Source organism: Chiloscyllium plagiosum, unplaced genomic scaffold (genome assembly GCF_037043375.1).
Source record: "Chiloscyllium plagiosum isolate Xiang-an unplaced genomic scaffold, Cpla_swu_hap1 HiC_scaffold_19, whole genome shotgun sequence".
NCBI classification, from domain to species: Eukaryota; Metazoa; Chordata; class Chondrichthyes; order Orectolobiformes; family Hemiscylliidae; genus Chiloscyllium; species Chiloscyllium plagiosum.
The window spans coordinates 21,460,285-21,514,707 of NW_028270157.1; the positions used below are offsets into that span (position 1 = coordinate 21,460,285).

Sequence of the window (54,423 nt, forward strand, 5' to 3'; positions counted from 1 at the left end):
GGCTCAGGGTTGGCCAATGACTAGCAGCTTAATGTTCCAGGATACCAATGCTACAGGAAGGACAGAAAGGGAGTCAAGAGAGGAGGGGGAGTGGCATGTTTGATAAGGGATAGCATTACAGTTGTGCTGAGGGAGGATATTCCCGGAAATATATCCAGGGAAGTTATTTGTGTGGAACTGAAAAATAAGAAAGGGATGATCACTTTATTGGGATTGTATTATAGATCCCCTAATAGCCAGCGGGAAATTGAGAAACAAATTTGTAAGGAGATCTCAATTATCTGTAAGAATAATAGGGTGATTATGGTAGGGGTTTTAACTTTCCAAACATAGACTGGGACTGCCATAGTGTTAAGAGTTTAGATGGAGAGGAATTTGTTAAGTGTATACAAGACAATTTTCTGATTCAGTATGTGGATGTACCTACTAGAGAAGGTGCAAAATTTGACCCACTCTTGGGGAATAAGGCAGGGCAGGTGACTGAGTTATCAGTGGGGGAGCACTTTGGGGCCAGCGACCAAATAATTCTACTAATTTTGAAATAGTGATGGAAAAGCATAGACCAGATATAAAAGGTGAAGTTCTAAATTGGAAAAAGGCTAATTTTGATGGTATTAGGCAAGAACTTACAAAAGCTGACTGGGGACAAATGTTTGCAGGTAAAGGGATGGCTGGAAAATGGAAGCCTTCAGAATAAGATAACAAGAGCCCAGAGACAGTATATTCCTATTAGGGTGAAAGGAAAGGCTGGTAAGTATAGGGAATGCTGGATGACTGTAGAAATTGAGGGTTTGGTTAAGAAGAAGAAGGACGCATATGTCAGGTATAAACAGGATAGATCGAGTGAATCCTTAGAAGAGTAGAAAGGCAGTAGGAGTATACTTAAGAGGGAAATCAGGAGGGCAAAAAGGGGACATGAGATAGCTTTGGAAAATAGGGTTAAAGAGAATCCAAAGGGTTTTTATAAATACATTAAGGACAAAAGGGTAACTAGGGAGAGAATAGGGCCCCTCAAAGATCAGCAAGGCAGTCTTTGCGTGGAGCCGCAGGAGATGGGGGAGATACTAAATGAGTATTTTGCATCAGTGTTTACTATGGGAAAGGACATGGAAGATATAGAATGTGGGGAAGTAGATGGTGACATCTTGAAAAATGTCCATATTACAGCCGAGGAGGTGCTGGATGTCTTGAAATGCATAAAAGTGAATAAATCCCTAGGTCCTGATCAGGTGTACCCTCAAACTCTGTGGGAAGCTAGGGATGTGATTACTGGGTCTCTTTGTATCGTTGATAGTAACAGGTGAGGTAACGGAAGACATGAACGCAATAAATAAAAGACAGAAAGTGTTGGAAATTCTCAACAATTTTGACAGTATCTGTGGAAAGAAAAAGGGTTACTATTGATAATCCTTGGCCAGGATCTGAATCATTACTTTACTGGCCTGAAACATTAGCTTTTTTCATTCTCTGCGGATGTTACCAGACGTGCTGAGTATTTCCAACATTTTCTGTTTATATTTGGGCATCTAGAATTTGCAATACTTTACTCATGTAAATCGGTACCCTTGGCATCTGCTTTCCTTTAAAATTGACAATACTGTAACAGGGCAGTTTTACAATAAGAAATACCCAACAGGGGTTAATTACCAATTTAAGAGATATTCCAGTGAAGGTGTAAAGTCTTTTAAATAATAGTCCCCACAACCCCATTGCTGATGAAAAGGGACAGATGAAACCTGTGCTGACCAGCACAAAGGAACAAGGTCCCAGTTCAAGCAACATTCATGACTTATTTAGCAAGAAATGGTTGTTATGTGAGTCATTCATGGGAAACTAATTAGATAAAAACAAAGATTGATGGTACGTTTGTTATGTTAAGGAGTGTAATGTATGCTCCATATGAAGATAGCTTGAGAAACCGTGCCTTATCCTTCAATGCATTATTTACGAACTGAGACACTTATAAGAAATACTGACTGAAAAGTTACCAATACCAGACAAGGAAGGTAGGTTCATAGGAGTTAATGGTAAGATCAAAGCAGACAGCGCCTTCAAGAAGCATCTTATAAAAGTAAATGAGGGAGAAAGAAGGCATCATGGAAACAAAAACTGAGGTTGGTAATTAGCATTAAATTAATCATCTGTTTAATATAATCAACAGCTCATAGATATTTATACGATCACAAAGATAATAATTTACATGGAAAAGGCGGCTCCTAGTTCCTAACAAAACAAATGATGAAAATTGATCAGTGTTGCATAAATAACTTCATGCAAGAGATTCAAAGACAGTAGTAGCTGCACATTTTAAAATATTTACATCTTGCGGTTATTACAGTATCAGTAAAATCCTCACAATGAGGTTTAAAATATTTTCACATTTGTGACAGCTTGATAAAAGAATAGTGAAGGGTGGAAAGGGATGCTAACTATGTGCTGTGCTACATTTACTTACAAGACATATGATTTTTGGGCTAATCATTGATTATTGTTAAATAAAGGTATAAGGTACTGAAAGGGATAATGCTAAAGTGTGCCTCAAATGCCACCCACTATGATGTTGTCATTTGGCCCTGGTAGGAGAACAGCTTTGGATCTTTAAGGAGTAGCATCAAGGTCCTCCTCATAATATCTGTAATACTATACACTCATACCAGTGTAACTTTTACTTAGTTGCTTACATGCAATGAGTCAGATGTTGTTTATCACTGGAGGAAAAAATTAAAGGAAAACTAATAGAGTTAAAGACTGTAATAAGTTGCAGCAGCACAGAAGAATTTCAGTGTCCTTGACTATTAATCACAAAAGAAACGAGCATGCAAGTTCAGCAGGTAATAGGAAAACCAAATGGAATGTCAGTTTTTATTTCATAGGGAATGGAGTACAAAAATACGAAACATAGAAAATAGGTACAGGAGTAGGCCATTCGGCCCTTTGAGCCTGTACCACCATTCAATATGATCATGGCTGGTCTTGCAATTTCAGTAATCTATTCTTGCTTTCTCTCCACACCCCCGATCCCTTTAACTGCAAGGGCCACGTTCAGTTCCCTCTTGAATATTCTTGCTAAAACACTACAAGGCACTAGTTAGGCCAAAACCTAGAATACCGTCAACAGTTTTGGTCCAGTTATCTAAAGGAAAAAGTACTGACATTGATGGCAGTCCAGAGAAGATTCACTTTGTTGAAATTGGGTATGGAGGGATTTTCCTGCGAAGAGAGCTAGAGTAGGTTGGGCTTGTACTCATTGGAGTTTAGCAGAATGAGAGGTGACCTTATTGAGATAAAAGATTTCATAAGGGCTTGACAGTGTAGTTGCAGAGAAGTTGTTTTCCCTTGTGGAAAAGCATAGGATCAGAAGCATAATCTCAGAGTAAGGAGTCCAACAATTAGAACAGAGCCGAGGAGGAATTTCTTCTCTGAAGATGGTAAATCTGTCGAATTCTCTACTGCACTGGGTTGTAGAAGCCAGGTCTTTCAGTCTTTTCAAGGTTCAGATAGATAGATTTTTAATGAGTATGGGGATCCGGTCTTGTAGGAGAAAAGCAGTAAAATAGGGTTGATGAGAAAGAAAACCAGAAGTTGCTGGAAAAGTTCAGCATGTCCAGCAGCATCTGTGAAAAGAAATCAGAGTCATCATTTTGGGTCCAGTGACCCTTCCTCAGAACCGATGGTAGTTAGAAAAATGTCGGTTCATATGCAGAGGATAGGGTGAGGGCAAGGGGTAAGGAGTAAACAATAGGTGGGGATAGAGCCCAAAGAGAGAGAAGAACAGGGAGTTCGGGCCCTAAAATTATTGAACTTGATATTGAGGCCAGAGGGCCACAGAGTCCCCAAGTGGAAATTGAGGGGTTGTTCTTCCAGCTTGCGCTGAGCATCGCTGGAGCACTGCAGCAAACCTGAGACAGAGATGTTGGCCAGGGAACAGGGTGGTGTGTTAAAGTGGCAGGCAACTGTAAGTTCGGAATCTTTTTAGCGGGCAGAATGTAGATATTCCGCAAAGCCGTCAGCCACCCTATGCTTTGTTTCCCTAATGTGGAGGAGAACATATTATGAGGAGCGAATGCAGTAGACTAGATTGTGGGAAGAGCTGAAAAATGTGTTGCTGGAAAAGTGCAGCAGGTCAGGCAGCATCCAAGGAGCAGGAGAATTGACGTTTTGGGCATAAGCCCTACTTCTCCTAGATTGTGGGAAGTGCAGGTAAAGTGCTGCTTCACCTGGAAGGTATGCTTAGGCCCTTGGATACTGAGGAATGAGGAGATAAATGAGCAGGTGTTACACCTTTAGTGGTTGCAGGGGAAGGTGCCGTGGATCTGTGGGAGGATGTTGTGAGTGAAGGAAGAGGGGACCAGGGAGTCCGGGAGGGAACGGTCCCTGTGGAAGGCTGGCAAGGGAAGCGAGGGGAATGTGTGTCTGGTGGTGGTATCTTGCTGGAGGTGGTGGAAATGGTGGCTGATAATCCTTTAGCTGTGGATGCTAGTGGGATAGTAGGTAAGGGGGACACTATCACTGTTGCAAGAGGAACAAGAGAGGATGAGGGCTGAAGTACGGGAGATGGGTCAGACCAGGTTGAGGGGAATCCTCAGTTGAGGAAGAAGTTGGACATTTTGGAGGTGCTCTTTTCAGAGTTGGCATCATCAGAACAAATGCAGCAGAAATGGAGGAACTGAGAGAATGGAATGGAGACTTTATTGGAAGCAGGGTGCGAAGATGTATAGTCTTGATAGCTGTGGGGGTCGGTGGGTTTATAATGGATATTTGTGGCCAATTTATGCCCAGAAATGGAAACAGAAATGTCATGGAAGGGAAGGGAGGAGTCAGAGGAAAGTGAGGATGGGTGGAAGCGAAATTGATGAGCTTTTCCAATTCCAGATGAGAGAAGGAAGCAGCACTGATGACATCATCAATATATCGGAGAAAGAGTTGTGGGTGGGGGCCAGAATAGGACTGGGACAAGGAATGTTCCACATTCCCCACAAAGAGACAGGCGTAACTGGGGCCCATGCAAGTACCCATGGCCACCCCTCTGAGTTGAAGAAAATGAGAAGAGTTAAAAGAGAAGTTGTTAAGGGTGAGGATGAGCTTGGCCAATTGGAGGAGGGTGATGGTAGGTGAGGAGGGTTTAGACCTTCGCTCTAGGAAGAAACAAAGAGCCCTGAGACCATCCTGCTGAGGGATGGATGTGTAGAGGGATTGCACATCCATGGTGACATGGAGGTTTATCAGATCTGCCAAGATCTCTTTGAATGATAGAGCAGACTTGATGGACTGAATGTGGATTAGTGGTGCTGGAAGAGCACAGCAGTTCAGGCAGCATCTGAGGAGCAGTAAAATCGACGTTTCGGGCAAAAGTCCTTCATCAGGAATAAAGCTGTTTGTTTCAGGACATGGTCGAAGAGCTTCAGGGCAGAGGAAAATACCTGGGAGTTGCAGTGGGAGAGGGACTCCCTGAGATTCTTGTAGAGAGAGGAGGAAAACTTCTTCAAGGCAGGCATCCTTGCAAGAGGATTCGCAATAGGGTTAAAATCAACTAGGTAAAAACAATGACTGCAGATGCTGGAAACCATATTCTGGATTAGTGGTGCTGGAAGAGCACAGCAGTTCAGGCAGCATCCAAGGAGCAGTAAAATCGACGTTTCGGGCAAAATGGGCTTTTGCCCGAAACGTCGATTTTACTGCTCCTCGGATGCTGCCTGAACTGCTGAGCTCTTCCAGCACCACTAATCCAGAATCTGGTTTCCAGCATCTGCAGTCATTGGTGGACTGAATGGCCTATTTCTGCTAGTACGTCTTAATAACTCTTGGTCAAATATTTGTAGTATTTGCCAGAGGTGGAGTCATATTATGAGATCAGTGGTTTTGATAACTGGAATTACAGAAAAACTTTTGAGAACGTGCGGGAAATGATGATTATGTAAGCATTCCAAAATAATATTCTGATAAACCTCAAGATGAGCAATAAGTATTAAAAATTTAAAAAGCAGCAATTTTGACAGATATCCATCACATCTTAAACAATCAAATACATGTGGTGAAATAGTGATACGAGAATCTAGGGGACGATTTGAGGAATAGAAAATCTGCAGGCAGAAAAGGCATTGGCATTTGTTTAGGGAGCAGACAAAAGGATACCAAAACAATAAAGTAGAAAAGCTGGAACATAAAAATGATATAAAGAAAATAAGACTGAATATACTAATGATAATTGTTGGGAACCTATCGCAGTGGCAAAAGTGCCTAAATAATCTTCAGGCGAGCCCAAATTATTTGCCTTGAATTTTATCTTTTAAGGGTGGCATAGTGGCTCAGTGGTTAGTACCATTGCCTCACAGTGCCAGGGCCCTGGGTTCAATTCCAATCTTGAGTGACTGTCTGTGTGGAGTTTACATGTTCTCCCTGTGTCTGCATGGGTTTTCATTGGGTGCTTTAGTTTCCTCTCACCATCTGATGTTGTGCAGGTTAGGTGGACTCACCATATTAAATTGTCTGTAGTGTCCAGGAATGTCTAGGCTACGTGTATTGGCCATGGCAAATGCAGAGTTATGAGGATAGGGTAGAGGGGAACTCTTCAAGTGTGTCAGTGCAGATTGATGGGCCAGCTGATCTAATTCCACATTGTAGGGATGCTAAATAGGTATATTAGGATGGGAAATGGTTATTAAAACTGTAACAATAGTACTGGTGAACCTATTTGGAAGACAGAGATGCCTCAAGAATGTCAAGAAAGTTCAACATCAATTATTTAAAAAGAACATCAAACCACTAGAGTTCTGAATATTTTATTTCAAAGTGAGAGGTATATTTTTATACTTCTACTCAAGAAACTGAATAAGTAAAGAAACAGAGATATTGGAAGAAGTCAGTATTAAAATTTGCCTTAGAGAGGAGACAATGAGGGAAAGGTATTAATTGGAGTAGGCACAGAGGTTACAAACCGGTCCCTATATAGAATTGGACTAAGGAGTGACTTCATAAATGGAGATGTTGAATTTGGAGTAGTGCAACAAGTCCCTGTTGGAAGGAATTGATTTGGTCTTAGGGAATGACCTTGCTGATCCAAATATCTTGGCCTCACCATGTATATTGGAACAACCGGTGAAAGTAAAAGAAACTGATATGCTTCAGGAGAAACATTGAAAAATACAGAGCAGAACAGGCCCGATTGGCCCTCGATGTTGCTTCTACCTGTGAACTAATCTAAGCCCATCCCCCTACACTATCCCATCACCATCCATGTGCTTATCCAAGGATTATTTAAATGCTCCTAATGTGGCTGAGTTAACTATATTGGCAGGCAGAGTATTCCATGCCCTTACCACCCTCTGACATATGTCTTAAATCTATCACCCCTCAATTTGTAGCTATGCTCCCTCGTACAAGCTGACATCACCATCCTAGGAAAAAGACTTTCACTGTCTACCCTATCCAATCCTTTGATCATTTTGTATGTCTCTATCAAATCCCCTCTTAGCCTTCTTCTTTCCAATGAGAACAGACCCAAGTCTCTCAGCCGTTCCTCATAAGACCTTCCTTCCAGACCAGGCAACATCCCCTGGTAAATCTCCTCTGCACCTTTTCCAATGCTTCCACATCCTTCCCGAAATATGGCGACCAGAACTGTACACAATATTCCAAGTGCAGCTTGGAATATTGTATAGTTGCAGCATAGCATTACGGCTCCGGAATTCAATCCCTCTACCAATAAAACCTAACACTGTATGCCTTCTTAACAGCACTAGGTAAAAACTCGCCAGCACAGCCACATTTGCTTCCTCAGTGCCTGCCTCCGTAACCAACTCATCCCACACGGACTCCGAACCACCTTTAAACCAGCAGAGTTTGGACCCGAACAGGACAAACAGTACAGATTACAGATTCAAAAACACCAGGAACAGTTCTCCTTCAAGATCCTCCGCTCCACGCTTGCAGCAATGCGCCGGCACCTAACCTCTCTACAGTCAGCCCTGCCTCAGCTGAGGGCCACACTCTCTCAGAATTGCAAAGGACCCACTCTGTACTACATCCTCAGGAGAATTCATACTCTCAACAAACAGTATTTCAACTCCATCTCAAACATCAAAAACTGTGAGTACAACAAACTTTTATCTACCCACCTCCATAACCAGCGCTCCTCAAACATTCCAGAAGATTCCCCCGGCCTCTGGAACTGCTTGGAAGCCATTAGCCATGTGGCTGGTGCAGCTGCCACCCCCACGCTGATTGATGATGTCACTTCTGCTCCCATCATGGCCACTCCCACAAACACTTCCACCCCTCACAATTCCTCATGCATCACACGTGACATCACTTCCGCCCCTCACATCATCGCTGATGTCACATGCTCACTGACTTCCGCCACCCCTACTGCTGTGTCTGCCACCACTTCCGCCCCCACCAACACCACTCACCTGCATTCTGCTGACACGCCCCCCACATATCCCACTGTCACCATTCCCGGCCCCCAGAACCCTGAGGGGAGCACCACCTATGCTCATGATTCTAACCCCATTCCCTCCACTATCACACCCACTCCAGTTACTGGCTCCGCCCCCACTCCCAGCTCCACACCCACACCAGATCCCAGCTCCCAGCCCTGCCGAGTTTTTACCATCCCTCCAGACCTTCCCTCACTGAGGACGATCGATCAGTCCTCAGCAAAGGACTCACCTTCATCCCACTCCGTTCATGCATCAATGAATTTAATACACGCCATGACGTCGAACACTTCTTCCGCCGCCTCCACCTCCGCCTCCGAGCTTACTTTCACAAACAGGACTCCTGCCCACCTTACGAGGACCCCTTAGCCCACCTCCAACACACTGCATCCACCTGGACACCCCGCGCTGGCCTCGACCTCTTCATTTCCAACTGCCGCCGGGACATTAACCGCCTCAGTCTGTCTACCCCCCTCCCCCACTCCAACCTCTCACCCTCACAACGCGCAGCCCTCCAATCCCTCTGCTCCAATGCCAACCTCACCATCAAGCCAGCAGATAAAGGGAGCGCAGTGGTAGTCTGTCGCACTGACCTCTACACCGCTGAAGCCAAACGCCAACTCGAGAACACCTCTTCCTACCGCCCCCTCGACCATGACCCCACTCCCCATCACCAAACCATCATCTCCCAGACCATACAGAACCTCATCACCTCAGGAGATCTCCCCCCCACAGTTTCCAACCTCATAGTCTGGGAACCCCGCACTGCCCGGTTCTACCTCCTTCCCAAGATCCACAAGCTTGACTACCCTGGCCGACTCATTGTCTCAGCATGCTCCTGTCCCACTGAACTCTAATCTACCTACCTCGACACTGTCCTATCCCCCCTAATCCAGGAATTCCCCACATACGTTCGAGACACCACCCACGTCCTCCATCTCCTCCAAGACTTCCGTTTCCCCGGCCCCCAACGCCTCATCTTCACCATGGATATCCAATCCCTCTATACCTCCATCGCCATGACGAGGGCCTCCAAGCCCTCCGTTTTTTCCTCTTCCGACATCATCAACAGCACCCTTCCACCGACACTCTCCTGCGTTTAGCCGAACTGGTCCTCACCCTTAACAATTTCTCCTTCGAATCCTCCCACTTCCTCCAGACCAAAGGGGTAGCCATGGGAACACGTATGGGCCCCAGCTATGCCTGTCTCTTTGTTGGCTACGTAGAACAGTCGATCTTCCGTAATTACACCGGCACCACTCCCCACCTCTTCCTCCGCTACATTGATGACTGCATTGGCGCCACCTTGTGCTCCCTCGAGGAGGTTGAGCAATTCATCAACTTCACCAACACATTCCACCCTGACCTTAAATTTATCTGGACCATCTCTGACATCTCCCTCCCCCTTCCATCTCCATTAATGATGACCGACTTGACACTGACATTTTTTACAAACCCACCGACTCCCACAGCTACCTGGATTACACCTCTTCCCACCCTACCTCTTGCAAAAATGCCATCCCGTACTCCCAATTCCTCCGCCTCCGCCGTATCTGCTCCCAGGAGGACCAGTTCCACCACAGAACACACCAGATGGCCTCCTTCTTTAGAGACCGCAATTTCCCTTCCCACTTGGTTAAAGATGTCCTCCAATGCATCTCGTCCACATCCCGCTCCTCCGCCCTCAGACCCCACCCCTCCAACCGTAACAAGGACAGAACGCCTCTGGTGCTCACCTTCCACCCTACCAACCCTCGCATAAACCAAATTATCCACTGACATTTCCGCCACCTCCAAAAAGACCCCACCACCAGGGATATATTTCCCTCCCCACCCCTTTCCGCCTTCCGCAAAGACCGTTCCCTCTGTGACTACCTGGTCAGGTCCACGCCCCCTACAACCCACCCTCCCATCCTGGCACCTTCCCTTGCCACCGCAGGAACTGCAAAACCTGCACCCACACCTCCTCTCTCACCTCCATCCAAGGCCCTAAAGGAGCCTTCCACATCCATCAAAGTTTTACCTGCACATCCACTAATATCATTTATTGTATCCGTTGCTCCCGATGCGGTCTCCTCTACATTGGGGAGACTGGACGCCTCCTAGCAGAGCGCTTTCAGGAACATCTCCGGGACACCCGCACCAATCAACCTCACCGCCCTGTGGCCCAACATTTCAACTCCCCCTCCCACTCTGCCAAGGACATGGAGGTCCTGGGCCTCCTTCACCGCCGCTCCCTCACCACCAGATGCCTGGAGGAAGAACGCCTCATCTTCCACCTCGGAACATTTCAACCCCAGGGCAGTGGGGTTGAATGTGGACTTCAACAGTTTCCTCATTTCCCCTTCCCCCACCTCACCCTAGTTCCAAACTTCCAGCTCAGCACTGTCCCCATGACTTGTCCTACCTATCTTCTTTTCCACCTATCGACTCCACCCTCTTCCCTGACCTATCTCCTTCATCCCCTCCCCCACTCACCTGTTGTACTCTATGCTACTTTCTCCCCACCCCCACCCTCCTCTAGCTTATCTCTCCACGCTTCAGGCTCTCTGCCTTTATTCCTGATGAAGGGCTTTTGCCCGAAACGTCGATTATACTGCTCCTCGGATGCTGCCTGAACTGCTGTGCTCTTTCAGCACCATTAATCCAGATTCTTAACAGCACTATCAACCTGGGTGGCAACTTTCAGGGATCTATGTACATGGACTGCAAGATCACTCTGCACATCCACACTACCAAGAATCTTTCCATTGACCCAGTATTCTGCCTTCCTATTATTCTTCCCAAAGTGCATCACCTCACATTTAACTGCATTGAACTCCATTTGCCACCTCTCAGCCCAATTCTGCAGTTTATCTAAGTCCCCCTGCAACCTGCAACATTCTTCCACACTGTCCACTACTCCATCGATTTTAGTGTCAACTGCAAACTTACTAACCCATCCACCTATGCCTTTGTCCAAGTCATTTATAAAAATGACAAACAGCAGTGGTCCCAAAACAGATCCTTGTGGCATACCACTAGTAACCGGACTCCAGGCTGAATATTTTCCATCAATCACCACTCGCTGCCTTCTTACAGAAAGCCATTTTCTAATCCAAACTGCTAAATCACCCTCAATCCCACGCCTCTGCATTTACTCCAACAGCGTACCATGTGGAACCTTATCGACAGTTTTACTGAAGTCAATGTACACACGTCAACTGCCCTATCCTCATCCACATGCTTGGTCACCTTCTCAAAAAACTCAATGAGGTTCATGAGACATGATCGGCCCTTGACGAAACCATGTTGACTATCTGAAATCAAATTGTTGCTTGTTAGATGATTATAAATCCTATCTTTTATAATCCTTTCCAAAACTTTTCCTACAACAGACGTAAGGCTCACTGGTCTATAATTACCTAGGTTGTCTCTACTGCCCTTCTTGAACAAGGGCACATTTTCAATCCTCCAGTTCTCTGGTACTAAACCTGTAGACAATGACGACTCAAAGATCAAGGCCAAAGGCTTCAACATCTAAAGGCTTCAACATCTCCTCCCTAGCTTCCAGAGAATCCTCAGATAAATCCCATCTGGCCCAGGGGACTTGTCTACTTTCACTCCTTCTAGAATTGATTACACCTCTTCCTTACTAACCTCAGTCCTTTCTAGTCTAATATCCCGTACTTCATTCTTCTCCTTTACAATATTCTCCTTTTCCCGAGTGAAAACAGATGAGAAAAATTCGTTTGGCTCCTCTCTGATCTTCACAGGGTCCACACACAACTTCCCACTTCTGTCTTTGACTGGCCCTATTCCTACCCTAGTCATCCTTTTATTCTTCGCATGCTATAGAAATCTTTAAGGTTCTCTTTATTTTACTTGCTTAAGACTATTCATGTCCTCTCCTTGCTTGCTCTTTTTAACTCTCTCTCTTTAAATCCTTCCGAGCTAAGCTGTAATTCTCCATCGTCTCATTTGAACCATGACGTCTCAATGTCACATCAGCCTCCTTTTTCCGCTTAACGAGATGCAATTTCTTTAGTAAACCACGGTTCCCTTACTTTATCACTTCCTCCCTGCCTGACAGGGACAAACCTATCAAGGGCATACAATATCTGTTCCTTAAGCCAGCTTCACATTTTGATTGTCCCCATCCTCTGCATTTTGCTGCCCCATTCTATGCATCCTAAGTCTTGCCTCATCGCATTATAATTGCCCTTCCCCAACTATAACTCTTGCTCTGTGGCATATACCTATCCCTTTCCATCGCTAAACTAAATGTAACTGAATTATGGTCACTCTCCCCAAAGTGCTCACCTACCACTAAATCAAACACCTGGCCTGGTTCATTACCAAGCACCAAGCCTCCCCTCTTGTTGGCCCTCCGACATACCGTGTCAGGGGACCCTCCAGCACACATTGGACAAACACTGATCCATCTGATGTACTAGAGTTATAGCATCCTAGATTATTTCCTGACTGAGTTTTGACTAGGCCTCAGTCCTATTGAACACGACAGGAAGCACAGAAGTCTGTGAAAAAGGAAGATGAGTTTGAAATTCAGTTATCTCACACTATCGTCAGCAACTTAATTCCAAAGAATGCAACTGAATGAAATTGACACATTTGGCCCATTTCTTCAATAGAAGTGCAACAGATGGATTCGGAATTGAGAGCTGCATCAGTCAACTCAGAAATTGAGTTAGGCTTAGTACCAGAGTGTTATTAATTAAGAGATAAAGCATTCATGAGGAAATGGAAACCATCTTAAATAACAGCTGTTGAAGAACAGGGTGTCATCCAGCAGGTGGTTATTTCCTGAGTAGAGTGGCTGTTTGATGTACAATAGCAGATCACTTAGGTATTAGGAAAACACAGAGTAAAATACTAAAAACATTTTCATTGGCCAGGATTACATAAAGATGTTCCATCAACTGAGACAGGTGAAGAATGTCATCTTTTGTAACACTGGATGGACTTTATCAATGTCGGATATCATGCAATTTAGGATGAAAAATAGATCAACGTATATTTAGCTCAGTGGCTCAGTGGTTAGCACTGTTGCCTCACGGTGCCTGGGACCAGGGTTCAATTCCAGCCTCAGGCAACTGTCTGCATGGAGTTTGCACATTCTTCCTGTGTCTGCACGGGCTTCCTACAGGTGCTTTGGTTTCCTCCCACAGTGCAAAGATGTACGGGTTAGGTGGATTGGCCACGCTAAATTGCCCATACTGTCCAGGGATGTGCAGGATAGGTGGATTATCCATGGGAAATATAGGGTTACAGGAATTGGGTGGAGGCATTGAATTTGGGTGGGATGCACCTTGGAAGGTTGGTGTGGACTCAAATGGCCCGTATCCTCACTGTATTCTATTTTATTCTATGACACTCTTCAATGATTAACCAACAAGGTCCTCAAAGGCTTATGCAACTGTTTTGTATTATTGACAATTTGGTTGGAAAGAACATTTGCAACACTTGAAGAAGCTGTTTAATCAGTTACAAAGAGCCAATTTAGTATTTCATTTGGCTAAAGTGAATGCCACATTGTGGGACAACGCTGAGTAGCACCTACAAAAGCAATAACAAGGCCTGTATTGGATTTTCTTGTGCTAAACCAAAGCACGAAATTCTGCAAAATATTGGCATGAGTGGATTTTTTTTCAGAAGCTTGTTTTAAATTTCAGGATTGTAATGGCTTCTTTATCAATTTTGGTAAAGAAAGGGAAGAAATTTGAAAGGGCAAAAGACTGTCAGAGTGCTTTTGGAAGCTTGAAAGTTGTACTGACTATCATACTGGTTTTAGCACCACAAAATTATGGTTAAACTAACTCTTGATGCCAATGATGCTAGTATTGGTGCTGTGTTGCTTTAGGAGAATGAGATGGGTATGGAATTATCATTCAGTCCTTTTCTAGAAAAAAAAAGTCAATGCCAGTGACATTTTTTAAGGAAGGGAAGGTTTTGTTTTATGAATCAGGTCAAAAACCAAGAAATCATTTGATTTAAGCCAAATAACCATGGAAACCTTCTGGTGAGGTGATTGCTAACTTTAGACTTATGACCCAGAGAGAGACAGATGGGGAAGGACCACAAGCAGGTCCAGTTCAGTGAATAAAGACCAGCAGAAGGACGGTTTAGTTTTGGCAGCCTCCACGCCATTAAAGCTTGAAAGATATCTTAAAGTTGTTTTACCAGACCAAGCAGACAGGGCTGTATAAAGCCCTGAATTATTTCCCTTGAAAGTTCAATGAGTTAACTTGAGCCTATGTATCTCGGGAGAGACAGTGATAGGAAAAAATCGGTAACAGGAAGACAATAAAAGAAAGAATGAGCAAACATTTGGCCAAATGAAACCGTTGTGATCTTGTCAGCTGATTAAGAAAATTTAGAGTGAAGAATAGGAGTGATACTTCACTGGCATTGAGTAAAGGATATTGATAGGATAAAGGGTTGAATCCTTTTGTTGTTTATGATAAGTTCTTCCCAAATTGCCAGAGTTTTTTTTTACTGTGTGTAATAAAATTATGTTTTTGTGTTATAAGTACATTGACAGCTTTGTTTGAGGATGTGCAGTGACCTGAAAATGTGTTGCTGGAAAAGCGCAGCAGGTCAGGCAGCATCCAAGGAACAGGAGAATCGTGTTTCGGGCATAAGCCCTTCTTCAGGAATGAGGAAAGTTTGTCCAGCAGGCTAAAAGGTAGGGAGGAGGGACTTGGAGAAGGGACGTCGGAAATGTGATAGGTGGAAAGAGGTCAAGGTGAGGGTGATAGGTCAGACTGGGGTGGGGGCGGAGAGGTCAGGAAGAAGATTGCAGGTTAGGAAGGCGGTGCTGAATTCGATGGATTTGACTGAGACAAGGTGGGGGGAGGGGAAATGAGGAAACTGGTGAAATCAGAGTTCATCCCTTCGATGTCACGCCGTGTGTTGAACTCATTAATCCGAGAGCGTAGGGGAATGAAGGTGAGGCCTCTGCTGAGGACTGCTGAGGATGTGCAGTGACCGACCATCATGGTGACCAAATTGTAAAAATAAAACTTATGGTCTATCAAGCCACATTTCAGTCTAAGATCTGCCTTGTATGATATTACTATCAGCTGAGATCATAACATTAGTCACCCAGTAAAAGAACTATGACAAAACACTAACAAAACTATAGAATAGAAAGAACATAATGGATGGCATTGTTTTATTTAGAAGGTGCTGAAACAGTATCTCCACCTGGCACCTCCTTCCTTTCACTGGAACATAAATGTGCTGCATAAAGTGAAACCTGGTAATACAGATAGATTTGAAGCGATGTTTGCTTATATATGTATTGCGACACTCTATAGTCAAATCTCAACTTTATACAGCTAACGTGACAAAATAAAGAGAATGATGTCACAAGCATTCGCTGATAATGAAGAAATGCTAAGAGAAAAGCTCCTCAATATCACCACTTGCAGCAAAATGCATGAAGGCTGATTGAAGATTGTGGATCTCATCCTTTGTAGGCTATAACAATTTCATGCCACAATTGATTAATGTAGTGTCCTCTTATACACAGAGAAGAAAGCACTTCAGCAATTCACTCACAGAGCTTCACCATTATCTGATCCAATTTAACTCCTGAAATTAATAACAATTTGTTTCAACCTATAAGTTAGTATTACTTCCAGTACAAATACCATTGTTCCCAATTGTGAATATCTGATTTTTAAAATCCATGTTTTAAAAAAGTAACTTTCAGTTTAGGAGTTGAATTGAAATGTAAGTAAACAGAAACTGGTAAATATAACTGGGATATTATCCATTCAATGGAGAAGTTTTATCATTTTGCTTGGAGGGTGGTAAAAGATATTCCTGAAGAAGGGCTTATGCCCGAAACGTCGATTCTCCTGTTCCCTGGATGCTGCCTGACCTGCTGCGCTTTTCCAGCAACACATTTTCAGAAAAGATATCCATACCCAGGATTTAGTGGCTACTTTGAAGCTAGTTTGTCTCAAGACAGTCCAGAAAACTGGTGAGGTTTCGATTATACATGTGGCCTCCCCAGATCAAAGAAGCTAAAAGCAATTATAACCACTGGATTAAGAACAAAAAGTGCTGGAGAAACTCTGGCAGCATCTATGGAGAGAGAGAGAGAAAAAAAATTAATGTTTTGAGTCCAATATGACTCTTCTTCAGAACCTGCTGAGTTTAGCTTTATCCACAGCCTTTTGCTTTAATTTGAGTAAAAATTTTTTTGTTGAAAGGACGCGAAAGAGGTCTTTTTACACCACTAAGAAAGTTAAATAAAAAGTGAATCCCACAACAAAGGGTGCTTTGAAGATAAATGATCATTAATTTACATTTCTGTTGAAAACATCAAGTATGCCATGTTGCTATGGAGATAGAATAGACAAGGAGATACTCTTTTTTTGTGCTTACTTGTTTTATCTGTCACAGAAACAAGCAGCTTCAACTTGGGGGATAGATTGAGAGCTGAGGGAGCAAAATAGATAAATATCATCTTGGCCTGCAATGTAAGCAGAAAAAAATATTGATCATCAGGTGGAACGCAGATGGGAGCTCACATTCGGTTTGAGGTCATGAGGAGAAACAAAACTGGAAAATCAGCCTTGCATGTAACTAGAGGACGAAATCTACCTTGACGCCCATTGTAAAAGGTAATTCCTGCCGGAACAGACTGGGAGAAAGCAGTGTGTATCTGTCTAAAGCCAGTGCCAGGTGCATGGAGTTTATTATAAACCAAGAGTACTTCTGATTTTTAAATTACTGAACACATACGCAGTGAGGCTGAAACTTGAGCTGAGTGCATACCCTTGAAAATTTAAAGAAACGTTTGAATAGTCAAAAGATAATGAACAGATCCTCATGAAACCTTGTACCTCAGGAAATAGCTGAAGCACTGAAGTGAAATTAAAGTGAATATGGAGAACTGTAGCATATTTGATTTAATCCCAGAAAGCTGAACGATTGAACTCTCAAAATCTTGTAATGTATAAAAGGTCTTTTAGGTGGGATATGGGAGCAAAATGGGAACTGGATCTATACAAGAGTTTGAAAAACCGTAATGTTAAGTTAGTAGTGTTTATTTTTTTAAAACTTGCATTTATTTAAAACTTGACATGTTATGGCTTAGTCCTTTCAGTTAATCACTGGATGTTCAAAGTTCTCTATAAATGTTAACAGTCTCTGTGGAGATTGTAACATCCCATGCTTATTATATATGTCAATGAAAGTTCCCCTCAAATATCATGCGATTTAAAAATACAAAAGCTTCTTAAGATGCTGTTACGAAAATAAATTCCTGAAGATTTAATTCCAAAAGTCAAGAAATAAGCCTCATTAATGTATTAGCATGTAAAATTTGATTTGAGCTGATTTTGATTTTATTGTCACATGTACTCAAGTCCAAACATACAGGAGTACAGTGAAAAGTGGAATGTTGCCACGCAAGGCACCAACTTAGGTACAAGCACTTAGGTACAGAATCTTAAGAATAAGGTAGAAAGAAAGAACAAAGTTAAAAGTTAAACATTGCAGTAATTATAGCATTGTGTAAGCATACAAAATAAGGTTACAAGTTACACATTGCAGACCTTCTTAGTTTTAAGTAGAAAATAAACATTGTTTTGAACAATGACACGGATAGAGAACTGGTTGGCAGACAAGAAACAAAGAGGAGGAATAAACAGGTCTTCTTCTGAGCAGCAGGCAGTGACTAATAAGGTACCACAGCGATCAGTGCCAGGATCCCAGCTATTTACAATATAAATTGATTATTTACATGAGGGAACTAAGTATGATATTTCCGAGTTTGCAGATGAGCCAAAGCTGGATGGGAAGGTGAACTGTGAGGAGAATGCAGAGATGCTCCAGTGTGATTTGGACAAGTTAAGTGAGTAGGCAAATGCATGGCAGATGAGGTACAATATGGATAAAAGTGAGGTTATCCACTTTGATTGTAAAAACAGGAAGGCAGATTATTATCTGATTCACAGTAAATTGGGAAAAGGGAAGGTTCAATGAGGCCTGGGAGTCCTTGTACCCCAGTTGCTGAAAGGAAACATGTAGGTGCAGCAGATGGTAAAAAAGGCAAATGATAGCCATCATTACAAGAAGATTTGTGTAAAGAAGCAGGGATGTTTTGCTGCAATTGTACAGGGCATTGGTGTAACCACACTTGGAGTACTCTGTGCAGTTTTGGTTACCTATCTTCACTGCAATTTAGATTGGTCGATCTCCTAGAAATCTATAAAATTCCAGCAGGAGGGGTTGGACCGAAGGGTCTGTTTCCGTGCTGAACATCTCTATGACTCTATGACTGGACAGGGTAAATGCAGGAAGGACAGTGGTGGAATTCTCTGCTACAAAAAGCAGTTAAGGCCAAAACATTGAATGTTTTCAAGAAGCTGTTAGATATAGTTCACAGGGCCAAAAGGTTCAAAAGGTATGGGGGAGAAAACAGGAACAGGATATTGAGTTCATAGAGTCATAGAGATGTACAGCATGGAAACAGACCCTTCGGTCCAACCCGTCCACGCCGACCAGATATCCCAACCCAATCTAGTCCCACCTGCCAGCACCCGGCCCATATTCCTCCAAACCCTTCCTATTCATATACCCATCCAGATGCCTCTTAAATGTTGCAATTGTACCAGCCTCCACCATTTCCTCTGGCAGCTCATTCCATACACATACCACCCACTGTGTGAAAAAGTTGCCCCTTAGGTCTCTTTTATATTTTTCCCCTCTCACCCTAAACCTATGCCCTCTAGTTCTGGACTCCCCAATCCCAGGGAAAAGACTTTGTCTATTTATCCTATCCATGCCCCTCATAATTTCATAAACTTCTATAAGGTCACCCCTCAGCCTCTGAAGCTCCAGGGAAAATAATCCCAGCCCGTTCAGCCTTTCCTTATAGCTCAAATCCTCCAACCCTGACAACATCCTAGTAAATCTTGGGTGATCAGTCATGTTCATATTGAATGATGGAGAAGACCAGAAGGGCTGAATGACCTATTTCATTTTGTATTTTCTATGTTTCTAAAATATGTAATCTTCTAAGAAACATCTGTTTTCTGACTTTAAGAAAATGCTTTTACAGTATAAATGCTGAAACAAAGTGAGAATTTTAATCCAGATGTCATTCTTCTCCAATTTCAACAAAGAAGGTGGAGATGTACTTTTATGACTTGACAGGAGTGGAAGCTTTCTTCAGTAATATTTTTATGAGAGTCCTGAACAAGATTACTGAAACTCAAAATGAAACATCTTTTCTTCATGGTCTTTTAGATGCATCTGCAAAGGACCATCCTCAAAGAAAGATTTGCCAAGTTGCATTCTATTTTGGGAACAAAAGTATCATAAAAGCATGTTTTTTTCATACTTAGACATTACGCGATATTGTATTCTGAAGTAATGACACTATCTAATTTGTGAGTTTGCAAACATAGCAATGTTTGTGGAAAACTTATGGTGATCCTTTAATTAATTGGGGTAAATCCTTCTTTGTTTGAAAATTTATGAGTAGGCTTTATGTTTCAGTTGCTTTGAGTGTAACTTATTATAATTAGTTGGGGGAGTAACTTCCTTGCCCTTATATTTTTGTTGAAAGTTACTTACTGATAGGCGATGTAGTTAGCTACTGATTCAACTTACCAAGGACAAGGGTGGGGTAATGAAATAACAAAATCTGTCCAGATGGTTTATGAAACAGTCCAGATGGTGGAGTACTGTGAGGATGATTCTTTTAGCAGCCCATAACGCAAGCAAACTGAGCTTTTGTGACAAACATTCCCCTGATGTTTTTTGTCATCTTGATGCTCTGCAATCTATTTTTTTCTATAGGGGACCAATCTAAGATCTCTTTGCCTATTCATAAGTTTAGGAGACATTTTTATATGCACCTAAAACTGAGGCCTTTTCATCTGTGGGTGAGGATAACACAATGTTCTCTGTTCCCAAGCTGCCTCAAGTTTTCCCATCATGGTGATTTAAGGCTAAATGGTTGCCATCTGTGCCTGAAGCCAGTGTGACAAAGACAATCGTTTTATTTTTATGTCTCTCCAATTTGGAGTTGCCTGAGATTTGACAAATTTAGTGATAAGACGACATTTATATCCCTGCAACTGAACTCAGGGCCTGTTTCCTGATGGTTAAAATGAAGTACTAGACTCTCCACTGTAGTCAAATAGCACAGCAACATATCTTTCTCACTGCACCATTAAGAATCGAATTCGTACCTCCCTCTCCATTAGATTGCCAGCGTATGCTGTCGTCAATGAATGACCCTGCCCTGTTCTCTCCAATATGCATACTTTTAGAAGATGAAATGCCCTAGTGTGTGGCAGAATGAATCCACAATTAAAGCTCACATGGCTTCACTTCATTTTTGAGCCATAGCATGGGTGTTCCTAGGTCCTTCAACCACAGGGCTATCCTATTATCTCCTGATGTTTGTTAGTTCAATTTTCTACTGATAATGCTACATATTATCATGAAGAAGAGGGACTCTGGATGATTTCTCCCTTTCAGGAAAACTAAGGCTTATTCTGATATATCTACTTAACCCTGACCTGCTGAAAACATCAAAAACGCAGAAACAGGAACTGGATTTGACTCAGTGCCAAATCAGTAGGTGTATTTATCAATGTGGATTTTCTAAGAAATGGGTATATCGATTTCCCCAGGAATTCTCCTACACAATCCTTGAAAATTTGACAGAAAATTGATGGACGCCTCCCTAATGCCTGGATCCAGTTTTTTGACTGGAAACACTCTAAAGAAAATTCCCAATGTAACTGTGCCATGATTTAGGTATCCTGTGGCAATTTTCTTTCCTCTTGTTTTAGATAGATCTCTACATTTTATGAAACATGTTTTCGGAATGTCCACTGGGTGTAAAGGGGAAGTATTGCTGATAGTGTGGTCAGTGGTATGTTGCCAATGTCCTGCCTTAGTTGCCTTCATCACTGCCAGGCTTAGGGCCTTTGAAGGCAGAAATCTCCATCCTATGACATTCATGGGACCCTGATTACTTCTTCAGGACCTGACTGGGTGGAGCATACTCCAGTTTGGAACTGCTGGTCCAGCCAGGGTTTTGATTTATTTTTGTGGAGCTGGGCTGTGATGAAGTGTCTTTGGGATTCTATCACTGTTGTCACACTGGTTTCCCAACTTCCAAGAGCAAATCTGTCAAGGACCTACTTTTATATCAGAGACTAAACACTCAATACTGCAAAAGCCTGGGCTTCCTCCAATAACTTCCATACAACCATTCTCCATGCTTGAGCATTGTTTGATATTGACAGTCAGAAGGGAATTCAACTGTAGACTCATTGCAACTCGGTCGTGATCCTCTACCTGTAGCATAGATTGTTAGATAATGATCAGGAATGAAATATCTGGCTAATATTCTCACTCTATAACATCATTGCCCCTGAGACTCCTACTGTTTTTCTGGCTGAAATCAAGTAGTTCAACACAGACCAGAGATAAAACCTGATCTGTACAGATTAAATGCTAACTGATTTAACCAACTCAGGAAGAATACACATGGAATTGTCTTTGATTTCAACATCAGTCTCTATGGCTAACTGTTCTCTTGGATATAACTACATTATTATCCTTACTTCTATAATTCTGTCTACTTTAATGCACAACCCAGTGTATAAAATGTGTCAGCCTGGCTCAATGACAGCAGTCCTGCCTCCGAGTCAAAAGGTTGAGTATTTAAATCCCATTCTAATGGGATAACACTTTAAACTGAGGTCTCACCTGCCTTCTCGAGTGTACATCAAAGAACAGAAAGAGTGGAGTTTACTACGTGACCTGGCCAATAACTTCATATCAGTTAAGTTAGTTATCTGGACATTTTCAGATCGTGATTAAGGGAACTTGCTGTGTGCAAATGGCTGTCACATTTCTAAGATTATGTTGGTTTAATTCCAGTCCATAGAATCATAGGGTCCATGAAGGGCTTTTGCCCAAAATGTCAATTTTTCTGCTCCTTGGATGCTGCCTGACCTGCTGTGCTTTTCCAGCACCACACTCTCGACTCTAGTCTCCAGCATCTGCAGTCCTCACTTTTGCATTCAGCCACTATGTCTATGTCAACCGATAAACATCAAACTACACTAATCCCAATTACTGGCATTTGACTCATTGCCTACTTTGCCCTGGCATTTTAAGTGCTCATCCAGATGCTTTCAATTGTTGCAAGAGTACCTGCCTCCACCACCCTCTCAGGCAGCACATTCTATATTTCTACACCTATCCTCTGTTCTTTTAGATCTCCTCTAAACCATTTACTCATTACCTTAAACCTATGCTCTCTGATCTTAGGCACACCTGCCATGTGAAAAAGATTCTCACAATCTACACTGCCTAGACTTCCCATAGGATAAAAATCACACACCACCAGGTTATAGTCCAACAGGTTTATTTGGAAGCACGAGCTTTCAGAGCGTAGCTCCTTCATCAGGTGTGATTTTTAACTTTGTATACCCCAGTCCAACACCGGCACCTCCAAATCATATACTTCTCATAATTTTATACATCTCAATTAGATCCCCCCTTCAGCCATCTCTGCTCCACAAAAAAACAAACCCAGCCTACCCCGTCTCTCCTCATGATTGAGACTTTTCATCCCAGGCAACATCCTGGAGAATCTTCTCTGCACCCTTTCCAGTGTAATCTCATGCTTCTGATAGTGTTGTGACCAGAACTGCATACAGTATTCCATCTTGGTCTATCCAATATTTTATAAAGTTGTAACAAGTTTTCCTTGCTCCTCTTTTCTACGCCTTGGCGATTGAAGTTAAGCAACCCTTATGTTATCTTCAGCATATTGTCCATCTTTGCTGAGACCTTCAGGAATCGACGGACTTTTACACTAAGATCCCTTTGTCCTCACTATTCCCAAGGGACCTATCATTCATCATGTATGTCCTTCCCTTATTAGGCCTCAGAAAATGCTTCAAAGCACACTTGTTAGGATTAAATTCCATCTGCCATTGCTGTACCAAATTTACCATCTGATCAATATCAGACTGTAGTCTCAGACCATTTTCCTCATTATCAACAATACCATCAATTTTCATATCATCTGAAAACTTCCTAATAATACCTTCTGTATTCACATCCAAGTCATTAATATATATAACAAACAGCAAGGGTCCCAGCACTGATCACGGTGATACACCGCTGGTCACAGGCTTCCAATCACAAAAACAATCCTCCAGCATCACCCTGTGCCTCCTATTTGTAAGCCAGTTTTGGATCCAGTTTGCCAACTTGCCTTGGGTCCCAAAGGCTTTTACATTTTGGACCAACCTTCCATGTGGGATCTTATTGAAGGTGAAAGTAAGGACTTCAGATGCTGAAGAGTCAGAGAGTCGAAAAGTGTGGTGGTGGAAGAGCACAGCAGGTCAGGTGGCATCCGAGGAGTAGGAGAGTTGACATTTCGGGCATATGCCCTTCAACAGCAATGTGGGGGTCAGAAAGGGGGGCTGAGAGATAAATATTGACTTCATTAGTTTCCTAAGCTCCCCTCCCCACTCCTCATTCCAGATCCAACCCTCTAACTCGGCACCAGCCTCTTGACCTGTCCTAACTGTCCATCTTCCTTCCCACTTATCTGCTCCACCCTCCCCTCCGACCTATTACTATCACCCCCCCACCTGCATCCACCTATCACCTTCCCAGCTATCTTCCCCCCATCCCTACCCCCACCCTCTTATTTATCTCTCAGACACCGCCTCCCCACCGCCACATTCCTGATGAAGAGCTTAAGCCCAAAATGTCGACTCTCCTGCTCCTCAGATGCTGCCTGACCTACTGTACTTTTCCACTGTCACACTTTTCAATATTGTCAAAAGCCTTACTGAAGTCCATTTAAACTGCAGCAACTGCATTACCCTCATCAATATATTTAGTTACCTTTTTTAAAAAACTAATATAAATTAATCAGACAGGATCTCCCTTGATCAAATCTGTGCTGACTATCCTTGATCAATCCCTGCCTTTCCAAGTGTTGATTAATCTTGTCCTGAGAATTCTTTTCAATAATTTCCCCACCACTGACATCAGGGTAACTGTCTGTATTTGCGGAGCCTATGTCTCCTGTCCTTTTTGACAAGGGAATCACATTAGTTCTCCTTCGGTCATCTGGTCATTCACCTGTAGTCAGTGAAGTATTAAATATATTGGCCAGAGCCCTAGCAATTTCCCATAGTAACCTGGGATACACCTCATTAGGCCTTGTGGATTTATGCACCTTTATGCATTGGAAACACCAAATATGTCCTCCTTATTAATCTTAACATTGTCTAGAACCTTTCCATCTCAACTGATATCCCCAGCTGTTCTGTGTTTCTCCTCTGTGAATACAGTTGATAAATATTCATTTTAAGACCTCACCCACATCCATTGGTTCAGGTTGTTCCTCTGGTCTTGAAGAGGTCCCACTCTTTCCCAAGTAATCTTCTTACTATATTACTTATAAAATGCCTTGGGGCTTCCCTTGATCCCAACTGTCAAAGATATTTCATGCCCTCTCATTGCCCTCCTAATTTCTTTTTTAAGAAACCCCCTATACTCTCTATATTTCTGAAGGGCTTCCTCTGTTTTTATTGCTCTGTATCTGACATATGCTTCCTTCTTTTTCTTTATTAAACTCACAATATTCCTTGACATTTATAGTTCCTGGACTTGCTGCCCTTGCCCTTCACTCTTAGTAGAACATGCTGGCCCTGAATTCTCACTATACTACATTTCAATGATTCTCACTTTCCAAATATTGGCTTACGTGGAAATAGCTGCTCCCAGTTTACATTTGCCAGATCCTGTCTACTGATATTGAAATTGGTCTTGCCCCAATTTAGACACTTAACTTCTGCATTATCCTTATCCCTTTCCATAATGACTTTGCAACTTACAGAGTTATCACTATCCACAAAATGCTCACTTCTGAAACTTTAATTGCTTGAGCACCTTAATTCCCAAGGATTAGGTCAAGCACTGCCCCATCTCCAGTAGGTCTATCTATGTACTGGCACAAAAAGTTCTCCTGGATGCACATTAAAATTCCATCCTGTCGAATCCTTTTATATTAAGGAGATCCCAATTGATGTTAGTAAAATTGAAATCCCCGACAACTACAATCATATTTCTCTCACACCTTTCCATGATTTTCCTTTCTGCTCCTCTATATGCCTATGACTACTGGGTGGCTTGTAGTATAATCCCAGCAAAATAATCACCCTTTTTTATTTCTAACTTCCTCGTGGCCTCATTTGAAGACTCTTCTTGGACATCCTCCCTCATTACTGAGATGATGACTTCTGTTATCAACAATGCAATGCCCCCATCTCCCTTATGACCCCCTCCCTCCTCACTAACGTCTGAAAAACTTCTATATGCTGAAATATTGAGCTGCCAGTCCTGTCCTTCCTTCAAACATGTCTTAGTGATTGCACAATATCATTTGCCTTATCAGTCAAGCTCCTTGCATTGAAATAGATACAATTTAACTTCCTGGATATTCCATGTGACTTATCCTGCCCATGTTTCCTCCATCTACTGAACTGTCCTAGCATTCCTTCCATATCTGATTAGATCTTGCTTCCGATTTTCCATCTACACTGTGTCCCCATATCCCTGCCTGAGTATTTTAAAATTTCCCCAACATTATGGGCAAATCTCCCAGCAAAGATATTTTTTGTAGAATTCAGAATTGTTTTATGGGTGCAAAGTATTTGGGATTTTGGTCATGAGTGGGATTAGATAAATACAAGTCTTTTGTTCTTTCTTTAAGTGCAGAAAATATTTAATTAAATTAAGATGATGGCTTACTATTCAGGTTGAATATTTTCCTTTCTTATCCTTTTATAGAGTGATATTTTTAATTTTGTACTTCTTTGATTGTTTGAACATTGGCAAAATTGGTCAGGGTAATACTCTACTAGTTATAAGCACGGATACATTGGTAAGGTTAAGTGAAGTAAGGTTAGAGAAAGACTGACACCATGGTGTATAAACATTAGCTTAGATCAGCCAAATCGAGCATTCCGTTTCTCTGCTACAAATTCTATGTATTGCAAATGTATATCTATAAATCTGGAATGCTGCATGTCTGATCTTTTAAATTGCTGACAATTTGCAATCACTTGGAGATATCTGTATAGACTGATGTGATACAAATTACTCATACTCAACATAATGTAAGTAATCGACCTATTTAATAATTTAAATAGAGTCAACTACAGCCAAGTGCTTAAGCCTTAAGCACTTTCACAGTCATATATCTGCACATTAATGTTAGCAACATTCTAATATCTTTGATCATGTACATTGATGATCAGCTTTATAAGTTTAATCTTCATTTAGTTATACACTATGCCAAAGGGAAGTCAGTGGTTTTAACAAACATTTTTGTTGCATTTTGTTATTCTGTTGACATTGTAATTAAAATGATATTATCATTCTCTTCTATTTGTGTTATTCAGGATATCTCTATCCATCTCTAAGAAATGGGCACCTAATAGTAAATAACTGCAAACTATTTGAGAGAATTCAGGGTTCAGGCAGCTCACTGATTCAGTTAAACTGAGAACAATGTTTTAATTGATGGGCAATAGTTGACAGTATGTTTTTAATTTATAGCTGCTATTTACTTGTTCTCAAAAGATACTGACACAAAATTAGCTTTTCTTTAAAAAAAAATAGATTTTGTTGGCCAAATAATACCAATTAGAAACAAAAACCGAAGTTACTGGAAAATCTCGGCAGGTCTGTCAGCATCTGTCAAGAGAAATCAGAGTTAATATTTCACTCTCGTGGCCCTTCCTCAAAACTCAGAACAGTTCTGAGGAAGGGTCACCACTTCCGAAACATTAACTTTATTTCTCTTCACAGCTGCTGCCAAACCTGCTGAGCTTTTCCAGCATCTTCTGTTTTTGCTTCTGATTTATAACATTCACAGTTCTTTCGGTTTTTAATGCCAAGTAGGTGTTTTGTTACAGATGGTGCAATAATAGATTTGAGCTACCAATGAGTTCAGTTTGATTTCAACATTGGGAACTTAATATCCTGTCTCAGATATCACATTGAACAGCTGATTCATTTTATCTCAATAATCAAAGATATACCTTATCAACACACACTGCTGCTTTGTGGCAGCCAATGTTTCTGGTAAATAGGATTTTCATATGCCAACATGAAAGTGGTTAACAGATATTTTTTCTTTCCAATAGATTCACAATAGCTTGCTTGGATCAATGAGAAAAGATACTATTTTGAGAGCACACTGGCATGCTACTCAAAGATGGGTGTACAGAAAACAACAAGAACTTGAGGGATTAAGGTACAAGAATTTACAGTATGGTATTTTTATGGAGCATTAGTGGAATGATTGTGAATTTTCTCAAAGATCTTTTAAAAAGATTGATTAATTTTCCTCACCCAGCATCAAACTTTGTCAGGTTCTAGACTGGATACTTGCTAGAAGCATACTATAAACCTATGGCTGTAATGTGCGATGGCATCATAACTAAATAATGCTGTCAGTCATAAGTTGCAAGCACATAATTCAAACATGTTCATTTGATCTCCTCTGGAAATTGTTATACAATAATTAGAAATATACAACAAACATGAAATATTAAAGTTTTATATATGCTCTAGAAAAGGACGTACTACACCAAGGGAAACTGTTTGTGTCTGAAAACTGGATTTGCTTTAATTCCAAAGTCTTTGGAAGAGATATTAAAGTTTGTACATTTCATTGTTACTTGATGACAAATGAATGGCTTTGGTGAAACGGACCACTATGATATTTTTAATTAGAAATGTACACCTTTATCGTGAGTGGGAAATCTCGTGGTCTATTTCGGTATCTGTAAAGATGAGCGAGGAATTAAGGATGGTTTAATCTTACGTTTATAAGATTGTTGAAAACTGTTGCATTATCTCACATTTTAGCATGTTAAATTATAAACTATCCATTAAAACCCATTTACAACAATACATTTACTTCTTAACGTTTGGTATTACCATAGCTATCTGTCTTGATAATAATAATTACTTAATCCCAAATGATAAAAGGGATAACTTTGATCTGTTTCCAGACTGGATATTGGTGAGACGGGTAGACAGATTGAAGAGTTATAGGAAGAGGCTGAAAGGGCTGGGGCTGTTTTCCCTGGAGCATAGGAGGTTGAGGGGTGACCTTATAGAGGGTTATAAAATCATGAGGGGCATGGATAGGGGAAACAGACAAGGTCTTTTCCATGGGTTGGGGGAGTCCAGAACTAGAGGGCATAGCATTAAGGTGAGAGGGGAAAAATTTAAAAGGGACCTAAGGGGCAACTTTTTCATGTGGAGGGTGGTGCATGTATGGAATGAGCTGTCAGAGGAAGTGGTGGAGGCTGGTGCAATTACAACATTTAAAAAGCATGTGGATAACTAAATGCAGGGACATGGGCCAAGCGCTGGCAAATGGGACTAGATTAATTTAGGCTATCTGGTCGGTATGGATGAATTGGACCGAATGGTCTGTTTACGTGCTGTCCATCTCTATGACGCTATGTCTCCATGTGAGAAACATACAATATAATAAAGCTAGTGCTTCCAAATAAACCTGTTGGACTATAACCCTGGTGTTGTGCGATTTTTAACTTTGTCCACCCCAGTCCAATACTGGCACCTCCAAATCATAAATTGTATATATACTTGCTGGAAAAACACTGACTTCACTATCTGTTGCCTTTCATAAATACTGGAGTAAAATAGATAAATAAATGCTGTTCCACATTGACTTCCCTGAAGACTTCAACGCCATAAATTTTGCTTTCACAGACAGTTCTCTTTCTCCTTTAGGCAAAGGTCTAATTTCTAATTAAATTGCAGGTCAAAATTTACAAAGTTAAAAGCTGAGGATTTGTGTGTCTCTGACCTTGATTACACATAGATCTGATGAATAAAATCATTGCCTTCTTTTCACAAGTAACTGATAATGAGGTGAATTTGTGAATTAGGGAGATCTCTTTTAATAAACCTTTTGTCAAAATCTGAATATTTTCTAGACGTTGATTACTTGAAGTTGAAGCTGAGAAGCCACACTGACACATCTCCAGGTCCTGATCACCGAATGTGCAATTAACCCTTTCCATCATCCTACCTTCAAATTCTGGGTCTTATGATTTATTGGAGATTTTTTTTCCCTCTGGGCTGTTGTTTTGATCCTATTACTGTAGGTGTTTTTTTGACGGTAATTCTTTTCAAAAGCCTCTACAGTCTATCCTTATGTATTCCTAATTCTCTTGTGGTTCACTGATCTTTCTGAATATTATCTGGTTGTTTAGTTTCTTTTCTCTACCAACAACTGGGAGAACAGTTATGAACTATTATTTAGATTAATGGCTAGCTGATCATTGTCACCTTGTTTTTGCTACATAGAAAATTTCCTGTGCATTCAGCATTTAGAAACATTCAACACAAAATGGGAGACTGAACTAAAACAAAATCCAAATAATGCTGAGATAAATCAAACTGAATAAGTGTTTACATCTGAGATATCAACTGCTTTCTGGTTTTTCCACAATGCTTCCTGACTTGTTAGTGTCTCCAATATTTTCTGCTTTTTCCACCAAACTTCAGAAGTTGCAAAACCTAACAAAGGCAGATAGAAAGAATTAAATAAGCATTTGATAATATACACTGACCTATTGAAGCATTTTTGTTCATATGTTCAAGTGTTGATACCTGAATATTTGGACAGGAGCCCGACAGCACACCCAGGATTTCAGCCAACTGGGTTGATGTTGATTCCGAGTGCTACAACCACTCTGGTCACATTACACTAAATCTGGTTTCAAATGGGAAGAGACAGAAGGTCTCAGATTCTGCCATAAACTGAGTTGATATCAGTGTTTATTTGAATTTGTCGCTATGCATCTCTGGTCCACGCTCAGAACATTAACAATTTAACTCTCCAAGCAGAAATCCAGATGTAAACAATAAAGTTTGGTGTTATGAGATAGATTGTAGAACAGTGCATGGCAATAAGGTCTCAATTTACTCTATGCAACATCCCTCAAATTTGCATAATTCCTTACCAGGCTGTAGCATCGGTGGGATAGCTATGGGATAGCTACAGAACTTGAAGTACATTGGTTTGAACTATCACCACTGATTCTTCTTTACAATCCCCAGTTTTAATATTTTGGGATTTGGCTTAGACCATAAAGAGGGATACATTTTCAAAATAAATTCCAAAAGGAATTCATAAGAGCTATTAGGCTCATCCATCCAGAATGACTTTACAGTCTTGTTACTGCACCATGTACAGTGGAACCTCGATTACCTGGCATTCGATTATCTGAATTTCGGAAGATTCTGCAAGGTTGCAAGGTCCTGATGCTCAACTAAACTATGTTATCCGGCATTTGATTATCCGAACATTTGATTATCCAACAAAATACTCCCCGCTCGTGTTGTTCGGATAATCAAGGTTTCTCTGTAATTGTTTCTTAAGTGATTGCACTTTGACATGCATTACCTCATTCAGGAGTGCATCATATGCTCATTCTTGTGTTAAGATTTACAGAATTATAGACATTTGCAGCACAAAAAGAAATAATTTGACCCATTAAGTCTGTATCAGCTGTAAAAGAGCTCTCCAACCTAATCTTATTTTCCAGTTCTTGGTACCTTGTAGGTTACTGCACATCAAGTTTAATTTCCAAACACTGCTGTAGCCTGATTTCTCAGCATCCCTCTAATCCCTTTACCAAATACTGCACTAAATGATTTGTGATTGATATTTCTACTAAGGGAAATAGGCCTCTCCTATCCATCCAATCTAAATCCTTCATCATTTGATACAAATCAATTCTATCTCTCCGACCTCCACCCTGCCCCCCATATTCACAGCCAATTGAGAATTTTACTCCTGGTGTGTCTTTTTTCCCCTAACTGCACTAAATCTAACTGAATTATGACCACTGCCACCAAAATGTTATTTCACTGATACTGAACTGTTTCCACTAGCATCTTCTGATTTCCAAAAACTAAGCCCAGAATTGGATCTTTCTCCTGTTGGGGTTGTTACACACCAACCAATAAATTGAATGCATTTTGAGAACCCCATATTGTCTGCAGAATTTACATTGATTTCTTGCAAATTAATATTAGAATAATTGAAATCCTGTTATTATGGTTATATTGTTTTGGCAGTTCAGAAATGTTTCTTCCCAATATCAGTGTTAAATTTACCTTGTACCAACTTGAATTTGTAAAATAGAATCATATTTTTATGGAACAGAAACTAAATTGCACAAACAAATTTACTGAACAAATTATTAAAATTTAAGGGATTTGAGTTTAAAATTACTTTTTTAGTACTGGTTTATTTGCTCAGTGGCATGCATTAACCATAAGATTTTAAATTGCTTTTTTTGGACAACTAATCAGGGAAGGAGAAGAAGAGGAAATGAATGGGAATGAATTGCAGATATATGTGGATGAACGTCAAGAAGAGGAATGTCTTTTCTTAAAGCAGGTAAGATTTTGGCTAATTTGATCTGCACAATTGTTGAGCACATTGGAAGTGCACCAGTTAATGATGACTGATAGTTAACTGCAAAGCTTTGTTTAAATTTTTAACAAGGTACATATGTTGTACTTTCTTTAGTTTGAAAAGGGAAGATCCCTGTGACTTAACATATGCAGTTTCCAGTACACCAAAATCTGCCACATTATCATCATTGGTGGTCTCTCGCAGATGAGGATGACTCTCTTCCAGTCTCAGGATGAGTCCATAGGTGGCTGTACAGACAGATGTGTCTTCTGCAGCTCTTTCTTACTTGGAGCAGAGGTGATTGCGGGAAGAGGTGGGTGGGGCATTGGTGTGGCAGTGTGCTCCTTTTGCTTTTTTACCTGGCTTCTGCTTTTTCCTGAAGACAACTCTCGAGGTTCCAGATGCCTTCTCTAATGCTCCTCCTCCATTTTTGACAGTCTTGAGCCTGTGATCTGTGGGAATGCTGCACTTTTCCAGTGAGGCCTTGAGGGTATCACTGAAGTGCTTCATCTGTCCACTTGGGGATCGTCTGCTGTTTTGAAGCTGGGAGTACAGCACGTGGTTGGGGAGGCTATGTCAGTTATGTGGACAACGTGCCCAGTCCATTGTAGCTGATCAAGGGCTAGTGATGTTGACGTGGTCAAGGACACTGGTGTTGATGCGTCCTTCTTCCCAGTGGATTTGCAGGATCTTGCGCAGACAGCATTGGTGTTACTGCTCCAGCACTTTGAGGTGTCTGCTGTAGACAGTCCATGTCTCAGAGCCATATAGGAGGGTGGGAACCACCATAGCTCAGTAAACCATGATGTTGCTATTGGGTCTGATGCTGTTGTGCGCAAACCCCCTTTTCCTCAGGCAGCCAAAGGCTGCCCTAGCACACTGAAAGTTGCGCTGGATCTCTTCATCAATAACTGCTTCGCCTGACAGGACACTCCTGAGGTATTGGAAGACATTAACGTTCTCTAAGGCCTCGCCATGGACCTTGATGAGGGGGTTTGCTCCACAATGCCAGGGCAGTTTGGTGGAGGACCTTCACCTTGTGGATGTTCAGGATGAGACCCATGCTGTCATATGCCTCAAAACATGTCACATTGTTAGCTTGACTGACAATTCCAAATTGGTTGTCAGCATGATCTTTTGCACATTCAGGATTATGTTACAAATATTGTCCAATTGCAGAATCATATCTCATGTGAGATTTGCAAGTGAGGACTGGTTGGATACAGGCAGTGCTTTTTTTGTTGTAAACAGCCAAATGGATATGCTGTTTGATACAATCGGCCAGTTTTTGGATATATGGCCTATATACCTGGCATCAAGCCAGCAGTAAAATCCATTTATCACATTGCTTACTTGTGCAATAGTACATCTTTTTGGCTTGTTGGAAACGTTCTGTTCATGACAAACAGCATTCGTACTCCTACTGCACAGGAGCAGAGTTTAACTGCTACCTTCGTCTGTTGCTCCTATTGTTTACATATTTCCAATACATTTTGAATTTGCATCTGCAGCAAATGCTGAGAGAACCAACAAGAGAGATAATTCTACTTGGCCTCATCCTTATCGATCTGCCTATTGGCAGTTGTGTCCATCCATGATAGTATCAGCAGGATCAAACACAATCCTGTGGAGACAAAGTCCCATCTTCAACTTAAGGATACCTTCTATCATCTGTGTTACACTACCATCATGCTGAATGGTTTACATTTCGAACAGATCTAGCAACTCAAGACCAGGCATCCATGAGATGTAGTGGGTCATCAGAAGCAACAGAATTGTATTCAGTCACAAACTGTAACCCTGTGGCACAGCATATCCCCATTTTACCATCATCATCTAGCTAGAATATCAACCCTGGTTCAATAGAAAGTGTAGAAAGGCATGCCAGGAGCAGCACCATACATAAAAATGAGATATCAACCTACTGAAGCTATAATACAGGACAATTGGATCTGCCAAATAGTGGAATCAGTATGCAATAGATAGAACTAAGCAATCTGACAATGAACTGATCAAGTCTGAGCTTTGCAGTCCTGCCACATCCAGTCACAAATAGTGGGTGGACAATTAACAACTAATGGGAGGTGGAAGCCCCACAAACCATTCTCAACAATGGGGAAGTCAGCGTCAAAGACAAGGCTGAAGTATGTGCATCCATCTTCAGTTGGAAATGCCAAGTGGATAGTCCAGCTTGGCCTCTTCCTAAGGCAACCACCATTCACAGTTTAATTTACTCAGTGTTCAGGAAGGAACAGGGTACTGTAAAAGCTATTCCACCTGACAATATTCCAGGAATAATGCTGAAGAATTGTACTCTAGAAAGTGTTGCACCCCTGGCCAAGCTGTTCCAGTACAGCTATAACACAGGAAAATTATCCAGTTCTGTCCCTTGCAAAAAAATTGGATTAAACTCATCTCCGCATACCTCGACACAGTCCTGTCCCCCTTAGTCCAAGAACTCCCCACCTACGTTCGGGACACCACCCATGCCCTCCACCTCCTCCATGATTTTCGCTTCCCCGGTCCCCAACGCCTTATCTTCACCATGGACATCCAGTCCCTGTACACCTCCATCCCCCATCACGAAGGACTCAAAGCCCTTCGCTTCTTCCTTTCCCGCCGTACAAACCAGTACCCTTCCACTGACACCCTCCTTCGACTGACTGAACTGGTCCTCACCCTGAACAACTTCTCTTTCCAATCCTCTCACTTCCTCCAAACCAAAGGAGTAGCCATGGGCACCCGCATAGGCCCCAGCTATGCCTGCCTCTTCGTAGGATATGTGGAACAATCCATCTTCCGCAACTACACTGGCCCCACCCCCCCACCTTTTCCTCCGCTACATCGATGACTGTATCGGCGCCGCCTCGTGCTCCAACGAGGAGGTTGAACAGTTCATCCACTTCACCAACACCTTCCACCCCGACCTCAAATTCACCTGGACAGTCTCAGATTCCTCCCTCCCCTTCCTCGACCTTTCTATTTCTATCTCAGGCGACCGAATCAACACGGACATCTACTACAAATCGACCGACTCCCACAGCTACCTGGACTACACCTCCTCCCACCCTGCCCCCTGTAAAAACGCCATCCCATTCTCCCAATTCCTTCGTCTCCGCCGCATCTGCTCCCAGGAGGACCAAAAACGTACAACCCAGATGGCCTCCTTCTTCAAGGACCGGAATTTCCCCCCGACGTGGTCGACGATGCCCTCCACCGCATCTCTTCCACTTCCCGCTCCTCTGCCCTTGAGCCCCACCCCTCCAACCGCCACCAGGACAGAACCCCACTGGTCCTCACCTACCACCCCACCAATCTCCATGTACAGCGTATCATCCACCGTCATTTCCGCCACCTCCAAACGGACCCCACCACCAAGGATATATTTCCCTCCCCTCCCCTATCAGCATTCCGTAAAGACCACTCCCTCCGTGACTCCCTCATCAGATCCACACCCCCCACCAACCCAACCTCCACTCCCGGCACCTTCCCCTGCAACTGCAGGAGGTGCAAGACTTGCGCCCACACCTCCCCCCTCACCTCCCTCCAAGGACCCAAAGGAAACTTCCATATCCGCCACAAATTCACCTGCACCTCCACACACATCATCTATTGCATCCTCTGCACCCGATGTGGCCTCCTCTATATTGGGGAGACAGGCCGCCTACTTGCGGAGCATTTCAGAGAACACCTCTGGGACACCCGGACTAACCAACCCAACCACCCTGTGACTCAACACTTCAACTCCCCCTCCCACTTCACCAAGGATATGCAGGTCTTTGGACTCCTCCATCGCCAGACCACAACAACACGACGGTTGGAGGAAGAGCACCTCATCTTCCGCCTAGGAACCCTCCAACCACAAGGGATGAACTCGGATTTCACCAGTTTCCTCATTTCCCCTCCCCCCACCTTGTTTCAGTCAAATCCATCGAACTCAGCACCGCCTTCCTAACCTGCAATCTTCTTCCTGACCTCTCCGCCCCCACCCCAGTCTGACCTATCACCCTCACCTTGACCTTTTTCCACCTATCGCATTTCTGACGCCCCTCCCCCAAGTCCCTCCTCCCTACCTTTTATCTTAGCCTGCTGGACACACTTTCCTCATTCCTTAAGAAGGGCTTATGCCCGAAACGTCGATTCTCCTGTTCCCTGGATGCTGCCTGACCTGCTGCACTTTTCCAGCAACACATTTTCCGCTTAAATCTAATCAGACCAATTACTGCATGACATCAACACATTTTTATATGGGATTGTTGACAGTGCTAGGAGAAAGTGAGGACTGCAGATGCTGGAGATCAGAGCTGAAAAATGTGTTGCTGGAAAAGCGCAGCAGGTCAGGCAATATCCAAGGAGCAGAAGAATCGACGTTTCAGGCATAAGCCCTTCTTCAGGAATGAAGAAGGTGTGCCAAGCAGGCTAAGATAAAAGGTAGGGAGAAGGGACTTGGGGGAGCGTAGGGGGATGAAGGTGAGGCCTCTGCTGAGGACTGATCTTTCATCCTCAGAGAGGGGGAGGTCTGGAGAGATGGTGAAAATACAGCAGGGCTGGGAACTAGGACCTGGTGTGGGGCTGGAGCTGGGAGTGGGGGAGGGGTTAGGCATGTGGGCGGAGCTAGGCGTGTGGGTGGACCCCAACGCCCTATCTTCACTATGGAACCCAACACCTTATCTTCACCATGGACATCCAGTCCCTATACACCTCCATCCCCCATCATGAAGGCCTCAAAGCCCTCCGCTTCTTCCTTTCCCGCCGACCCAACCAGTACCCTTCCACTGACACCCTCCTTCGACTGACTGAACTGGTTCTCACTCTGAACAACTTCTCTTTCCAATCCTCCCACTTCTTCCAAACCAAAGGGGTAGCCATGGGCACCTGCATGGGCCCCAGCTGTGCCTGCCTCTTCGTCGGATATGTGGAACAGTCCATCTTCTGCAGCTACACTGGCATCACCCCCCACCTTTTCCTCCGCTACATCGATGACTGTATCGGTGCTAACTCGTGCTCCCACGAGGAGGTTGAACAGCTCATCCACTTCACTAACACCTTCCACCCCGACCTCAAATTTACCTGGACCGTCTCAGACTCCTCCCTCCCCTTCCTAGCCCTCTCTATTTCTATCTCGGGCGACCGAATCAACACGGACATTTACTATAAACTGACTAACTCCCACAGCTACCAAGATTACACATGCTCCCACCCTGCCCCCTGTAAAAACGCCATCCCATATTCTCAATTCCTTTGCCTCAGCCGCATCTGCTCCCAGGAGGACCAATCCCAATACCGAACAACCCAGATGGCCTCCTTCTTCAAAGACCGCAATTTCCCCTCAGACGTGGTTGACGATGCTCTCCACCACATCTCCGCCACTTCCCACTCCTCCGCCCTTGAACCCCGCCCCTCCAATCACCACCAGGACAGAACCCCACTGGTCCTCACCTACCACCCCACCAACCTCCAGATACATCATATCATCCTTCGTCATTTCCGCCACCTCCAAACTGACCCCACAACCAAGGATATATTTCCCTCCCCTCCCTGGAAAGACCACTCCCTCTGCGACACCCTCGTCAGGTCCACACCCACCACCAACCCAACCTCCACTCCTGGCACCTTCCCCTGCAACCGCAAGAAATGCAAAACTTGCGCCCACACCTCCCTCCTCACTTGCTTCCAAGGCCCCAAGGGATCCTTCCATATCCATCACAAATTCACTTGCACCTCCACACACATCATTTACTGCATCTGCTGCACCCGATGTGGCCTCCTCTACATTGGGGAGACAGGCCGCCTACTTGCGGAATGTTTCAGAGAACACCTCTGGGACACCTGCACCAACCAACTCAACTGCCCCGTGGCGGAACACTTTAACACCCCCTCCCACTCCACCAGGACATGCAGGTCCTTGGCCTCCTCCATCGCCAGACCATGGCAACACGACACCTGGAGGAAGAGCTCCTCATCTTCCGCCTAGGAACCCTCCAACCACAAGGGATGAATGCAGATTTCTCCACCTTCCTCATTTCCCCTCCCCCCACCTTATCTCAGTCCCAACCTCGGACTCAGCACCACCTTCTTGACCTGCAATCTTCTTCCCGACCTCTCTGCCCCTACCCCCTCTCTGGCCCATCACCCTCACCTTAACCTCCTTCCACCTATTGCATTCCCAATGTCCCTCCTCCCTACCTTTTACTTTAGCTTGCCTGGCACATCTTCCTCATTCCTGAAGAAGGGCTTATGCCCGAAATGTTGATTCTCCTGCTCCTTGGATGCTGCCTGACCTGCTGCGCTTTTCCAGCAACACATTGTTGACAGTGCTATCAAGCAGTATCATGAAGAAACAATTTGCTCACTGATACTCAGTTTGAGTGCTGTCAGGGCCAGTTAGCTCCCAACCAAATTAAAACCTTGGTGCTAATATGGACAAAACAGTGAACAGCTGGGCGGCACGGTGGCTCAGTGGTTAGCACTGCTGCCTCACTGCACCAGGGTCCCAGGCCGGATTCCAGTCTTGGTTGACTGTCTGTGTGGAGTTTGCAAATTCTCCCTGTGTCTGCATGGGTGTCCTCCAGGTGCTCTGGTTTCCTCCCACAGTCCAAAGATGTGCAGGTCAGGTGAATTGGCCATGCTAAATTGTCCCGTAGTGTTAGGTGCATTAGTCAGAGGGAAATAGATCTGGGTGGGTTACTCTTCGGAGGGTCGGTGTGGACTTGTTGGGCTGAAGGGCCTGTTTCCACACTGTAGATAATCTAAAAAAATCCAAAAATGAGGTGAAAGTGATTGCCCTTGATGTCATGTAGTAGGAAGTGTGGACTGCAGATGCTGGACTTATGCCCAAAATGTTGATTCTCCTGCTCCTCGGATGCTGCCTGAGCTGTTGTGCTTTTCCAGGACCACTCTCTCGACACTGCCCTTGACATCAAGACAGCGTTTGACACAGTATGGCATCAAGGAGAGCTAGAAAAACTGGAGCCAATGGGAATTGGGGGAAATACTCTCCATTGATTGGCCCAAAGGAAGATGGTTATTGGAGGTCAATCTTCTTAGCCCCAAGCATCACTGTAGGATTCCCTCAGGGTATTGTTCTGGGTTAAATCATTTCTGCTTCATCAAAGTCCTTGCCTTCATTATAAGGTCAGAAGAGATTATGCAATTAATCGGAATGTAATTAATCATATTATATGTCTACAGTAAGTTAGTTACAAATACCAATCAGTGATACCATTTTCATGAAGCAGTTTCTTGTGGTAATTTTATGTTATTGTGGTCAAGTAAATAATCAGTTAAACAAAGTACAACATCTCTTTTAATTACCTCTTTATGCTGAATTAATCACTGAACTTTTAGTTTAACATTGTGCACATACGCAGCTGGCAATAATTGGTTCAATATTATGCACATGTGATAGTTAGCTATAAGTGGCAGTGTGCAGGTGTCAGAAAATAGGTCCTTTTCCTTTCAGATAGCCAAGAGCTGCAGTTTGGCCAGGCATTGGTGCAAGATCCAGAAGTGGTGGAGCAGGAAGACTGTGATGAAGCAGCAACACAGTCACTCACTTTCACACTTTCAGCCACCCATTCAGATACTGACACTCTGAATAATTAAACAATAGAATAGAAGTGGATCTACCCATTAGTGGCTGCCAGGGCAGGAGACAAAAGTAGCATAGATGACATATTGCCAGTGGGCAATGTCACAGTATAACTCTGCTGAAAATGACTCCAATGAGCACCTCAAAGATATGGGTTACATAAGACATCTAATGGAAACTGACTTGATTGGATCTGGACATTATTTTTTCATAGGGGACTGTGGATTACATGTCAACATTGTCACTGTAATATTTTAAATTCAGCAATAGAGGCTGTAAGCAAATGAGATTTATTATTATGTTATCATTTATTTGAAAACGCTTCTTTCAGTAACCTACAAATTATCATTTGGTGAGTTGAAGGTCAGGTTGGGTGAGTTGAGAATAGGGAGGGACTTAATTGAGCCACAGGGAGGTCAGGAACATGCTGTCAGACAAAGAACAAATATCTAGCTAAGCAGTGATCCAGTTTTGGTCTCCTGGTATGGAAAAAGACTGCACCACGAGATTGGTGACTTAAATGAAAAACAAGGGAGCAAAACTGAGAGTTCTGATTTTATCCCATAGTCGCATCGGTGCATTTCTAAACCAATAGAATGCTATGTCAACCATATTGCATAGCCCCATTTTACAGCAGTTGAAGTACTTGGTTCAACCTTAGGAAGATTAGGCATTCTAAATTTTTTCAATTTCAAGTTAGGTTTAGGAACATAAAACAATCATATCCTCTTTATGTTACCACTTACTCCACTCCACTACCACTGCCATAGATCCAATGGGCTTATTCCTTATCAAAACATCAGAACTGTAGTTCACATATTTAGGCCTCCAGATAATGATGTGGAAATGCATTGATAGCTGCATGTTTAAATTGGGGATGATGGAAGTATGATTATTGACATTGAGGCTTTTTGAATTCAAACAAGGGCTGAGAAAGAAAGACATAGAACATAGAACGTTGCAGCGCAGTTCAGGCCCTTCGCCCCTCAATGTTGTGCCAACTTGTGAAAATAATCTGATGCCCATCTAATCTACACCATTCCATTATTATCCATATGTATTGCCAATGCCCATTAAATGCACTTAATGTCAGCGAGTCTGCTACTGTTGCAGGCAGTGCGTTCCACGTCCCTACTACTTTTTGAGTAAACAAACTACCCCTAATATGTGTCCTAAATCTATCACCCCTCAATTTAAAGCTATGTCCCCTCGTGTTAGCTTTCACCATCCGAGGAAAAAGGGTGGACACTAACCCTCTGATTATCTTAAACGTCTCGATTAAGTCACCTCAACCTTCTTCGCTCCAATGAAAACAGCCTCAATTCCCTCAACCTTTCTTCATAAGATCTTCCTTCCATACCAGGCGACATCCTAGTAAATCTCCTCTGAACCCTTTCCAAAGCTTTCCTTTCTATAATGCGGTGAACAGAACTGCATGCAATACTCCAGGTGCAGCCTTACAGCTGAAGCATGACCTTGTGACAAATGGCAACACACCATTTGCCTTCTTAACAACCCTATCAACCTAGGTGGCAACTTTCAGGGATTTATGCACCTGGACACTGAGATCTCTGTACATCTACACTGCCAAGACTTTTACCATGAGCTCAGTACTCTGCATTCCTGTTACTTCTTCCGAAGTGAACTACCTCACACTTTTCCACATTAAATTCCATTTGCCACTTCTCAGCCCAGCTCTGCATCTTATCTATGTCCCTCAGTAAGCCAAAATATCCTTTGGCATTATCAAAAACTCTGTCTACCTTAGTATCTGCCGCAAATTTAGTAATCCATCTTTCTACGCCCACATCCAGGCGAAAGTGAGGACTGCAGATGCTGGAGATCAAAGTCAAGTTTAGAGTGTTGCTGGAAAAGCACAGCAGGTCAGGCAGCATCCGAGGAGCAGGAAAATCAATGTTTTGGACAAAAGCCCTTCATCAGGAATGAGGCAGGGAGTCTCTGGGATGGAGAGATAAATGGGAGGGGGGGGTGTGGCTGAGGAGAAGGTAGCAAAGAGTACAATAGATGGATGGAGGTGGGGATGAAGGTGGTAGGTCGGAGAGGAGGGTGGAGCGGATAGGTGGGAAAGAAGATTGGCAGGTAGGACAGTTCATGAGGATGGTGCTGAGCTGGCAGGTTGGAACTGGGGTGAGGTGGGGGGAGGGGAAATGAGGAAACTGGTGAAGTCCACATTTATGCCCTGAGGTTAAAGTGTTCTGAGGCGGAAGATGAGGTGTTCTGCCTCCAGGCATTGGGTGGTGAGGGAGTGGCGTTGGAGGAGGCCCAGGACCTGCATGTCCTCGGCAGAGTGGAAGGGAGAGTTGAAATGTTCAGCCATGGGGTGGTGGGATTGAATGGTGCTGTTGTCCCGGAGATGTTCCCTAAAGTGCTTTGCGAGAAGGCTTCCAGTCTCCCTAATGTAAAGGAGCAACGGATACAATAAATTACATTGGTGGAGTTGCAGGTGAAACTTTGATGGATGTGGAAGGTTCCTTTGGGGCCTTGGATGGAGGTGAGGGGGGACATGTGGGGACAGGTTTTGCAATTCCTGTGGTGACATTTTTTACAAACCAACCGACTCCCACAGCTACCTGGATTACACCTCTTCCCACCCTACCTCCTGCAAAAATGCTATCCTGTGTTCCCAACTCCTCCACCTCCACCGTATCTGCTTCCAGGAGGACCATTTCCACCACAGAACACACCGTAATTTCCCTTCCCACATGTTTGAAGATGCCCTCCAATGCAACTCATCCACATCCCGCACCTCCGCCCTCAAACCCCACCCTTCCAACTGCAACAAAGTCAGAACCTCCCTGGTCCTTACCTTCTACCCCATCAACTGCAACATCCGCCGACATTTCCACCACCTACAAACAAACCCCACCACCAGGCATATATTTCCCTCCCCATCCCTATCTGCCTTCTGCAAAAATCATTCCCTCCATGACTAGTTGATTAAGTCCTTGTTCCCCAACAACCCACCCTCCCCGCTAGGCACTCTTCCCTGCCACTGCGCCCACACCACCCCCCTCACCTCCATCCAAGGCCCCAAAGGAGCCTTCCACATCCAAAGTTTCACCTGCACATCCACCAAAGTCATTTATTGTATCTGATGCTCCCAATGCAGTCTCCTCTACATTGGGGAGACTGGATGCCTTCTCACAGAGCGCTTTAGGGAACATCTCCGGGACACCCGCACCAATCAACCCCACCGCCCCATGGCCGAACATTTCAACGCCCTTCCACTCTTCCGAGGACATGAAGGTCCTGGGCCTCCTCCAACACCACTCCCTCACCACCCGACACCTCATCTTTCGCCTCAGCACACTTCAACCCAGAGCATCAATGTGGACTTCACCAGTTTCCTCATTTCCCCTCCCCCCCACCTTACCCCAGTTCCAACCTGCCAGCTCAGCACCGTCCTCATGAACTGTCCTACCTGCCAATCTTCCTTCCCACCTATCCGCTCCACCCTCCTCTCCGACCTACCACCTTCATCCCCACCTCCATCCATCTATTGTACTCTTCGCTACCTTCTCCCCAGCCCCACCCCCCTCCCATTTATCTCTCCACCCCAGAGGCTTTCTGCCTCATTCCTGATGAAGGGCTTTTGTCTGAAACGCGATTTTCTTGGTCCTTTGATGCTGCTTGACCTTCTACGCTCACGTCCAGATCATTTATAAAAATGACAAACAGCGGACCCCAAACAGATCCCTGCGGCACACCACTGGTAACTGAGCTCCAGGATGAACATTTCCCATCAACCACCACCCCTGTCTTCTTTCAGCTAGCCAATTTCTGATCCAAACCACTAAATCACCTTCAATCCCGAAAGTGCAATAGCCTACTATGTGGAATCTTATCAAATGCCTAACTGAAGTCCATATATACCACATTAACCATCTTACCTTCATTCACCTGTTTTGTCACCTTCTTGAAGAACTCAATAAGGTTAGTGAGGCACGACCTACCCTTCACAAAACCATATTGACTATCCCTAATTAAATTATTCCTTTCCAGATGATTATAAATCCTATCTCTTATAACCTTTTCTAACACCTTACCCACAACCAAATTAAGGCGCATTGGCCTATAATACCAGGGTTGTCCTGACTCCCCTTATTAAACAAGAGAACAACATTTGCTGTCCTCCAGTCTTCTGGCATTACTCCTGATGACAATGATGACATAAAGATTGAAGCCAAAGGCTCTGCAATCTCCTCCCTAGTTTCCCACACAATCTGAGGGTAAATCCCATCCGGCCCAGGAGTCTTATCTATTTTCAGATCTTCCAAAATTGCTAAAACCTCCTCTTTGTCAACCTCAATCCCCTCTAATCCTGTAGCCTATATCTCTGTATTCTCATTAACATTGCCCTTTTCCAATGTGAATACTGTTGAAAAGTATTCATTAAGCGCTTCCCCATGTCTTCAGATTCCACAAACAACTTTCCAGTACTATGTTTGATTGGCCCTCATCTTACTTTAGTCATTCTTGTATTCCTGATATCCTGTAGAAAGCTTTAGGGTTTTCCTTGATCCTATCCACCAACAACTTCTCATGTCCCCTCCTAGCTCTTCTTAGCCCTTTTCTGGCTAACTTATAACTCTCAAGTCCCCTAACTGAGCCTTCATGCCTCATCTTCACATAAACCTTCTTCTTCCTCTTGACAATAGCTTCAACTTCTTTAGCAAACCATGGTTCCCTCTCTCAACAACTACCTTCCTGTCTGACAGGTATATACTTATCAATGTCCCGCAGTAGCTGTTCCTTGAATAAGCTCCATATGTTTTAGATGAGATCTATTTAGCAAATCAAGGGGGCAGGTGATTGACATATTGTGAAGGCTAGTAAAACGAAAGACAGTCATTCATATTTTATTGAACAAATGAAATCGATAACTCAAATGTCCTTTGTTTGTGTGAAAGTGATGACTAGAGGCACTGTCGTGGTTAGCAGAGTAGGGTGAATCAATTAGCGTGAAGACCAGGAAATGAGGTAAGTGTCTTATTATCCATAGAGGTAGGACTTAGGTTGGAAAAATAATATTTCAGAAGCTCTGCTACAAAAATGGGACATTGTTAAAATATATAAAATACTGAAAAAGAAACTATGGTAAAGCAAATTAAATGCTTCCAGGAAGAAGGCTGAAAGACAATATAAACCATGTATTTTGCAATGTTTACAGTGAGGCTGTAATAGAAATTGTTATACGTTGTTGTATTGTCTGTAAGGAGCCAGGAAGTAATTGCTAGGAATCAATTGTTTTGTCTAAGTATCCAAGGGGCTACATTTATGGCAACACTGGAGAGTCAGGTGATGTGTAATAGAAACCAATCTAAGGGAGCCTTCTTCAGGCAGATGGCAAGCAGTGTTAAAGCAATGTTAAAGAGCTCTAACCTTTCCAAGACTGAATTATTTCTAACATATATACTTTTTCTAACATAATGAGGGAACCAAATACAACATTCTTAAATTTGCTAATGATACAAAACTGGGCAGGATTGTGAATTGTGAGGACGAGGCGAGAAGGCTTCAAGGTGATTTAGACAAGTTGAGAGAGTGGGCAAACACATGGCAGATGCAGTACAAAGTTGATGAATTTGAAGTTTTACACCTCAGTAAAATACATAAAGAAAGAGTATTATTTAAATGGCAATATGTTGGTAAATGTGGATGTACAAAGAGTTCCGGTGTCCCTGTGTACTCGTCAATCCAAGTAGACAGGCAGCTGCAGCAAGCAATTCGGAAGGCAAATGGTATATTTGTCTTGGTCGCAAGAGATTTGAATTCAGAAGTAGAGATGCTTTACTACAATTATACAAGGCCTTGGTGACACCACACAGTTTTGGTCTTCATAACTAAGAAAGGATATGCTTTTCATACAGTAGGTTCACTTGGCTGATACTGGGACAGCAGGACTATCCAAGGAAGAGAAATTGGTTCAAATGGGCTTGTATCCATTAGAGTTTAGATTAGATTAGATTATTAGATTACTTACAGTGTGGAAACAGGCCCTTCGGCCCAACAAGTCCACACCGACCCGCTGAAGCGCAACCCACCCAGACCCATTCCCCTACATTTACCCCTGCACCTAACACTACGGGCAATTTAGCATGGCAATTAACCTGACCTGCACATTTTTGGACTGTGGGAGCACCCGGAGGAAACCCACGCAGACAATGTGCAAAATCCACATAGTCAGTTGCCTGAGGCGGGAATTGAACCCGGGTCTCTGGCGCTGTGAGGCAGCAGTGCTAACCACTGTGCCACCGTGCCGCCCACCTAGAAGGATAGAAGGGAATCTGATTGAAATATATAAACTTTTAACATGGCTGGACTGACAAGATGCAGGGGGAGGATGTTTTCCTGACTGAGTAATCTAGAAGCATGGGACAAAGTCTCAGGATACTGGGTAGATCACTTAAGACTGAGAGGAGGAAATTTTTCATCACCCAAAGGGTTATGGGATTCATTATCTCAGAAGGTTGTGGAGGTCAAGTCACTGAACATATTCAAGAAAGAGATAGATACATTTCTAAGTTTTAATGGCATCAAGGGAGATGTAGAGAATGCAGGAATACGGGCATTGAGGTAGAAGATCAGCCATGATCATACTGAACAGCAGAGTAGATTCAAAGGGCTGAAAAACCTACTCCTACTCCTTTATACCATATTTCCATTTTCTCTCCATACCCCTTCATGTCTTTAGAATCTAGAAATATATCTATCCCTTTCTTGAGTATGTTCAGTGACTTCTGTGGTAGTGAATCCCACAGGTTCACTACCCCTTTGGGTGAAGAAACATTTCCTGCTCCTAGTTTCTGTATGGAGACCAAAATACATAATAGATATAACGGAAAGTACATCATCAGATCTGAAAAGAAACATTTAGGAAGAGAAGTAAAGAATTCAGAAATGAAAGTTAGTTAGACAGTTAAAAAGTAATTGATTAACTTCTAGTTGAAACATGACAGGAATCAGAAGCCCCTAGATATATTATAGGACACAACAGCCCTTGGCCAGATGAAGCAGAAGAAAGAGTAGCAGATTGGTATTCTGTAATGGAGCAGTTGTGAAGATCTATGAATTCACATGATCAATGTTGGGAATCAGAATGCATATTTCTAATCTTTCTTTTCAGAATATTTGGGGATTAGGCTTGGTGACTAGTTGGTCTTTGCTTATTATATTTATTTCTATTTTCACATTGACTCAATAACTTTGGATTGTTTATTTCCCTTCAGAAGGCTTTAATTTTTATTTCACTTGTAGATATTAAAAGGAATGGACTATTGTTGACTCAACCATGCCAATTTATTCTGCCATTGCAAAGTTAGATACAGTTCTCAGGAGATGAACTATTAAATTCTCAGCTGGATTTTGCATGTGGGTATTTTTAAGTTACCCACTGGATATTAAATTTTTTATTTAAGAAAGCAGAATAATTAAATAGTGTCACAAACCCATGACCTAACTGTGTGTTATATAAATTAAACCAAAGAACGCTAAAACTCTGGACTAACAACCTATTTATATTTAATACTGTAATTAACAAGATGTAGGTGACTATTTTTGATGTCCTTCTCTGATGCCCCTGTGCTTCTGGATTATGCATGTTTGTTGCACAGCGGTATTCTCTGATGTATGAGGCTGCACTGAGACATGGTTCAGATTCCAACTAATAAATCATTGTCATGGTAGCAATTTATCTACTGTAGAGCTGTCAGGTGAAATATGGTCACACCTTATCTCAGCTAGCACTAAAGATTAATGATCCACCTTTCCACAGCTAGCTCAGTTTGAGAAGGAGATCCAAGAAAAAGGGAGGAAGGAATGGGAGCGACAGGAGGCTATAATTAGGAAACGCAAAGAAGAAAATCAAGACAGATGGAGAAATTTCCATTATATCACACTGAACCAACGCATCAGCAAGTAAGGTTTTCTTCTGACTGTGAAGACAAACTCCGAAAATAAATTATATAATTCAAATAAATATCGACCCTAATTTTCTGTAGCAGTTTTACGACTGAATGTTACCAGTATGTGGCACAACCTTTGTGAAGTGTTTGGTGATGACAACTTACTGAAATGCCTACTTTATTGTAGCTAGTCATGCTTCTATTTACTGTTGAATTCTCACTGCCATAAAAAACTCATACATGTAAACAATCTCACAGGAGTATAAATAATGCTTATTTATTTTTCAAGAAGACAACTACAGTTTTGCTTGCCTCCAAATAAAACGTGCAAATAAACGATTGGCCCTGCCATATTCTTTGAAAATTTATTAAAACAGAAGTCTTCATGAAGTCAAAATGAGTTCAGATAATTTCTATCAATATTGCAATCTGTTTAAGATATCTAATTGATGCAACATGATATCTTTTTTGGGCCTGTCATTTTTCTATTTATCAGTCAGTTCTATTCAAATCAAGGTAGATAACTGGTGTAGCAGCGCTAATTAAGTGACATATTGCTTAATCTTCAAAGGTCCAGTTTCTGCTGTAGCAGGGCATCCAATGGCACATGATATTAGGTAAACTTGTTCATAGACATTAAGGTTTTAATATTTTTTGTGTCATAAGTTAAAGTGTGAACTGATAATGGTTATTGGTAAGAAATTGGTCAGATTTGACCTGAGTCAACTAGGGTAAGCAATTATGCATCACCTCAATCAATGAATTAATGATTGGGAAGTTAGCAGTGTAGGAACTGAGAAGCAAGTGTAACTTAGGATATGAGAATGCAATGTCAAATCATCTACAGTAAAATAAATAAACAGAAGGAAAATTAAGTTTGGATGGAGAAAAAAAGGAAAAATAAAACTCCTTGTATAAATTAAATTTGACATTTTAAAAATTTCTAACAAAAACAAATATCCACAAGATTGAGACTTCACACTTGCACATTTTTTAGTATTAGTTTTCTGGTATTTTAGTATTGGTATTAATGAACAATTACATTACGGAAGGGGTAGTCATGGTTGCAGTGACAACCATTTACTGTTTGTGATGCATTTATTTAAATTTAAAGTGCAATTTCAACAATTTTGAGACAGTCAATGCAAGCCAATGGTGAAAGAGGCAAGATGCAATTTCTGTGAAGTTAATGGTGAAGTGGTGCTTGGACAGCAGCCTTTGCATATCGACATTTAATCACAAATCCAATTCTCATCTCAACCTGATGGATCATTTATGCTTAAATAATGGCAAGCATCTTTATCCTGACTGACAATTTGACAGTAAAATTTAGCCCATTATTCCTGAAATTACAAACTTAAGGTTTACAGACATTGTATCTCCAATCTGCCTGTGCTTCTAAAGTCTGGTATGTGAGATAAGTTAGTTTCAGGTTGATCACATATTTATATCTACAGATTGCAGACATTCTACTCTGCTTAATTCACTTTACACTATAAGATGTAGGTGCCCATGAAAACATTCTTGAACATCACAAATACCAAGCTCATTTGTTTGCTCCATAAATTATTCCAATGGAATAACAGGTTTTCTAAATCAACGAATATCAGTAATATTGTTACTCATTTTATTTTCTGCTCAGTAGTGATTAGATAATCAGAGACAAGATTAATGTTTTTGGATTCTTGAGTGAATATTCTGAAGTTTAAATATACATCATATCACTAATGAATATTGTGTGAGTCAGTTTTGCTAAGGCAATTCTGCTTTGTAATACTTAAACTAGCGTTGCTTTGATAATGTGTGACGGAAACATTAATAAAACATACTGAAGGTTCCTGGATTGGAATGGAATAAATCATAACTAATAATTACTCATAAGAATAGAATTCAGAAGAAGGAACTATCATACTAAATGTGGCCTAGCACATGCATTTTATGGAAAATACACCCTTGAATCAAAACTTTTAATGTGCTTCTATTGTCTATATGAATGCATATGTCAGTTACAACATCACACATGCAAATTATCAAACTTATCTACTTAACTCAAATTAACAGAACAAGCAAGTAATGACAGAATTTGAAGGGATCAGAGTGTAAGACCATAAGACATAGGAGCAGAAATTAGGCCATTTGGCTCATTGAGTCTGCTCTGCCATTCAATTATGGCTAATAAATTTCTCAACCCCATTCTCTCGCTTTCTCCCCGTAACACTTGATCCTCTTCACAATGAAGAGCCTATTTGTCTCCATCTTAAATATACTGAATGACCTGACCTCCGCAGCCTTCTGTGGCAGTGAATTCCATAGATTCACCACTCTCTGTCTGAAGAGGTTTCTCTTCATCTCCAATCTAAAGGGTCTTCGCTTTACGCTATGGCTGTGCCCTCAGCTCCTACTCTCCCCTGCCAATGGAAACATCTTCCCAATGTTCACTTTGTCCAGGCCATTAAGCATTCTGTAAGCTTCAGTTAGATCCCACCCCCCTTCCTTCTAAACTCCATTGAATACTCAAATGTTAAGTTGAAATGTTAAGTTTTCAACTCTGGTCTCCAGCATCTGCAGTCCTCACTTTCTCCTCAAATGTTAAGCCTTGTATTCCAGGGATCATTCTCGTGAACCTCCTCTGGACCTGCTCCAGGGCCAGTACATCCTTCTGAAGGTATGGAGGCCAAAACTGTTTGCAATACTCTAAATGTGGTCTGACCAGAGCCTTATAAAGCCTCAGAAGTACATTGCTGCTTTTATATTCTAGTCCTCTTGCAATAGATACCAACATTATATTTGCCTTCCTAACTACTGACTCAATCTGCAAGTTTACTTTAAGCAAATCTTGGATTAGTCCCTTTGCACTTTGGATTTCTGAATTTTCTCCCCATTTAGAAAATAGTCTATGCCTCTATTTTTCCTACCTATGTGCATGACCTCACACTTTCCCACGTTGTAATCCGTTTGCCTACTCTCCTAATCTGTTCAAATCCTTCTGCAGTCTCCTTGCCTCCTCAATACTATCTGTTTCTCCACCTATCTTTGTATCATCTGCAAACTTAGCCAGAATGCCCTCAGTTCCTTCATTTAGACCATTAATGTATAAAGTGAAAAGTTGTGGTCCCAACACTAACCCTTGTAGAACGCCACTAGTCACAGGCTGCCATCCTGAGAAGGTCGCTTGTATCCATACTCACTCCTTTCTGCCAGACAGCCAATCTTCTATCCATGCTAGTACTTAGCCTCTAACACCATGGGCCCTCATCTTACTCAGCAGCCTCCTGTGTGGTACCTTGTCAAAGGCCTTCTGGAAGTCCAGGTAGATAACATCCATTGGCTCTCCTTGGTCTAACCTGCCCATTACCTCTTCAAAGAATTCTAACGTACTTGTCAGGCATGACCTCCCCTTGATGAAACCACGTTGACTTTGCCCCATTTTACCATGCACTTCTGAGTATTCAGAAATCTGATCCTTCACAAAGGACTCCAATGACCGAGGTCTGGCTAATCGGCATATAATTTCCCACTTTTTGCCTTAATCCCTTCTTAAACAGGGGGGTTGCATTAGTGATTTTTCAATCCTCTGGGACCCGCCCTGACTTTCAGTAATTCTTGAAAGATCACCACTAATGCCTCCACTATTTCTTTAGCTATTTCCTTCAGACTGTAAGACTGAGGAGGTTGAAGAAATGGAGTGCATGAAACCAGTGGGTGATCTATAAATAGAAATTGTTTGCATTGGTAAAGACTGGTAATAAGATAGTAAAGACCTAGGAGGGAAGGATGCAATCAGTTAAAGGCAGTTTTGCTCGGTGTAAATCAGGATGCTACTGAGGTAAACATTGGAGAGGCAGTGCCTAGAGCAGATAATCATGTGTTTCAGTGTCCAGAGATTGGATTTGGAATGAATAATGTTACACTATTAAAAATATAACGTAATGATGGTTCAGAAAACTGAGTTGAAGCTTAGTTCAGAGTCCATTAAAAAGCAAAAATTGTACATTGTCAGATTCAGCCTAAGCAAGCCTTGGAGAGGGTTGTTATTACCTTGCTGATAAATTGGAATAAATTCTAATTCTAATGTGACTAGATATCTGACAGAATGGCATTGGTCAGTGAGAAGCAGAGCTGGTTGTCACCAGGATGTAATGAAGGAGTAATAAAGGACAAGGAAAAGTCTCAGAGTATTCCTGAGTAGATGTTATTGAGATTCCAATAGATGAACTATCTACAACAGGATGTTGAAGTTGATTCAAATAAGGGTATCACCACAGTACACAATTAAAAATGCTGAAAAATCAAGGACAGACTAACTCTTTGCTAACCACTAGGAGGTTCAACTAAGGCCAGAGAGTGAGGCAAGATACAGTCTTGTGTCCTGTTCAGACTCTGAACCATTTTCTTCCAATCCACTGCTGGTGAGAGAGCCTTCAACTATTTTAGCACAACTCACAAGAACTGTTTTCCTAAACTTCACCACATCTCTGCTCATTGCTCAGCCTTTAAAGTCTTCTCAATATCTATTTTTCATCAAAATTTAATTTATAATTTACACTTCCTCCCCACTGGTTAGTATATACTCATTTGTGATTTTTTTCACCTCCTATCTTTAAAATACCTTGGCGTGTTTCCCACACTTTGGGTTGTTTCCAAATTAAATGCACTGCATAAATGAAAGTTGTCAAGGATTCACACAGCTTGAGTGAGTTACTGCAACTAGAGTCAATGGAGAGTGGAGTTGATGATAGCAGCCAACAATAATAAATTTTCAATCAGTTTGTGAAAGATCTAAATGTAAACAAGTCAAATTGTCTGGGCTATGTGAATTGCATTGTCAGTGTTTTGGAGACAACAGAGAATTGTGCCTTGCACATATTTTTATCTGTCAAATTCAGGCATCATGTTTCAGAGATTCTGCTTATTTTCTGTTATAAAATGTTGCAGGACTTTTGCATTTTATTGAGTACATATATTTATAAAACAGTAATAAATTAAACTAAACAGGTGAAAACCATACCACTTGGAAATAGGCAAAGCAATATGAAAACCACCAATGAATAATGAACCAAAGTTTCCAACATAAAGAGAAGTGGAAAAGAGCATGTGGCAAACTGATCTTGGAAATCCCTTTAGCTACCATTTTGAATATCTCAATGCTGGGAAATGTAGTGGAGGAAATAACACTTGCTGTCAACTATTTTCTGTCCCCCTCCTGATCCCAACAAATATTGACTGGTAGGTAAGTGAATGCCTTGACCTATAATAAAATTGGGAATTTTATAATGAATACATAATAAATGAAATAAGAAATTCATTAGCAGGGGGATTGAGTTTAAGAGCTGCAAGGTTATGCTGCAGCGCTATAGAGTACTGATTAGACCACACTTGGAATATTGTGTTCGGTTCTGGTCACCTCATTATAGGAAAGATGTGGAAGCTTTAGAGAGTGTGCAGAGGAGATTTACCAGGATACTGTCTGGACTGGAGGGAGTTAGGGCTTTTCTCACTGGAGGGAAGAAGGATGAGAGGTGACTTGATAGAGGTGTACAAGATATTGACAGGCATAGATAGAGTGGATAGCTAGAGACATTTTCCCATGGTGGAAATGTCTATCACAAGGGAGCATAATTTTAAGGTAATTGGAGGAAGGTTTAGGAGAGATGTCAGAGGTAGGTTCTACACACAGAGAGTGGTGGGTGTGTGGAATGTGCTGCTGGCAGTGGTGGTAAAGTCAGAGATATTGGGAACATTTAAGTGATGCCTGGATAGGCACATGGATGATAATATATGAAGGGTGTGTAGGTTAGTCTGATTTTCGAGTAGGATAAAAGGCTGACACAACATTGAGGGTCGAATGGCCTGTACTGTGCTGTACTGTTCTATGTTTTTAACTAATAAAAATATATTAAAGAAGAGAGAAGAAGCCTCCAACAAAAAGTTGGATACAACTGGAAATGCAAGCAGCACATTAAATTACAGTTGTAACAGACACACAATAAGTGAAAGAGTAAGGAATTGAAGTAAGTATAAAGGCACAGGAGTACTTAAGAAATTAAAGCATTGAAGAAGCAGAGAGGCAATTATTGGAAGAGAAACATATTTCTGTCCTTGGGCAATACTACAGTACATTCGATACAAATAATGCATTGTGTGCTCTTTCGTACATTACTTGCTATAACATCTATTTAAGTGTATGTTCTGACTTGCCGTTAGCAATGTCGGGCAGGATCTGCTCATTACATATACAGTGGTTTTGGATTTTTATTCAAATCATATGTTCAGATACACTGAGTAAATAAGGTTGGGTTGATAATTAAGAGATTGAATAGTTGCTGCTAATTGTGACAGTGATATTTCAAATATTTTATATCAACAGTTTACTGGTTATATATTAAATCATAATACAGTACTTGTGCTTAAAATAAATATTTTTCAAAGGCTACGTTTTCTATAGGGAGCAACTAGTTTGACTATTCAGTTTTAGTGAATATCCATTTACGTATATAATTATGTATATTCATAGATCAACTTTATGGGTTGTCTTGTTCTTTTCCAGACCATGGGTGTCCAGCTATTTCAGGAACATTCCTACTCGTATTTACTGTCAGCCAATGTTTAAAGAATCTGCAGGTAGAAGGGGTCAAAACTGAACGAAGTATTCTGCAAAATATGAATGTAAATACAAAATAATAAAGCTGAAATATATTAAAATGAATGATTATGTTTGCTTTCTTTTAAGACGAGCTTTGGAAGCTCTCTGTTCAGTTCTTCTATTGTTTTCAAATATTCCAATAGTTTATTACTTTTCATGGAGAACTTTCCACTGTATAATACAAGTGGCATGTGATATAAATCACTTGCAGTGTTTTAGAGTAACCTGCCTCCACATTCACATTTGCCCAATTTGGGATGCAGACTTTGTACATG

At 42.1% G+C, this 54,423-nt stretch overlaps 1 protein-coding gene across 2 annotated transcripts; it reads left to right on the plus strand.

The window, feature by feature from the left end:
* Window positions 1–16,942: 16,942 nt before the first annotated feature.
* On the plus strand, window positions 16,943–54,180 carry LOC148146728 (uncharacterized). 2 transcript variants are annotated; one of them, XM_087997115.1, is made up of 5 exons: window positions 16,943–17,071; window positions 27,665–27,774; window positions 31,884–31,971; window positions 47,376–47,518; window positions 54,053–54,180. In XM_087997115.1, the coding sequence occupies exons 2-5, from the start codon at window positions 27,689–27,691 to the stop codon at window positions 54,144–54,146; spliced, it is 411 nt and encodes a 136-aa protein (XP_087853241.1). In that variant the 5' UTR covers window positions 16,943–17,071; window positions 27,665–27,688; the 3' UTR covers window positions 54,147–54,180. The 2 variants fall into 2 exon arrangements, with proteins under 2 accessions (XP_087853241.1, XP_087853240.1); XM_087997114.1 differs by lacking the exon at window positions 16,943–17,071 and having other exon boundaries at window positions 27,373–27,774.
* Window positions 54,181–54,423: the final 243 nt, after the last annotated feature.

What these genes read in the sequence shown, in the direction of transcription:
- LOC148146728 (XM_087997115.1), top strand. Translation starts at nt 27,689, where the DNA reads ATGAGAAAAGATACTATTTTGAGAGCACACTGGCATGCTACTCAAAGA. An exon ending in CAAGAACTTGAGGGATTAAG is followed by an intron (nt 27,775 to 31,883) that starts GTACAAGAATTT and finishes ACAACTAATCAG; the next exon opens with GGAAGGAGAAGAAGAGGAAA. An exon ending in CTGAACCAACGCATCAGCAA is followed by an intron (nt 47,519 to 54,052) that starts GTAAGGTTTTCT and finishes GTTCTTTTCCAG; the next exon opens with ACCATGGGTGTCCAGCTATT.